Source organism: Sinocyclocheilus grahami, unplaced genomic scaffold (genome assembly GCF_001515645.1).
Source record: "Sinocyclocheilus grahami isolate Dianchi unplaced genomic scaffold, SAMN03320097.WGS_v1.1 scaffold14.1, whole genome shotgun sequence".
In the NCBI taxonomy this organism is placed as follows: domain Eukaryota; kingdom Metazoa; phylum Chordata; class Actinopteri; order Cypriniformes; family Cyprinidae; genus Sinocyclocheilus; species Sinocyclocheilus grahami.
Genome location: NW_015505193.1, coordinates 3,552,278 through 3,605,566, shown reverse-complemented (window position 1 = coordinate 3,605,566; position 53,289 = coordinate 3,552,278). Strand labels below are relative to the sequence as shown.

The window sequence follows — 53,289 nt, the reverse complement described above, 5'->3', positions numbered from 1 at the left end:
TTTTCTTTTTTAATAAATCTGCAAAAATGTCAACAATTCTGTGTTTTTCTGTCAATATGGGGTGCTGTGTGTACATTAATGAGGAAAAAAAATTAACTTTTAGCAAATTAGCAAATGGCTGCAATTTAACAAAGAGTGAAAAATTTAAGGGGGCCTGAATACTTTCCGTACCCACTGTATATATATATATATATATATGACAGTGCTTTATAGCGTTTGCTTTTGCTTATTTATTTTGATAGAATTTATTTTATTTATTTAGTATTTTTATTTACATAAATATATATATAAATATTACGTATTATTCTTTTTTTTAATATAGATTTTTAAAATCTAATTGAGTTTATCATTTAAGTTATATTTAAACTTAAAGGAAACCCACTGTTAAAAAGACAATTTTTTTTATATATACTATACAATGTGTACAGCACAGTAGTATTTCATTTTTAAAAAGTCCTTGCTTCTAGGTAATAAGTAAGAAGTATAAGTTATATTTTAACATAGTGAGTGCTGTTAACACTAATGATGTGCCTAATGTCCCATGGAGCTTTAGTTTAGTATCACACACTGTTTCTGGTCGTGTTATTTCAGGACAACGAGTACTTCAACTCCCTCCGATGGATCTTGGAGAACGACCCCACAGATCTGGACCTCAGGTTCACCATCGACGAGGAGCTCTTTGGACAGGTGATCTATTCTGCGCTAAAAGTAGTCCATGCAACTTTATAGTCCAAGACTTCTGAAAGCATACGGCAGCTTTGTGTAAGGAACAGACCGATGTTTAGGTCATTAAAAAATTACAAACATTTCAGGTTAACTATTCTTTTAAAAGACCCCAAAGATATGATTTGTGTAGGTAAATATATTCTGATATTGATCCGATCTCTTCCACAGACGCACCAGCATGAGCTGAAACCAGGAGGTGCTGATATTGTGGTCAATGACACCAACAAAAAGGAGTATATTCAGTATGTTTTACCTCCCTCTAGTGGCACATAGACAAACCACAACACATTTTCATGTGGGACAGGCTTCAAGGTGTAATACTATGTCCTGTGGTGTTTCTTTGCAGTCTGGTGATGCAGTGGAGGTTTGTAGATCGGATCCAGAGACAGATGACGGCCTTCAAGGAGGTACAGACCCTCGTTCAGTCGCTTTGGGTCACTGCCGCCCACCCAGAGTTTGACTGACTTATGTTTTATCTGCAGGGTTTCTATGAGCTGATTCCTCAGGACCTGATCAAGATCTTTGATGAAAACGAGCTGGAGGTGAGACACCGTGTGAGACTTTTGATGGTGCGTAGCTTGATTCATGTGAGCTCTGAGAACCTGAGCGTCTCTGTGTTCCTCAGCTGCTGATGTGTGGCTTAGGAGACGTGGACGTCAACGACTGGAGAGAAAACACCAAATATAAAAATGGCTACAACCCAAATCACCCCGCCATCATCTGGTTCTGGAAGGTCAGATTTGATTGTTTTTGTTTTGTTTTGTTTTTTATTAAGTCAAATCACATAAACTTTTGTACTTTTGCAACTTTTTAAGGTTAAACTTAAGTCTTATAAATAGGGCTGGGGGATTAATATAATTATTTCAATTACATTTTTGGCTTTGAGCTGAAACAATTATTGTGCCGCATTCAGTTTAGTCTGGTTTTGCTCTTGTTTTGCCTTTTTTGTTATAAATTCAGCACGTCTCTTTCCCATACAGCAGTACACTTTCACCCTTCCTTAAATGTCTAGTACTTTTCAGTAGCTTGTAGAATTGCACTAAAACAAAATAGTTGCTCTTTATTTTTAACAAATGTATTTATTTATTTATTTTATATATTTTTATTTATTTATTTAAATATATATATATATATATATAAATTAATACATTTTATTTGTTTTATTTATTATACGTTTTTATTTACATTTTATCTTTCATCTACTATTTATTTATTTTTATTTGTTTTGTAAATTTGTTTTATTTATTTTTGTTTTATTTTCAGTTGGATTTAAATTTCAAGGAAATCCACTGTCAAAAAGTTCAATAAATGCATAATGTTTCTAAAGTCTTCGACTAATTGTGATATAATAATCGTAATCATGAAATAACCATGATCACATTTATGTATATACATTATATATAATTTATTTAATTGTTTTTTTCCCCCTCCAGTTGAATTATATTTGATATTCAGGGATATCCATTGTGAAAAAGACATTTAAAAAAAAAAGGTTAAATAAATGCATGATGTTTATGAAGTCTGTGCGTAATCACGAAATAACCGTAATCTTAGTATTGAACAAACAAAATAATTGTGATTCTGACTTTTGCCATAAATGAGCAATAACAGTGATTTTGATCAGGATTAAGTGTTGTTGTTGTGCATAGCAAGTACACTATTGCACCACGCTTACATTTATTATTACTGATAATCAGAAGGAATTTTTTTAATGTAGCAGCTCGTTGTTGATGGTATTTCAGACGGTGTTGCTGATGGATGCAGAAAAGCGAATCCGTTTGCTGCAGTTTGTGACGGGAACATCCCGTGTACCAATGAACGGCTTCGCTGAGCTCTATGGTAAGCCCCTCCCCCCCAAATCACAATGCTCATTAATATTAATGTTTGTGCCGGCTTCTTCATTTAATGGATTTTCAGTTTGTTCAGTAAAGTGCAATGCTGTGTTTCTCTGATTGATCAGGATCCAACGGGCCGCAGTTGTTCACTATTGAACAGTGGGGCACGCGGGACAAACTGCCCCGAGCGCACACCTGGTGAGAGATCTGTGTGTGTGTGTCTGTCTGTCTACCTGTCTGTCTCTCCTGTCTCATTCATGCGTCTCTCCATCAGTTTCAACCGCTTGGATCTCCCTCCGTACGAGACGTTCGAGGAGCTCCGTGAGAAGCTGCACATGGCCATCGAAAACGCTCAGGGCTTTGATGGTGTGGATTAGACTCCGGCTGCCACGGCGACAGCGTAACCATGGTGACAGCATCACGACTCTCGTGTGTTTAAAGCGGGCGGCACACGTGTGCATGCGGCTCTATGGGAAACAAGGTCCGGCGAACACGGTGTTATAAAATCACAAATCTGTATGTTTATGATGTTTACAGAATAAGGTTTTGTAATGTACTCCTGCATACAGCTGTATGTTTCTACGTACAAGATTTCTAAACATCTATAGATTTGATCATATCTATGCATTTGAGCATAATTAAGGAATTGTATATTTCTAATATGAGCTTTTAAGTCACGCATTATGGATGTGCACTGTTTGGCTGATGAGATTTCCCAAAATGCACAATATGAGACCATACTTTTTTTGGGCGATCTGTACAAAAAATTTCCTTTTTTTTTTGTTTGTTTTTAGTTGAAATTCAAAGGTATCCAGGCATCATTGTTTGTACTATTGCTCTTAATCATGACTTTTTCTCACTTTGACTTTGTTTACAGGTTTGTTTGTTTACAGATAGCCCACTTTTGAAAACCATATGCTTATTAAAATAATTTTTTGTACAGCTTGTGAACGTTGAAGCACTTTTCTAAAAACAAACGTTTCAAGTCTTACTATGTATAGCTCACCTCAGTCAAGCTGTATTGTGACAAATCATTGCTTCGTATCATTTACTAAATGTTTACAGCTTAAATATTGCTTAAAGTAAGCACATTTTGTCTCGCAAGAAACGTATTGGACTGTTAAATAACTTTGCCTTCATTTTGTAATATGAAACTATTTGATTCTGTGTGCTGACGAGCAACTTTTAATGAAGAAACACTTTTATCGTGGACACTGTTGTATAATTAGACACTATTATATGAACGGCCACTGCATTTCTACAAAGGTTTTTGGCACAGATGAGAGTGAGTTTCAGAAAGGGTTTTCTATCAGAGATTTATGAGCAAACGTGTCTTTCATTTTAATGTCAATTGTGCTGATTTTAATTGTCACGCCGATCTTTATGGCTACTTGTTTTTTGAAAATTAATAAATTGAAAACGACTCTTCCGATATGATGTCTTCATTGAGGTTTATGTGGTCTTTATTTGCAGTGCATACTAATACAAGTCTTTAATTGTTATTAGTAAAGCAGCTGTCATAAAGCATATTGTTTCAAAGCAACTTTTACAGGATACGCCCGCAAGTGAACAGATGAAGGTGAATGTAGCACAGAAAAAATCCTGAAGATGTTTAAGAACGAAAGGGAAGCGCAATCCTCTCTTGGAAGGTGCATCATTTAATACTTATTATTATAATACAAATGGTATTGAATGATATTTATTTTTTATATATCTATTTATATTTGTGTTTTTTATATGTATTCTTATACAAATGGAATCAAATGTTTTATTTATTATTTTTATTATTATTGAATTATAACATTATACAAATAAAATGTTTGTTTACACATTTATATATATATATATGCATCGCAATATCGATGTAAACTTTTAGGATGCTCGTGGTATAATTCTTTATTGATCTAATAATTAGATGAAGCCTGTAGGCCTATATACTTTTTTTTGCGGGAACTATACCTTTACTTTGAATAAATTACTGGAGTTAATCACATTAAAATGTATATAAAAATATACTGTTAAAGTAGTAAAATCCTCAGAGCTGTGCAGAGAGAGTTTACAGCAGGAGTGAGTGGCAATGCTGTTGTTTCCCCCTTTTCTCTCTCATCCCCCTTTATGCCCACTGCTGCTGCCCCACAATCCTTCAGAGGTCAGCTGACGGGTCACACACCATTTAATTCAACCTCTGGGACACTGCTGGGGTCAGAGGGGTGTGGCTTTCTGCCGAGGGGGCGGGGTGATGTGGGAAAGTGTCCAATGAGAACGGTCTTAGAATACATGCCGGATCTTCTTTCGCTCTGTTGTGAGAATCTCATATTGATTTGATCTCTTATTGATCAGATTAGCATATTATCAGCTGCTGTTTCCAAAATGAAATGGAACTAATGGCATGGTTTTTCCGCAGATACAGATAACTGCATGATGGTGATGCAGCAAACTGATTGAGGTTTTCTAAACTACAGTAGAATTTATTCAGTCACACTTTTTATTGCAAGATTTATTCAGTTTTTACTAAGACATAATTATTAATGCTGATTATTATTTTATTATTATTACTGATCATTATGTTATATTTTATTATTATTTCTCATTATTCATATATTTATATATATATATATGCATGTGTATTTGTGTGTGTATATATAATGTTACATATATATATATATATATATATATATATATATATATATATATATATATATAGTGTGTATGTGTGTGTATAATTGTTTTATAAATTAAATTAAATGAAGTATATATATAAACCTTAAATGTGATTCATATATATTATTAAATATTAAATATGTATATTTATGTTATTACAGATAGATGGATATCTTAATCATACAATAATCATTAGTATTTGTAATTGTGTGTGTGTGTGTGTGTAGAGAGAGAGAGAGGGAGAGATAAATGAGATGTATGAGATATAAATGTCCATTTATAATATAATTACATTATATATTCCTGTATAGTTGACTTCTGGGAAGTTTTGTACAGTGTGACATGCATTCAATATAAACAAGACCAGATATAAAAACATTTTGCCCTTTTTTATATGTGCTGTATATGATTTTAATTGAAAGACTAAATTATATATTTGTTCTGTTATGAATTCCTTTGTCAACGCAGGACCATTTAAAATGAACTAATGAAGGCATAAAAATTATAAATAAATGGCAAAAAAACTTGAAGATCAATTATAGGATAAAAACAACAGATGCAGCTTTGTGTTTTTAGGAATGGCTGAGTTGAAGTCTGAGGTGAGTTTGCTGTTTCTCTGTGTTTGCTGACTGTGGGAAACTGAACTCAGGCTCTTTTCTCCTGATATTCACTAAACAGATCCATTGTTCTTCCTGACCTGTAGTCCGAGCAGAACTATTGTCCGGAGGGAGAGGAGGTCACACTTCTGCTCCACACCGACAGAGCGACCGAAGAGCAGATCAATACTGTTCCTTCAGTCTGCAGCTGTCGAGCTGAACACATCGATACTGGGCAGATCTGGATCTGTTTCATCAGCTGGCAGAAACCAGTGCTGTTAACACTCATTCTGTCTGAAATAACTGACCAACACACACACACACACACACTCACTCACTCACATACACACACTCACTCACACATCAAATAGTTGTATCAGATTCCAGATTTTCACATAGATGTATCATAACATCCATACATCAATGGAAAGCTTATTTATTCAGCTTTCACATCTCTATTTAAAAAAATTGACCCTTATGACTGGTTTTGTAGTCCAGGGTCACATATATACAGTATATATATATATATATATATATTCTATTGTCTTTTTCATATGAACAATGTATATTATATTTTTAATGCAATTGAATTGGTTATATGTTTTTGTAAGAACTATAGTACAATGTATAAAATACATGGTTATAATAAATAATTTCATAATTGAATGACGATCTCTTCTGTTAATGCAAAATTAAGTGATTAATTTGTACAGGTAAGTGGTTTGTAAATCAATGACTCCCTGTGAAGCAAATGTCAACATGATGCTCCAGAACAACCACCCACACACACACACACACACACACACACACACACACACACACACACGTATATGTTGAATATAATTTTATTTATTAACACAAATAGTTCTGACTTCCTTAATATTGTTTTGAGTTATTTAAAAATCTAAATGATTGATGATTTTGAAAACGTCTTTCAATCAATAAATGTGTTGAATATAAAATACATTTATAAATGTATATATATATATATATACACACATACACACACACACACACACACACACACATATATACATCGCTCGTGTTTATATCTGCTCGTGAATATCAATCTCTGAACATCTGTTTTCAGAAGTGGGAATCCCTGTGACGTCACGCCGCTCGTGGAGCATTCCGCAGGCGGAGGAATCTCCTCACTCACTGATGAGCCGCGTCACGCCACGCGCTCCGGGATCGGTGTTCGTCCGCGGAAGTAGTGCGCACGCAGCGGTCAGCGGCATCGCGCGCTCCGTTCAGCCAGAAGCGTGTGGAGCTCGAGTCCGCGACCCACGGGCTCAGGCATGCGCGGACCACCAGAGTAAATGGCGTCTTTTAAAACGGATTTATTCCAGCGTCTGCTGTTTCTTGCAGTGTTTCTATCAATCTCAGGTAAGAGCGTTTATCTCATATTTGCACAAACAGGAATGAGTTATGAATGAACCTCAGGATGTTTCGTGACTTAAATGAGCAGGATGAGGGATTTCATGCACTGAAACCTAAGAATTATATAGAAAAGACCATTAAATGTATATTTAATTACACTTTTTTCATAAATATGTGATTGCATACAACAGAGCGTTAAATACATATAGAGATCCACTGATTGATTCACTCACGCGCACGGAACACAATGTAACAAACTTCAAAGCAGCGTCGGGAATTATGCAAATGTTCAATGTTAAGAGATTAAAATGATTCTTGCATCACAATGTCTTATTGCACATTCTGATTTTCTTGAAGTGTCTTTAAATTTCATTTCACAAACATTCTTGTAACTGCTTCTTGCATAATCAAATAGTTGGTAATATCATGAAGCTTTATGCATATTCAGAGGTGAATGTTTATGAACATCAAAGAAGTGAATCATAATCTGAAATAGAGCTATTTAATATAGAGAAAGCTATCTGAGCTATCACTTTGATATTAACAAGCTTTCTTGCACAATGTGATGCAGATCAGATTATTAGTGAATCATTGCATCATAAAGCTTTTTTCATATTTATGCATTTTCATATCTGACTTAATACAATATGACTGCCGATATATTAAACGTTTATAATAGTTGAAACATTTTATATTGTGAAAATGACACCAAAGTGCCAATATTTTTTACTCTTCTGCATTTAGATGTTTTTTTTCTTCCTTCTCTTTATTTCTCGTTGTGCACAAAAAGAACATTTCAAGCCGCTTTATAACTTACGAAGAGCGATGCATCTCATAAAAATGCTAAAATGTTCCCAAGTCATAAATGCATAACATTATATTCTTGAAATGCTTTCTTTGAATCCTTTAATAAAGTGTTTTTATTTCCATTTTTATTCTCCTGCTTGTCCTGCTCTCGTAGCAGCTCTAGTCACGGTGGGCTGCTAAATGTCTAGTGAATTTCATGCTGGGAATAAATTACAGCTCTTCTTTAGACGAGGATCGAGTCTCTTCTGACTTCATGAGCCATGAATAAGGGGATTACGGTCGAATATGATTACTGCATCTCAGAGTCTCACTCAGTGGCAACAGTTTGACTCGCTTTCTTCTCTCTGTCTCTGCAGGTGTGATGAGTTTTAGTGAGCTGTTTTTTATAAAGGAGCCCCATGATGTGACGGCGATGAGGAGGGACGCTGTGATTTTGGACTGTCAGGCCCACGGCGAGGCTCCCATCGGCATCCGCTGGCTGAAGAACACAGCGGCGCTCACAGAGTCGGAGCGCGTTCACCTGCTCACCAACGGCTCTCTGTTCATCTCAGAGGTGGAAAGCCGTAAGGACAAATCAGATGAAGGGTTCTACCAGTGCCTTGCCCAGAACAAATATGGCTCTATTCTGAGCCAGAGAGCCCGCTTGACTATCGCAGGTAAGTTGCATTGGTGTTTTTGCCCCGATATGTGTCAGTGTTGCTCAGATGTCTTTTGAGATTAAAGGAATAGTTCACCCAAAAATGGGTCAATGGCTCAGGACATCCAAAATGTAGATGAGTTTGTTTCTTCATCAGATTTGGATAAATGTAGCATTGCATTACTTGCTCAGGGTGCCGTCAGAATGAGAGTCCAAACAGCTGATAAAAACATCACAATAATCCACAAGCACTCCAGTCCAGCAGTTAATGTCTTGAGAAGCCAAAAGCTGAAACAAATACATCATTATGATGTTTTTAACTTCAAAACCGTCACTTCTGGCTAAAAAACGAGTCCTCTATCCATAATAACGCTCTGAATCAGGAGAGAAATCTGCACAGATCAAGCACCGTTTACAAGCCAAAACAGCTCTAAACAAATATGTTGCTGCATTTTGATGTGAGAGAACAACAGGGGATGCACCTTTTCACTGGAGGACGCGTTATTATGGATTACGGACTCGTTTTTTAGCCAGAAGCGACGGTTTGAAGTTAAAAACATATTAATGATGGACTCATTTGTTACAAACAGCAGCTTTTGGCTTCACAAGACATTAACTGCTGGACTGGAGAGGTGAGGATTACTTGTGGATTACTGTGATGTTTTTATCAGCTGTTTGGACTCTCGTTCTGACGGCACCCATTCACTGCAGAGCATCCATTGGTGAGCAAGTGAAGTAATGCTAAAAGTCTCCAAATCTGATGAAGAAACAAACTCATCTACATCTGGGAAGGCCTGAGGGTGAGGACATTATCAGCAAATTTTCTTTTCTGGGTGCACTATTGCTTTAAATCGACTACAGCTCTATCAACCTAAACTAGCATCAGAGATCATGTTAGGTTCAGCAACAAGCCCTTTTCTTATCAAGAGCCACTCGGAACATAGATTTTTCCAATGGCATCAGCTCTAACTGGATCTTTATTTTTAAGATTATGTGTGTGTTTATGCATTTTCTGGAATCTGGCTCTAAAGAATTCCTGACTCATTCATGGACACACAGAGGAAGTGCGGTGTGATGGATGAGGCTCATTATTTACTGTGCCGTCAGAGTCTGTCAGCAGATTTACAGCACAGAAATCAGCACTAATGAGTGTCGACAGAAAGGTCAAGATGACAGAGACAGACAGACAGACTAATGTTTAAAAGTTTGGGGTCGGTAAGAGTTTTTAATGTTTTTGAAAGAAGTCTCTTCTGCTCACCGAGGCTGCATTTATTTGATCAAAAATACAATAAAAACAGTAAAAATGTGAAATATTATTACAATTTAAAATAATTGTTTTCTGTGTGAATATATTTTAAAATGAAATGTATTTCTGTGATGCGCAGCTGTATTTTCAGCATCATTCCTCCAGTCTTCAGTGTCACATGATCTTCAGAAATCAGTATAATATGCTGATCTGCTGCTCGAGAAACATTTCTGATTATTATCAATGCTGAACACAGTTGTGCTGCTTCATATTTCTGTGGAAACCGTGATACATTTTATTTCTTTGATGAATAGAAAGTTCAAAAGGACAGAATTTATTTGAAATAGAAATCTTTTGTAACATTATAAATGTCTTTGCTGTCACTTTTGATTCATTTAATGCATACTTGCTAAAAAAAAAAATGAAGGAAAAAATCTTATCTGACAATATTATTGGTTTGATTATGCAGATATTTTAAAACATGACACATTCAAGCCTTATTTTTAAAAAAGAAGTGTTTTTCTATTCCATGTTTCAAAAGCATTAAACAGTCATTTTTTTATTCTACAGTAAAAAAAAATTTTTTAGTTAAAGCATGTCAAATTCTTGATCAAAGTGTAATCAGAATGAGATTAGTCTAATAAAAAACAGGCTAAACTATCAGTCATCAAATGGGTTATTGGCGATAATGTGCTCAAATGATTGGTTAATGTGTGATACAGATAGCTGGAGGATAGATGTGTGTGTTAGTGTGTGTCAGTCCTGCGCTCGAGGCCTCGCGGCTGTGTGAGAATGTGTCCATTGGTGTGTAAATGAAGCCCGGCAGGTTTGAAAAGCTCAGCTTGCGGAGGACACTAGTGCCCCGGTGTTAAAGAGCACATGACCCCTATTCACAGTGCTCTGCTTTTATATCAGCACCTCCTGACCGCAGCCATTATTCCTGCTCTCCTGTCTGTGTGTGTGCGTGTGTGTGTGCGTGAGTGTGTGTGTGTGTGTGTGTGTGTGAGAGAGAGAGTGTGAGTGAGTGAGTGAGTGAGTGAGTGAGTGTGTGTGTGTGAGTGAGTGAGTGAGTGGGTGTGTGTGTGTGTGTGTGTGTGAGAGAGAGAGTGTGAGTGAGTGAGTGAGTGAGTGAGTGAGTGTGTGTGTGTGAGTGAGTGAGTGAGTGGGTGTGTGTGTGTGTGTGTGTGTGAGAGAGAGAGTGTGAGTGAGTGAGTGAGTGAGTGAGTGAGTGTGTGTGTGTGAGTGAGTGAGTGAGTGGGTGTGTGTGTGTGTGTGTGTGTGAGAGAGAGAGTGTGAGTGAGTGAGTGAGTGAGTGAGTGAGTGTGTGTGTGTGAGTGAGTGAGTGAGTGGGTGTGTGTGTGTGTGTGTGTGTGAGAGAGAGAGTGTGAGTGAGTGAGTGAGTGAGTGAGTGAGTGTGTGTGTGTGAGTGAGTGAGTGAGTGGGTGTGTGTGTGTGTGTGTGTGTGAGAGAGAGAGTGTGAGTGAGTGAGTGAGTGAGTGAGTGAGTGTGTGTGTGTGAGTGAGTGAGTGCGTGAGTGTGTGTGTGTGTGTGTGTGAGTGTGAGTGTGGTGTTTGTGTGTGTGTGTGTGTGTTTGACAGGGGCTTTTAAAGGTCCTCTCCTGAGGCTGTGTGTTGTGCTGCGCTGTTTCAGGACAAAAGAGTGTTTCTTCTGCTCTCACTGCATTCTCTCATTTCGAGCAAAACTTGAGCGCAAATGTTTGCAGAGGAAGTGACTGTTCTAGAGGAGTTTTCACTAGCAAACCTTTGAAATAAAAGTTGAGAGAAGACAAAGTTGATATCTACTGTAAATGAAGCATAACTGGGATCTCCATGAAGTTTACTGAGCTATTAAAGAGAAACAGTTCTGTTTTTGTTGTTTGCACACATGCATGTGTTTAGGATGTTTATGTCTTGCCTCTATACGACCTGTAGGTGTTTTTAGGAGTTTTTGCTGGTGATGTCTGTATGTTTGCAGGTGTTTGAGAGCTGTAGCGGTGCTCACTGCTGTTGTAAATCTGCTAATGAGTCTGATTGTGTAACAGGACAGTGAAGAAACGGAAGGGGGAGAAACACAGCAAATGTTACAGAGGGACAAAATATGACACTCTCCTGAACTCCGCTTCACCCCGAGAGCCCACGTGCACATCTATAGTGTGGGGTTTACAGAGAGAGCATTATGGGAATGGAGTCGTTGTGTGTTATGAAGTAAAGACAGTGTTTTACAGGCTGGTTTTAAAGGAGCATTTAGAGTCTTTCTACAGACTCTCTAAAAGCCCGTAAAATTTGCAGGTACCTGGGAAATACTGTCAAGATGGTCAGCAAAGCTGCTAGAAGGGAATTGTGGGGGAGATAAGCTCACTTTTTGAGTTGAAACACACATTTGAGTTAAAAACCTGATCAACTGGACAGTATTATGAATATGGATGATATATTTTCATTGATTTAGCTAATCATATACAATTATTTTATCTATTAAAAAATAAAAATACATACTAAAGAATATTATTATATATTTAAAACGTTATGCATATATATGCATATATATATTACAACTTTAGTTTAAGCATATATATCTATATATTAACTTACAACTTGCATACAGCTTTAATTATGTAATGCAACTTTAAGGATTTTTTATGCATTAAAATGAGTTTGTGACTCAGGCCTGGTTGTTTTGAGGGCTGGTGTTGGGAGGGTCTTTATCAATTTATCTGTGTTTCACATGTTTACACTGATGGATTTAGCAGGACATTTTTATATAATGTAAATATTTTGCATCATGCAATCAGTGCAACCTACAACTGATCTCAAACACATAAAATAATTTATTATGCCGATTAATTTAATGCTCAATTTGCTCAAAAACTTTAATTATTTAATGCATATTTTTTGGGATTATTTTCAGGACTTTTTATGCAGTAAATAGTAAAAAGTTATTTTATTTTTAAATGTTTTTTTATATATATAATAATTTATTATGCTGATTAATTTGCATTCAATTTAACAATAACTATTAAATGCATAATAACATTTTTTGGCTGTAGCGCCCAGCTTTCTTACACAAACACACTCACATAAGAGTTAAAGTCCTCTGATCCTGAACGGCTGATTTAATGATTTTATTGCAGTGAGTTGAGCTGGTGGTCTCCATGTGATTGCTTTCTGCTCCGCTGGTTTGCTAAATTCGTGAAAAGCTTTTTTTCTCTCCGTCTCCTTTTGTCCCATCTGCCCCCAACTGCCCAGGCCAAAAAAGCAGATTTCTTTGCGGGGCATTTGTTTGACCAGATCGAGCTGGTCAGGGCAGCTGGCGCTTTGCACCAATGGAAAGGCAATTATGCAAACGAGAGAGAAGTATGCAGGGTTTTAGTAAAGTTTGATAACAGCATAGTTTGTCTTGTTTCGGATGAGAAGTGAGAGTCCAGAGGTTGAGTGTGATTTTAGCACCATTATGTGGTGATGGAGGTGACACACTTTCTTTTCATCATGCTTGTGTTTTTGACACCACGTGTTGGCAGATGCTGTGAACAGGTTTGTGTGTGTGTGTGTGTGTGTGAGAGAGAGATTGATGGTTCCACATGTTTAGACCTTTTGCCCTACTCACCTCTACTCATATATCAGTCACTATCACACATGTTTACTTAGCTATCTAAATGAGGACATACCTTCATCTATTGTCTTATATCAAACTGATTAGATGAACCCAATTAACCCAAACACTACCACTAAAAGAAAACTATTTCTTTTTTTAGAGAGAGAGAGAAAAAATAAAATAATATATATATATATATATATATATCATAAAATATATGTTTATTTCTGTTTATTTAAATATATACATTAATATAATTTATGTATATTTATATTTAAAAATATTAATTTAACTTTAATATATACATTTAATATTAAATGTATTAATATATATACACACACACACACACACACACACGCATTTAAAAATATTAATTTAAATGTAATACTTTAATAATATATAGAACATGTATGTTATATAAATACATATTATGCCCAATAATAATAACAAGACGAAGAAATAAGAAAAAGATAGTAGAATTTGAAGGCTATAAATATTGTAAAGATGATCTTATGAACATTGTAAAAGGTCTTGAATTCCCTAACTGAGTGTAAATCCATTGTGTGTGGAGACGGCGGGTCAGCGCTGATGTCAAAGGTGGCCTTCTTCCGCAGTTTAAAATTAGAAACATGCCTGAGTTTGTGACTCACGCCTGCTTGTTTTGAGGGCCGGTGTTGGGAAACGGCCCCTCATACTGGGTCCCTGAGGGCCTCTAATGTGTTCCTAGAATTCCTGGAATTGCCACAGGAACATCACAATGCTCTTTTCTTTCCTCGATCTGACCGGATGTCTGATGTGGGAAAGGTTTGTGGATATTATCTTGAATGCAATATAAACGGGGGACGTTGTGTTTTTACAGTAGATGCTCTCAGTGGATGATGATGAAAATAGCATCCAGTATATTCTTTAAAAGTCATGTTTTTTTTGCTAGGCGATGCTTCAGGCCTCCGGAGTCAATACTAACCAGGATAATGAGTCAAACCTGAAGCGTTTGAGATGAGATGAGATGTTTGAGGAACTTCAGAGGGGCAAAACGGCTTTAGATCGCAGTGTGGCATGTGAAAGGTTGCCATGGTTTCCCTAAGTGGCGGTCGGAAAGGTCAGAGGTTTCTTTAAATTGCCCAGCAGGTTGTTGTGCAGGGAAACAGCAGCGAGGAGAGAAATATTCCTGCTAATAACAGACAAAAACATGCCAGCGTAGATCAGCTCATCTCTCTGGATATATAAGCATGGCTCATTTAGATTTATGAATCCTGACCACCATAACTGACACAATGTAGTCCTGAGAGACCGAGGCTGTGCTACAAAACCTAGCGATCTGTCTCGATGCCCATTAGACATTCGGTAATATGAACATGCACAGTATTATTATCATGGGCACTTTATAATACTGTGAGTAATTCTAGGTACCTTATTATCTGAATTGTTTATTTTCCATCAAGTAGTTAAAATTGACAACACTGCAAAAATGTGCAACTTTGTGTAAACAGCCATTCGCTTTGGTGCTCATCAAACAACAGCAAATCCATAATATTTACTTTCAAACTTTTGTTTACTTGTTTACATTTTTAACATTTTAATCTGGATTAAAACATGCCAGCCCAGAAAACCTATCTAGTTATTTGTTGAAAATGTTCTGATTCTTTAGTATTATTCTAAATTATTCCACTTTTGGTGCTTTTTACATTTTTTTGTGTATTGTTTTTTTTTGTGTATTGTAAATATTAAAGGTTATGTTATTTTTAAAAAAATTAATAGAAAAAAAATTATAGTTGTTATTAAGACGATAGTTAGCTTATCTTTTCAACTTGTTTTTGTAAAGTAATTCAATACCATGATAAAAGCTCGAGCAATTATTAAAACATTGAATTTTGTGCATTTTATAACATCTTGAAACTAAAATTTCTGCTGATTTGCAAAAAAAGGAGACCTTTTATTGCCTGATTTGATTATGATGAGTTCAAAAATATCAATGAAAACTTTCCATCACGTACAGTTTTTCACAAAATAAGAATTAAATTTGTTTTTTATTATATAAATAGTATGTATCAACTTTAATGCACTTATGCACAAAATAAAAAAGTATTCAAAATGTAATTTAACTTACAGTCTGTAAAGGAGTGAAAAAAGTGTGTGGGGGGGGGGAAATCAGGATTAGGCATAAAATAATGTCAGGATTAGGCATAAAATAATGTCAGGATTAGGCATAAAATAATGTCATGCATGTGAAAATGAGCTGAGAATTGAACAAAGAGTTGTAATCTGGCTCAGATTCAGACAGGAATCATGTGTTTGTGGTGTTTTTCTGCTAATTAAGGGAAATACAAGACTTCGTCACCGCACAAATGGTTGTAAAAGTGAAAATGCTTAGAAATGCATCATATTTTGTGAAAAAGTGTGGCGTGTTAAAGCAAAATTGCCACTATTTTTGGAATCAGCATCCAAAATGACTAAGAAACGAGTGCTGGATTTGATTCAGCAGTACGGTGATATCAATGCTTTGCAGGATTGTAAGCATGTTGACTCTGAATTTGCCATAATGCATGCATTAATGTTTCTGTCTGTATCTAAAAACGCTGTCTAAGCAGGCGGTGTGAGTGCTACTCTACATTTATTTAATCACAGATATTGCTCTCTGGGTGACCATTTGACCTGTTGCTCTTCAGCGGATCAGATTAGACACAATAGCCGTGCTGTTTTCAGTGCTCGGGGGGAAGATAAGGGTCTCGGGATATTCTCCGGCCTCCCTGCCCCCATACGGCTGAGAGGCTAAAGGCCAGAGGGAGAGGTCCTGAGCGTGGCCTCTGATTGGATGATGAGGGGCCAATTCTGGCTTCTGATTGGCCGGCGGGGGCCTGCTGGACGGACCCTGATTGACCAGCTTTTGGGCTTTGCATTCTTCCCTTTTGTTCACAGACGAAGCATTCTTTGCCTCTGTTGTCAATTCTCTAAAGCAGGAGCGAGAGGTGAGGTCAGGTCACGACACAGCGGGACTGTGTTTGTTCACCGCGCTTGTGCATAATGCATCTGCTAATAAAACCTTAAAACATCTCAAATTACTTTTCCATTAAAGATGGATTAACTAGCATCCTACATTACGGCATTTTAATGTGTCAAAGTTGCATGGAAGTGTGTCAGAACATCTTCATCGGTCTCTAGAGGATAAGCTGAGATGCTAATGAACAGCTTTCAGTTGAACGCCGAAGTGATGAGGATGTTAAGTGATGTTTTACCTTGACAGAAACACTGTAGTTTGAGCATGAGTGTGTGTGTGTGTGTGTGTGTGTGTGTGTGTTGAAGGCTGAAATGTCAGTATGGAGGTGGCATCTCTTACCTGCACTAAAAGATCTTTTAAGGGCTCTTTGTAATGATCCGCTTTCAGAAAACACTTACACACTCGTATTGCTTTACCGTCACTGACAATCACTCGCTGAGACAGACGGACAGAGAGAGAGAGAGAGAGAGAGGGTGAAAGTTTCATCCCTGTCTGGATATGTGTTATTTTAATATCAGTCTATTGAAAGCAGTTATATGCGTAAGTAAACTGCATAGAAATAAATTTTTTCCCCCATGTGGCTTTAGTGAGAACAGTCAGAATTTGTGTGATTTTTATATCTGATCTGGACATTCATCATAACTACATGCTTGATTTAGCCTTGACATGAATCATAAAATAATGCATAAAATAATTTATAAATTGCACGATATATGAAAGATAAGAAAATTATATTAAATATGATATTATTATTATCTATAACAACAACAACGATATGACCCTGTGTGTACTGATCCACAGACCTGTGCTGCTCTGAAAGCGTCTCCTGAGCGAAGGAGAGGAACTCGCTGAAACGGAAGTGTCCTCTTCTAGTGTTGCTCTGTTGTGTTAGTGGCTTGGTTTCTGGTTCATGTTTGGTGGGCCGGGATGCCTGAGCAGGGATGAGCTCACTGCTGCTCAGGATTGGTTGAGGTCAGAGGTGAGAGGTCAGGTCAGTGGAAGGGACAGACTCACAGATCCTCTTATAATGCTGCTTCAGCAGCTGCACAGCCAAACACAAACTCGATCAAGTTGTAGTTATATAAACTAAAAGATTTTTTGTTAAAAATGAACATGAAACTAGAGACGCGTTAAACCAACATTAATGCCTTTCAGTCCTAAAACAGGCCGTTTATGGTGAGCTGTGTTTGCTTTTAGTGATTATTATCACTCAGAAAGCCACAAGAGTCTTTTTAAAGGAATGGAGCCAGGGTTATTATAGTTAACTAAAATTAAACCATTAAAAAAAGTGCTACTTGAAATAAAATATTTAAAAAATGTAACTTATTTCTCATTTTCATTTAGTTTAATGTGATGTACTAAAATAACTAAAGCTGAGACTGAAAAAAGAAACTGTAGACATATATAACAAAAACAAAAAAATGACTAAAACGTTATTAAAAAATAATAACAGAAAATAAAAATAAAACTATTAATAAAAACTATAATAGTATAATTTACTTGCTCTTATTAATGCACCTGTGTTTTGTTTTTTTTAACACCATGCCATTGTTGTATTATATATTTTTTTATGTTTTTTTGCTTTAACTTTGAAATGTATTACACCCTATATTTCATGCATGTATATATATATATATATATATATATATATTAATTAAGTTCAAGGAAACACAGTTTAAGACTTTTTTAAACTATTTTTTTTTGCCATAATCGAGCAGCCCTACCCTTAAATATCTCTAAACATGAGGACTTTCTAATAGAGCTCAAATGTTTTTGTTGGAGAGAAATACGTGAAGGTTTCACAAAGCAAAAGGGTTTTGTTTGGAGAGAAACACACACACACGCACACACACACACACACACAGAGAGAGAGAAGTGTTAGCAAAAGGTTGGTGTTATGCTGGCGTGAGGTGTTTGCCGCTAGTATTTATCTAAAGCTTTTGGTTCAGTTTGACTCATTCATCTCTGCTGACGGTGTGAGTATGTGTGCTGGATCACCTTACAACCAAACCTCTCTCGCTCCTTCTTCTTTCTATTTTGTCCTATTTTGATTCTCTCACACATCACTGGCATTTGAACATGATAAAATTTGCCATTAAGACAAGACATTATCCATTCACAGCTCAATAAGTGGCTACTGAGATTCTTAGAGTCTAAAGAAGTTGACTCTCATATAGATGATGGTGACTATTTTGTTATCTTTCCGCAGGTTTATCCACCTTCACTCAGCAGCCGGCATCAATCACGGTTATGGAGGGATCCGTCGCACGATTCACCTGTAAAATCATGGCCACGCCCCCTCCAGTCATCACCTGGGAGTTTAACAGAGTCACTTTACCACTGGCCACTGAAAGGTACAGCTCCGCCCACCTACTAGCAGGAGGAGGGGCTTAGTGTTGACCACTTACTCGTACTTTATTTTGGTAATTTAAAGGCACAGTATGTAAGTTTTCACCACTAGAGGGCGCGTATTCAAAACAAACAAAGAAACAAAGGAGTAGTTGGATGACGCCGTGAGTGTGGAATCATGGGAGTTGTCGTCTTCATCCCCACAGCCGATTTATTAACGTCGTAGTATGAAGCAGAATGAGGCGGAAAGCCGTCAAAGCGAAACGAGGTCGCTGAAGCAATTGCTAATGAGAGACGAGCGCGACACATGGCTCGAAAGCAGTGGAGCTTTTATTATGCCACAGTCGAGCGCTTCCGCTGCTTCCGGGCGTGCGTATGTGGGGTAAAGCAGCAGAGCTTTTTTTATGCCACAGTCGAGCGCTTCCGCTGCTTCCGGGCGTGCGTATGTGGGGTAAAGCAGCAGAGCTTTTTTTATGCCACAGTCGAGCGCTTCCGCTGCTTCCGGGCGTGCGTATGTGGGGTAAAGCAGCAGAGCTTTTTTTATGCCACAGTCGAGCGCTTCCGCTGCTTCCGGGCGTGCGTATGTGGGGTAAAGCAGCAGAGCTTTTTTTATGCCACAGTCGAGCGCTTCCGCTGCTTCCGGGCGTGCGTATGTGGGGTAAAGCAGCAGAGCTTTTTTTATGCCACAGTCGAGCGCTTCCGCTGCTTCCGGGCGTGCGTATGTGGGGTAAAGCAGCAGAGCTTTTTTTATGCCACAGTCGAGCGCTTCCGCTGCTTCCGGGCGTGCGTATGTGGGGTAAAGCAGCAGAGCTTTTTTTATGCCACAGTCGAGCGCTTCCGCTGCTTCCGGGCGTGCGTATGTGGGGTAAAGCAGCAGAGCTTTTTTTATGCCACAGTCGAGCGCTTCCGCTGCTTCCGGGCGTGCGTATGTGGGGTAAAGCAGCGCTGTTTTATCATACTAGATACGTTTGAAAGTTCTGTTATAATGCTACTCTGTGCGGTCGTCACCTGTCTAATAAAGCGTCTTTGGTGTTTCCATGTTTTCTACAAAACAAAATTCGAGAATTCGAGGGGTTATGACGTCCTTAGTAATGACACTATGGACACGGTCCGTGTCACTAGTTAAAATTGCTTATTTCTCTGGATTTAAACATTTTTCAAAACATTTGGGATAATGTAAGTACACAAGTCAGCAAAATATATAACACTGTTCTAGTGGTTTTTGGATATTTTAATAAAAAAATCTTACATATTGTGCCTTTAATTTATTATAATGCATATATAGTATGTTTGTTCCACAATTATTTCAAATGTTACATTTATTTTTGATGTATTACTCTGTACATTATAAACATTACATATTTTATCGTATATTGTTTTAAGTGAATGTTTGCATGTCTCAATCCAGAATCACAGTGCTGCCCAGCGGCGTTTTACAAATTCAGGGAGTTGAACCGGCCGATGCTGGGAGTTACCGCTGTGTGGCGACTAATATCGCCAGTCGACGCAGGAGCTCCGAGGCCGTGCTAACCGTGACCGCAGGTTAGATAAACACCTAAAGAGTAGTTTTTATGTACAGTACAGTATTTTATATGCATCATTTTCATTTCCTCTCTTTTTTGCTTCTCAATAGCTCCATCTCCCAGAGTTCCTCAAAGGCCTCGTATCATCGCCGGTCCACAAAATCTGACCGTGGCGGTTCACAGCACGGCTCTGCTGGAGTGCATGGCGACCGGAAATCCTCGTCCGCTGATCTCATGGAGCCGCGCTGACCATAAATCCATTGACGTTCACAAAACAAAGGTTCTTGGCAATGGAAACCTGCTCATATCTGACGTGAAACCCCAGCACGCCGGAATCTACTTTTGCCGCGCAACTACGCCAGGAACCAGAAACTATACGATTGCCGCCGCTAATATAACTGTTTTAGGTAAAGTAAAAGATCATTATAGTGAGCACAGAGTTTCTGCGGGTCTTAAAATTAAATTCAAATTCATGGAGTTAAATGGTGTTGTATGCACTGCAAAAAATGAATATCTTTTTCAGCATTTCTGTTTTCAAGTACAAATGTTTAGACATGCTGAAATCAAGTTACTTTTACTTGAGATGCCAACTGAACAAATGAAGTCTTGATTTCTGAGAAACTGAACAAAAAAATGTTTATGCTTAAAACAAGAAAAAATATCTCTCATTAAGGAATGAAAATTACGTTTCTGTTTGAATTAAGTCACATTGCGCATTGACATATTTGTCCTTGTTTTAATCATAAACTCAGAAATGTCTCAGAAGTCAAGACTTCTAATCTTCTGTCATTCTGCATCTCAAGAAAATGTTTCTTAATTTAAAAATCTTTAGATATTTGCTCTGGAGAACAAGACAAAAATAGATGAAGGACATTACTTTTTGCAGTGTGATCAGAAGATACAGTAAAATTATTTCTATATTCTAGTAAGTGTGAGGAGAGCTCTTCAAGCCTTAAACTTTTTTTTTTTTGTAAAATAAAATAAAATAATAAATAAAAAAGTAATGGAGATTGGTACAAATTTATATTTTCAAACTTTGAAGCATTGCTAATACAAGACCATTGCAATTACTGTATATACCATATTGACATATTGTGTTCCCTTCAATTTATTCCTTAATTTTTTTGTACTTTTTTGTAAATTTACCTGCAGAAACCCTGTGAGCATGCTCTTTTACCTTTACTGTTTTATGGCCTTAATAAATAAACATTTGCTTTAGATTTCACAAAAACATGCATTTAATAAATGCATCTGTGTGTATTTTTGTGCAGCGCCGCCGTCTCTCGTGGAGTGGCCGGAAAGCGTGACCCGACCGAGGGCCGGTACCGCCCGCTTCGCGTGTGTGGCCGAGGGATTTCCGACCCCTCAGATCACATGGCTGAAGAACGGTGAACCCGTTCACTCGAACGGACGCGTCAAGATGTATAACAGGTACTGGCATGTGAAACACATCAGTGCATTCAAGAACGTGCATGGCCTGAACCAATAAATGTGTCTCTTGGAAGTCTTTTTTTATAGCTGCATCTGCTTGAATTGTTTAATGCACCTCAGATTCACAACCATCTTAATGTAAAGCTTTCTGACAGAGATGCTGCTGCCTTAAAGTTAGAGTCCATTGCATGTGTTTCTGTTTGTCTTGAATTTGATTTGAAGTGTATATTTTGAGCACTACCTGATGCCCGACGTTGATGTCGCTCTGGGTTTGAATTGGCTCATTCGTCTGCTGGAAACTCTGTCCTGCTGAAATATTTATCAGCTGGTTTCTTATGTGGAACAAGAGAGGGTTAATTATTCAGTGCTCTGCTAATGGTGTTTGAGCTGATTTTCCTCTAATTTGTCTTCCTGTCTGGGTTTGTCATGGGATCCTGAAAGCAAAAAGGAGGGGAAGTGATTTGGACTAGTGCTATTGACATGCTCATTTCCACCTCAACATACACATGTTAAACATGCATGTTAAATATATGTGTCTAGGTTCATTTTCACTTCTTGCATCTATAAATATTCATGTTACAAAACATATTTTTAATGTTGCATCATATAAAAGTATAATATAATATAATATTCATTTTCTTATTATATAAAATAAAGAAAATTAATCACATGTTCTCCCAAATTCTCATTACTGTAATGCATCCTGATGTTTTAGTTTTTTAGTAGTTTTTATTATTCTCCATGGTGAGTCTCATTCTCAGTCATGTGATTTTTCAAAAGGCAGTGCAACAAATGCTACTGCTAAAATTTATTTTTTACTTTACTTTTTAACTTTTCTTACTTTAGAGTTTGAGATGCAGTATTAACAGGTTTTGTGTGATCTCAGTATATGAATGAGTTTTTTTCATCATGAAAAACATTGTTTGTTTTCACAGTAAACTGGTGATTAACCAGATTATTCCTGAAGATGACGGCATATACCAGTGTCAGGCGGAGAACGAGCAGGGTTCAGTTCTGGCCATGGCTCGTCTGATCGTAGTAATGTCGGACAACCGGCCGAGCGCGCCCAGAAATGTCCGTGCGGACACCGTATCCAGCTCAGCCATCTTACTGGCCTGGGAGAGACCCATGTACAACTCGGACAAAGTCATCGCTTACTCTGTACACTACATGAAGGCAGAAGGTGAGTGTCTCAGATGTAAACAGAGAAATATGGAGCAAACTGTGGTGAAAATGCACAAGAACCCAATTAAAGAAAGAGTTCACCCAAAAATGAAAATTTGCTGAAAATGTGCTCACCCTCAGGCCATCCGAGATGTAGATGAGTTTGTTTTGTCATCAGATTTGGAGAAATGTAGCATTGCATCACTTGCTCAGCAGTGAATGGGTGCCGTCAGAATGAGAGTCCAAACAGCTGATAAAAACATCACAAGTAATCCACACCACTCCAGTCCGTCAGTTAATGTCTTGAGAAGCAAAAAGCTGAAACAAATCCATCATTATTATGTTTTTAACTTCAAACCGTTGCTTCTGGCTAAAATATGAGTCTGTAATCCATAAAAACGCTTCATCCAGTGAAATATTCATCGTGTCTGAATCAGGAGAAAAATCTGCACAGATCAAGCACCGTTTACAAGCCAAAACAGCCAAGAACAGTTCTAAACAAACATTTTGATGTGAGAGGACAAGAGGAGATGGACTTTTTCACTGGAGGAATGAAAAATTATGGATTATAAACTCATATTTTAGCCAGAAGCAACATTTTAAAGTTAAAAACTTCTCGAGATGTTAACTGCTGGACTGGAGTGGTGTGGATTACTTGTGGATTATTGTGATGTTTTTATCAGCTGTTTGGGCTCTCATTCTGACGGCACCCATTCACTGCAGAGCATCCATTGCTGAGACAGTGATGCAATGCTACATTTCTCCAAATCTGATGAAGAAACAAACTCATCTACATCTTGGATGGCCTGAGGGTGAGCAAATCTTAAGCAAATTTTCATTCTTGCCAGACTATTCCTTTAATTTATAAATATTCATGACTTTGTGTTGTAAATGCTCTTGCTCTGTTCATGACAGCTGGTTGACTAGTTGAGTACTCTTTAAGTAGTTTCTGTTGCTGAAAAAAAATAGTCACTTCTGGACAAAAATGTCAAGGATAATTGGTTTAGTTCAATAAATTGCTCGCAATTTAAATGCATTGATATTCTTTTAGCTTTTGATAAAGACGTCCAAATAAAACACCTGCCTGCTTGTGAAAAGATAAGGAAGAAAAAACAATGAGATGTCCAACAGGAACTGTTCTGACAAGTGTGAAATCTTTATTAGGGATTTTGCCGGTTGCACTTGGACTTCCAGAATTCCAGGCCATTTAGTGGGAGAAGAATAGTTGTAGAGAAAGAATCCACACTGCATCTGCTCTGGAGGGCAAAAAGCATCGGAAGTGATTGAAAGGGGTGCAAAAGGGGGCTAATTATCCAGAGTGTTGGAGTGTCTTAATCTAACTCTGAAGAGGCTTTGGGGGGTTTGTGCCTCTGCGTCAGAGTCAAAGTCTTCAGCGTGGCCATTCAGCGCCGGAACAAGGCCTTTTCTGTTGACTGTGGAGTATCTTGTTTATTGGGTCAGATATTCAGTTGGGGCCTCAATGCTGTATAGTGTTTCTTTTATTTGAGCATCATAATGTGGGCTAATTAAAGTGTTTTCAGGTGCAGTGGACTTGTGGGAAAACCAGCAGGTGGAATTTGCCTTTAGTTGCATTGATAAAGCGGTTAATTAAAAGAAGGCATGGCCGTGTTGATTGAGTTGACATGTTTCTTTTTATACTGGCACTGGTTTTTGAATTGCCACACATACTAGTAGACTTCATGTATTTCGATTTATAAAGGATAAGGAGCATGCATTTGGGACAATAGAACTTTCCTCTGGACTGTAAAAATGAAAACAAAATTTATTAGAGTATGTTTTACAAGAAAATACTATTTCAGTCTTTTAACATCAGAATTTCATGTTTAATTCAATGTGTTAACTGCCATTCCTTTGTAATTACGTGTGAAATTTACCAGCAATTTATGTGTGAAAATGGTTTCAAAGTCAATTCTACACCATTTTTTCATTTTGGGTAATTTAGTTTCTGTGCATTATTAGATAGAATTTTGTGCGTAATACATTTATGCATTTGGCAGATGCTTTTATTCAAAGCGACTTACATTGCATTCAAAGAATGCATTTTATGTGTTCATACTTTCCCTAGGAATCGAAGCATTGACCTTGGCATTGCAAAGTGTAGCAATGTAGCTGAATTTGTCATGCTTTCCAGACATTGTGAAACATTAAAGTCCATTTGAACTGGAAGTTGCTGCCAACTTTACTGCCGACTTTTGATTTCATGAGGACTTTAAGGCTTGTCATGTCCCAACAGGTCTAAATAACGAAGAGTACCAGATTGTTATCGGTAACGATACCAACCGCTACATCATTGATGAGCTAGAGGCTGGGCGGAACTACACTTTCTACATCGTAGCGTACATGCCAATGGGTGCCAGTCGCATGTCTGACCATGTCATACAGCGGACACTCGAGGACGGTGAGTAGAGGATGAGGATGTGTCCAAACATTGCTGTGTTCTATTGAAGAAATAGTTCACCCAAAAATAAAAATTAAAAAGTTTCTTCATCTAAACAGATTTGGAAAAATGTAGCATTGCATCACTTGCTCAGCAATGGATCCTCTGCAGTGAATGGGTGCCGTCAGAATGAGAGTCCAAACAGCTGATAAAAACATCACAAGTAATCCACACCACTCCAGTCCATCAGTTCACATCTGGAGAAGACAAAAGCTGCGTGTTTGAATGAAACAAATACATCAATACGTTTTTTTTACTTCAATCTTGCTTTTCTGCTCTATCCATAATAACGCTTTCTCCAGTGAAAAAGTAGTCTCATCTGAATCATGAGAGAAATATGTACAGATCACAAACGTGCAGCTTTTGTCTTCTGAAGATGTTAACTGATGGACTGGAGTGCTGTGGGTTACTTGTGGATTATTGTGATGTTTTTATCAGCTGTTTGAATTCTCATTCTGACGGCACCCATTCACTCCATTTTATTTATGATCGAGCTGAGTGAGATTAATGATCTGCCTTTAAGAAAAGATGCAACTTTATGTTGTTGTATGCATTATATAATTGTATTTTCCCCTGAGATCCACTCATAATGCTAGTCAAAGTATCTTGTACCAAAACAATTGCTTATCAAGAGTCTGTGATATTCATAAGTACTATCTGTCATGAATTAAATGTTATTTCTCGTTTCTCTCTCTCTCTCTGGCTCAGTTCCCTTGCGTGCTCCTGAGTTGAGCCTCACCAGCCGCAGTCCCTCTGATATCCAGGTGTCGTGGCAGCCTCTGTCTCATAAGCTGAGTCGCGGTCGTGTCTCTGCATACCGCCTCTCGTACAGGACCAGCACAGACGGGGCAGTGACACAGCTGGAGCTCTCAGGACACAAAACCCATCACCTCCTGGAGGGTCTTCAGCCCGACACCACGTATCTGCTCCGCATCGCTGCAGCAACCAGCATGGGATGGGGAGAACCATCGGCCTGGACATCCCACAGAACACCGAAGGCTTCCAGCACTAAAGGTGGAACATCTATATCTATCTATCTATCTATCTATCTATCTATCTATCTATCTATCTATCTATCTATCTATCTATATATCTATCTATCTGTCTGTCTGTCTGTCTGTCGTTCTATCCTTCTAGTAATGTGCTATAAATGGTCTAATCCAAGTTGGTGTTGATTATTTGGACTGTTTAGATGTGAATCTTCTGATGTCTGTTTGTAAGTGCAAAATTGTAAAACCTGCAACACATGCTTTGAAAAGATCTCTTTCTCTTTGCTTTGGGCTGATAATCTTGTTAAGGCATTGCATTTGTTCCTGCATGACCTTTGACCCTTCTTCTCATCCACATGGGAAAGCTTTTAGTCATGGGTTATAAAGCGAGAGCTGCAGGCCTCTACAGATCTTCCAGTCCCACTGTAAGCCTCAGCTCACATATGAAACTCTGTCACCTGTGATCTACTGGAACCCACTCTGTTAGATTACTACGGTTAAATTTAATGCCTACAAAGATACAGCAGAGCCACAGGAAACTCTGCGGGAGTGTGTTTAATTAAGCTAGGATTGATTTAACCCCAGCGGTGTTCCTGTGAGGTCCCGTCTCGTCTGGACTCGAGAGATTCATAGCAGCAGTTGTGGCCGCTAAATCTTGAAGATTTGTTCTCCTGAGGTTACAGGGCTGGTCGGGTCTGTAGTGACATTTTTTATGTTTTGTTCTTTCTATCAGGAATGAACCGTTTAACCGTGCAGTCTAAACTTACCACGTTTTGTAGTCTGAGAAAAAGCCGTTTTAATGACACTCAACTCAACATGCATTCTATAATTTTTCATGCACAACTTATATGAAGATGTGTTTCTGATTGTCTGTGTATTTTCTCCCATAGTGCCCCTGGCACCAGAGCTGCAGCTGGAGTCTCTGAACTGCACGACTGTGGTGTTGCGTTGGCATCTCCCAGCGGGCAGCGGCACTGGATTGCAGGGCTTCAAACTTTCTTACCATGAAGAGAGCGAACCAGAAGGACCGCCGACCCAGATTCCCCCACACCTCCGCCAGCACACCATTGGAGGCCTGGGTGAGTGCTAGTGACTTCCAAACACCCAATGAAATCCAGCAGCTGTGTGCAGATGTGCCGAAATGGGGAATCTTTTTTTAATGTGCCTTGTTTGTTGTAGTGGCGGTTTGGGAGTCTGATTGGTTAGAGTGGGATGCTAGTTTGTGTAAACACTGAACATGCCACTTTCAGTCCAGCGTTCAACACTGAATGGAGCAGAATTACGTGCTGTTCAGAACTGGAAAAAAAAATCAGTTTCTGAATTTGAATTTAATTTGAATTGAGGATGTGGAATTGCATATTCAAATTTGAATATCGGAAAGTAAAATAAAAATGAAGTGAAATTCAAAGAAATTTTAATTCAGGTTTGTTTGAAAGATTTGAAAAAAACTTTAAAAAGTAGATAGATAGATAGATAGATAGATAGACGGATGGAAGGATGGATAGATAGATAGATAGATAGATAGATAGATAGATGAAAAACAGCAAGATGTGATGCCATACACTCAAAGACTCACATCTGCCTGTTCATTGCTTCATCCAGAGTCTCTAAATGAACAGGCCAGTTGCCAAGAACAAAAGCACTGAAGTGTTTTTCAGATATGTAGATTTGTGGCTCTCCTCCCTAAACTCCCAGTCACCTTCCCCCCTCTGGCCTCTGACCTCTGACCCTGCCAGACCAGTGCCTAAGTGCTGGTCAGTGTTGATCTTCCCATGAGCCTCTGGAGGAGGGCGTTGCACGTTTGTGGTGTGCTCGCCCTCTCGTGCCCCGAAAGGTCACTCTCATCCAGGCCTGTAATTCAGTGGTGGTCATGAATGCTGTCCCACAATGCTTTGCTTGACCAGTGGCCATCTGTGGCCGTAGAGAGGTCAGCCAGCTGATATTCAAATCAGAAAAGTCCAGTTCTGGACATAATATTTGCATAAGTTTTACATGAAATGACTGATAGGAATTTAATTTAATGTAGGTGGCCAAATATCTCAATTGCTTCGCCTAGACAGCACTGAGGTTAAATGCAGAGCAAATAGAGACTTTTGCTTAAGGATTTCAGAAAAACCCCAGTAATCTCACACGTGTTTTAGAAAAGATCCCAAAATGCCTCAAACTGTGCTCAGATTCTGCAACCAAGTCAGAAATTTGAGTATGAGCTTATACATTTCTCATCAAATGATCTGAGCAGCTCTTTACTTTTACTGGATGACAACTAGTGACTCATTTGTGTCTGATTTTAAGAGATAATCTGAGACAAAGTTCATACTTAAATGAAACATAACCGAGAACTACATAAAATACAAAAAATATTTTTTTTACTTGGTACATTTGTTGTTTTCCATTACAAACATCTAAACATTCTTAATTTATTCATAGTTTATTTGCATAATGCAAAATGTTAAGATACAAAATGACCTAAAAATATATTTTTTAAATCAAATTTAAGTAAGTTTTGGCTTATATATCTGTCAGTGGGGTAAGAAAAATAATCTTGTTTTCCCTTTGAATTAAGTTTATTTTTCTGACCCCATAGAAAGTTTTATTTTTTTCTTGTTTTAAGCATAATTGTTGATTTATTTATTTTTCTGAAAACAAGACTTAGTATCTTATGTAATTTTGCATCTCAGGGATTTAAGAATGATTAGATATTTGTACTGAAAACAAGACAAAAATACTGAGAATGAACTTTTTTTATGTGTAGTTGAACGATTGAAATATTATAGAGATCTCTTTAATGAATTATCCTTGCTATGATGCAATATTCATTGCCAAATAGACTTTGTAAGACATTGTAAGGACACAATTGTCAACTTGTTTGTTCTTGTTTTTTTACAAACAGAAACGAGTCGAAATTTGCCGTTACTGTGGATGTAGTTTAAGCTGTAATTCAACCTTCGTGCTGCATTCAGAGAGATGTGAAGGAGCTGAACTCTATTCATTAGAGTTGAGACACCTCTCAGGGAGAGTTTACGGTTTATCAGTCCAGGGGAGGTGAAAAGAGGAGCAGAGAGCACTGGAAGAGAAAGCATTGGGAGGTTTATGGCGTGTTTTATGTCTGTAGGGGGACAGAATGTGGGACGAGCTTCACTTCAAAGATCCTCATATAAAGCTCTAACACCCCCAACCAAACACACACACACACACACACACACAACTGATGATGACCATTTAAAGCAAGTAAACCTGGTAACTTTCACATGATTCATGATGCAAGCTTCGCATTTCTGCTTTTAAATCCTCAGGAACCCTGACCCCATAGACTTCCATTGTAAAACTGAGAAACTAAATTAGTTTCTGTGGTAACATCATGTTACAGATGCTGTTGAGCGTGTTGTACATGATGTTTCTGCTCGTTTGTTCCTCCGGCGCGCGTCATTCATGATATTTAGTGTGAGGTCTGAGGGTTACGGCCTCTAATGCTCACTCTTTAATTAAAGCAGGCTCGTTCATTTAGCTCGGCTGTAATATCCATGAGAGCTGACCTCAGAACCACACACACACACACACACACAACTGATGATGACCATTTAAAGCAAGTAAACCTGGTAACTTTCACATGATTCATGATGCAAGCTTCGCATTTCTGCTTTTAAATCCTCAGGAACCCTGACCCCATAGACTTCCATTGTAAAACTGAGAAACTAAATTAGTTTCTGTGGTAACATCATGTTACAGATGCTGTCGAGCGTGTTGTACATGATGTTTCTGCTCGTTTGTTCCTCCGGTGCGCGTCATTCATGATATTTAGTGTGAGGTCTGAGGGTTACGGCCTCTAATGCTCACTCTTTAATTAAAGCAGGCTCGTTCATTTAGCTCGGCTGTAATATGCATGAGAGCTGACCTCAGAACAGCGGATGGGCATTTTCTATATTGATTTTCTACAGTTGGCTCAGTGGAGATTTTCAATTAGTGGAGATTTGTTGGTAGTGGGGTTTACAAAGTCAGCACCCTAGCAACTGCATAGCAACTTGAATAAAAGCACTTAGAACACCTTAGCAACCCCATAGCAACGCCTGGAAACCATCCACAACGCTCTAGGCAATGCAAAGCATGTTTATATAGCACATTATTTCATACATAATGGTAATTCAAAGTGCTTTATATTGAATATATTGAAAATAAAAAATACATAAAATGATGCAGTGCAATCAGTTCTCGAGCGTCATGATGGTAAGTTTTGCACATTTCTTCAGAAATGGTAAAAATCTAGTTTATTTTGTAGATATTTGTTTATAATTCAAAAAGTTTTTCATTATAGTGAGGTAAAATATCTTGCATATTTCTAGGCTTTTGCTGATTTTTGAGGGGCCTTATGACCCCTTTTGCCAGAAATGATAAAAATCTGGTTTATTACTGTAGATATTCCATAATAGATATTTATATATATTTCTAATAAATATATATAAACATTTTATCGAGGTAGGATACAAATATTTAAGCTTTTGCCAGAAACTGAAAAAATTTAGTTTATTTTTGTAGATATATTTTGTACATATGATGATATTTGTCTATATTTCATGATTTCTTCATACTTTTTGGTCTCTGAAGACACTCAGAAACAATCCTGATACACTTCAGAACTATAGCTGTTTATTAGTAGCCTAGTTCTTACTGTGGCTTATAGCTAGTGTTAGTGATGTGATCAGACTTCCCAAACTGTGTGCCACAGCCCCCTGGTGGGAAGTAGAGGTATTGCGGGGGCGTGGCCTAGGCAAAAGCAGTCAAATTAAAATATTCTATTTTGAATAATTTTTTCCCCTCATAATATCAGTTTGAAACTTATCAAAATTAATACTTCCTTTATATTATAGTGAGGTGAGATACCTTGCATATTTCAAAAACTTTTGCTGATTTTTTTGTACGTTCTGTCCTGCATGTGCGCTGCTCCCTGACCCTCTCGACAGGATTTGACTTGCCCAGATTCCATGTCAGAGGTCAGAGGTCAGATGTCCCCCTCTCTCAGTGTGTGTGGTTAATATCTCCGGGCTATTGTACCGTAGGGAGGCTGTTGTCCAGGGTGGATTTGGGGTTTAGGGTTCGAGGTGTTTCTCTTGAGTACGTGCTCTTTTGCATCGGCTGTGTACCAAACCGAATGTCAGTGACTTAACAGGCAGCATTTTGATACCTCCTGGTTTCAGACAGACTTCCAAGGCACCATAACGTCACATGTAATGATATCGGATGAATTCGGCTTTAAAGATTTACCATGCAAATATGTAATGACTGAAGTACTTATGTCTTAGCAGAAATGGAATCAAAAATTGAGATTTATTTTAAAATTAAACATTTTTTCAGCATATCTGACCTGCTTTAGTTTGACATTTTTATTTTACATTTTTTTTATATATATATATATATATATATATAGCGAGAGAGCGAGAGAGAGACAAATGAATTGACAGAATCGTCGTAAAATATTTTTTAAAAATACAAAATTTGAAATATTTTAATTTTTTTTTATATATATATATATATATATATATATATATTACAATTTATAGATAGATAGATAGATAGATTTGAGTGAAAAAAAAACATTATTTAAAATGCATTTGTTTATTTTATTTAGCTAACTGTTGTTTGTGGACTCATGCACGTCTTACTCTCCATGCTATTTAAAGTGTGTTTTGTGTGTTGTTCCCCGTCCAAATACTTTCTTTATCTCTCTCTGAATGCTGATGGCCTGGAGAAAGAGACCTGTCTTGTGTCCCTGACCTCTGACTCCAGATTCCTAAGGAGTTTTATCTGTGTGTGAACTTTGACCCCTGACCGGCTCCACGGAGCCTCTTCAGAGTTGTGGATCTCAGAGCCACACCTTCCTTACCGAACCGTCCAATCAGGACAGGACTGCTGGGTTTGGCCCCGCCCCCTCAACCCCCGCTCTATAGATCCAGATCTCAGTGGCAGTGATGTTATGTGTGTGCATCCATCAGTCTGACTGATAGTGATCAGATTCACCATTCTGCCCATATCAGTGATGATCTAATGCTTCATCTGTCTGAGATCCATATCGAGGCCTTTAACCCTCAGTCTGATCATAGTTCATCAGTGCGCTCATTGTTTTCTCTGTAACAGTAACTGGGCAGTTGACTAATTATTTTTGTTCATTATGCATTTAGTTTTCATGACCGCATATTAACTCATGGCACATGATGGCAGTGTTGTTCTTATTAACTAAAGCTGAAACTATTAAAAAACATTTTAATTGAAATAAAACTGAAATATAAATATTAGATGGAAAAACATAAGCTTAAAAAACTTGAATTAAAATTTCTGAACATTTGAAAAGTTGAAGTACTAAAATGAAAAACTGAAGTAAAAAATAATTAAAACTAAGTAGAAGTGTGTGTGTGTGTGTTTATACAATATATATATATATATATGAAATATAAAAAAGACAAAAATACATATCAAAACTACTTAAACTAAAATTAAAATGTAACACTGACTCATAGCAGGGTTATTATACTAAAGTAAAACTAAAACCATTAACAAAACATGTTAGATTACTTGAAATAAAATTAATCTTAACTGAAATATTATTATATTATAATATTATATTATAAACTTATTTCAACTAGTTGCCAAAGAGACATTTCTCATTTTTGTTTAGCTTAACTTAAAATACCTAAAATATCTCAAACTAAATGAACTAAAACTAATACATACAAATTAATAAAACTATATAGACATTTAAAAAAACAAACAAACTAAAAGACACATAACAAAAACACAACAAAATGACTCAAGCTTAAATTAAAGTGAAAAGTGAAAATAAAACATCTAATTCAAAATATTAACAAAAACTGTAATAGTATTTCAATTCATTTAAAATAATACCGACTCATGGAATATTTGTACTTTTAATAATTGATTTTTTCACACCGCAGGACTGTTAATATGAATAGCACAAAAGCTAAAAAAAATTTGAAATAGTGGAATAACTTTACAGAATCACAAATATACACTATAGATACACATATATGTAGTATATTAGTGTAAATGTACATTTTTACCCTTGTTGTTGAAAACATTCATGTCCATGTTATGTGTCAGCTGCACAGTTGCAGACTCTCAGGATTGGTTTAGTTGTAGGATCTGACGCTCAGAACATGTTCAGTAATGTCAGTCTCGTGTAGCGCCACCATGTGACCAAAGTCAGTACTACAGGACAGTATGGAAACTGCAGCAACTTGTTAGTTTCAATGAGTACAATTTTCCCACCTTGAATATTTACTCGATAGAAACCATAGCTGTTGCTGGCATATCACTGTAAAATCACAAAATATTTATTTATAAATAAAATCATTATAAAAAATAACAAATACTAATTTTAAATGATTTTAAATGTGCATATTAGCATGTTTATCAGGATGTTTAAGATTATGTTTTGTGTTCAAACCTGTAGTTTATTCTTGTTATGCTATACAGTCTATTAGATAATATTTCCTTGACTAAAAATAGCTAATTTGGCATATCTATAAAATAGTTTTTATATGTTGTCTAATTAATGCAAAAAAATACTTGGACAGTAACTTCTAGAGTTTTGTTATTGTAATTTTTAATAATGCTTCCTATGAGTTTCATTTGAATATCTGAGCCCAGATGATCAGTTTCTGATCAGTTATCAATTTTTCTGTCAGTCCGAGGTCCCTTTATGATGCTTGAGGTCGTGGTTTTGGTCACGTGGCTGACCTCTGTGTGTGTGTGTGTGTGTGTGTGTGTGTGTTTCCCATGGCCTTTGGGTCTCTGATTTAACCTCTGTGAATGGTCTCTGATTAACTGGTTGTGAATGGGATGTGGCCGCTGGTCAGTGGTCAGTTAGTGAGAGGGTGAAGCAGATGGATGACGGGTGGATGAACTGAACGGGGGATGGACACTCGTCTTTTGTGTTGACCAGCAGGAGGATTGAGCGCAAACTCACTGACCAACACCTCCAGCTCTGGGCATCTGCTGATGATTAGAGACACATGCACACGTGCTACACACACGGCACCGCTATCTAATACACATACACACACACACACACACACACACTCACACACGTCCGCTGACCATATACATCTGCTGTTACACACACACACACACACACACACACACACACACGTCCGCTGACCATATCCATATGCCCTCACTTTGTGTTGACCAGCAGGAGGATTGAGCGCAAACTCACTGACCAACACCTCCAGCTCTGGGCATCTGCTGATGATTAGAGACACATGCACACGTGCTACACACACGGCACCGCTATCTAATACACATACACACACACACACACACACACACTCACACACGTCCGCTGACCATATACTTACACACTTACACACACACACACACACACACGTCCGCTGACCATATACATCTGCTGTTACACACACACACACACACACACACACACACACACACACATGTCCGCTGACCATATACATCTGCTGTTACACACACACACACACACATTCTCTTATGCCCCATACACACATTAACTGACCAAAGCTTTTTAAAGTCTGATCACAGATTACATGCTTTACAGGAAGAAATAAGATGCCATTCTATTTTGACAAGAAATCTATATTGTTGCCACAAAAAAATGAATTTTCTGGAGGGGAAAGTGTTTGTGTTTCAGTTGTAGCAGACATAATGCATAATTTCATAAACTGTCAAGCTTCATATGATATAGTATGTATGCATGTATGTATATATAAAGATTATATATACATGCATACATATATATCATATGAAGCTTGATATATATATATATAAATGTACATACTGTGCTGGGTAGATTACAAACAAATTGATGTCTGTTACTGATTCCAAAATTAAATGAAATAATTTGTAGTTAGTAACGCAATCCACTACATTACACATTTCAGGTCATATAATCTGATTACTTTTTGATTACTTTTAGATTACTTTTGACCTAACTTTTTTATCACATAGATTTAAACAGGATAATCTTGTAATACATTGATATAAAAATACAAAGAGAAAAAAATATATTCCATTTGGTGTTAACAAGATGAAGTGCATTAAACATTATATTAAATCAAAGTTTCCCAAACTGCGGTTAGTGAGTTTAATGAAAAGCTAATAACTAAATAAATCATACATTTTTTTAAATTTTTAAAAAAAAATTTAACTTTTAATAAAAAATATTAAATATCATACCTGTTTACCTGCATGTCATGTGACCATGTGAATAAAAATGTAGTAACTAGTCTGATTACAAATCTTTTAAAATGTGATATGATTTAATTACAAGTGGAACCTGATGACGTAATTAAGATTACATGCAATCGGTTACTACCCAGCACTCACACACACGCATACATATATATATATACATATGAATATAATGAAGTTAATTTTAAACTTTTAAAGTTACTTTTCTTTCTTTTTTTTTATTGCTTTTTATTGTTCTTTTTTGTATTTATGTCGCTTTTGCCATAAATCAGCAACTTTCTTGATAAATGAATTCATTTGTCACTGTATATGTGAACACCCATATGTTCCATTTGAAAAATACTGTAGAAACTAATTTGATACTTGCATTTTTCTTCTCGTCTCTCTTTATTACAGACCCCAGGAAGAAGTACCATGTCAAACTCTTGGCCTACAGTTTCATGGGTGAAGGATACCAGGCCGACCAGACTATCAGCACACCAGGATGTGTTTGTGAGTCTAGCGACCGACAAGATTTCTATTTCAAATAAATGCTGTGTTTTTGAACTTTCTATTCATCTGTGAATACTGAAAAATAAAATGCATCACCGTTTCCACAAAAATATTCGTCAGCACAACTGTTTTCAACATTGATAATAATCAGAAATGTTTCTTGAGCAGCAAATCAGCATATTATACTGATTTCTGAAGATCATGTGACACTGAAGACTGGAGGAATGATGCTGAAAGTTCACAGGAATAAATTACATTTTACAATATATTCACATAGAAAACAGTTCTTTTAAATTGTAATAATATTTCAAATTTTTACTGTATTTTTAATCAAATAAACTCAGCCTTGGTGAGCAGAACAGACTTCTTTCAAAAGCATTATCATGAAAACATATTTTTATGTTTGTTTGCAGCGGTCCGTGATCGTCTGGTCCCGCCCCCTCCGCCACCTCATCACGTTTACACCCACAGTAACTCCTCCTCCTCTGTGTTCCTGCATTGGGCCCGACCCGCTTTCACTGACGGACAGACGGTCAACTACACGGTCCGCTGTAACCCGGTGGGACTGCAGAACGCCTCGCTGGTGCTGTACCTGCAGACGTGAGTGTTACTGACCCCAGAATGACACACACACACACACACACACACATAGACACTCACACACACACACACACACACACACACAGATTGTGATGCTCGTCCTCTCATATGTGTATGTGTGTGTGTGTGTGTGTATGTGTGTGTGTGTGTGTTCCTGCAGTGCTGCCCAGAGTCTGATGGTAACTGATTTGCACCCAAACACCAATTATGAGTTTGCAGTCCGTCTTCACGTGGATCAGCTGTCCAGTCCCTGGAGTCCCGTGGTTTACCAGGCCACACTACCTGAAGGTAAACATATATATGTATATACTGTAGAATACAGAGAAAAAGAAGGGGCTTCTGTCTCCATTCTCTGCTGAAGGCTTTGAGTGGTTTTGATTGACAGGTGTCTGTTTGTCTGTCTGTTCTCCGATCAGCTCCCACTCGAGCTCCTGTAGGAGTGAAAGTCACTCTGATTGAAGGAGACACAGCGCTGGTGTCATGGAGACCACCTGACGAGCTCAGCATCGCTGTGACACGCTACACCATCCTGTATGCTTCACGGAGAGCATGGGCGGCCGGAGACTGTATGTCTGTCTGTCTGTGTGGGCGCGTGTGTGTGTGTGTGTGTGTGTCTGTATGTCTGTGTGTGTCTGTGTGTCTGTGTGTGTGCCTGTGTGTGTGTGTGAGTGAGTGTGTGCGTGAGTGCGTGTGTGTGTGTGTGTGTGGGTGGGTGGGTGATTGTCATGATCTTCAGAAATCATTCTAATATGCTGATTTATTATCAATGTCGGAAACTGTTGTTACTTGAAATAAAATAAATGTTAACTGAAACTTAAAAAATCCTAAACGTATTTGAACCATAAACTTATTTTCAGCTAGTTCCCAAAGACATATTTCTCATTTTCATTTAGTTTAACTTGATGATGTACTAAAATAACTAAAACTGTAAAAAAAAAAAAAAGCACACACACAAAAAATGAGTACAATTTTAACAATAATTCAAATAAATGAAAACTATAATAGCATCTCATTGATACTGAAATAACACTCTGACACACTCATCTGTGGCAGATAACGGAATACTTGCATGTATTTGTACTAATGGTTACATTGAAACGAGCATTTTCTGTAAAGCTGCTTTTAAAAACACTGCTTTGTACAAATAAACTTGAATTGAATAGAAATGGAGCATTTCACTAGGTGCTGAAACAGGTCTCTTGTGAACAGCTCAGTGTATATTAGCTCTAAATCCAGTGACTGTAAAAGATGAGCAGGACTGCCGTTCCACACGGATGTCATCTGTTTTCAGTTCCACGCACAGCCCTCCGGATCTAAACATGAGGCCGTGGTGAGGCTCAGACCCTGAGGTCATTCCCAGCCTGCTCTGCAGGATAAATCACACTGCGGTTTGGCGGTTACGGCTGCAGAGATGCGCTGCTGGTTCAGGAGGTTTTGGGTGGTACTGGAATGAGACTAGTCACTAAACCTTTGACATTTAACCCTCAACACCCTAAATCTGTTGGTCACAAATAACCGCTGCGGTGCTGACGGAGTGTTCTGTTTGTAGTAAAACTCTGATCCTGTGCTGTCACATGAAGATGAAAGAGTCCGGCAATAAAAATCCCAGTTGGGCAAATCTCACAAAACCTGTCAAGAACATGCCTGTGTCATATTTCAGCACAAAATCAAAATAAATTTATCAAAAGAATATTTTGCATAAACGTAAACACAATTTTTAATAATAATGTAATGCAAAAATATATAATTCTCAGAATGTATTAAATATTTATGCTTATTTATATTTTATAAATATTTATACAGTTCATCATAGTAATGTTTGTTATGCTGAATTTAATATTTGCTGATTTTAATGAAAAAATCATTGGTTAATTTAGGTTAAATGTGCTTGTTTTACTTTGACATTTATGAAAATAATTTCAAATGCAAAAAATTTAATCAAATCAGAGGTGCCTATACTTTTTACTATGAAGAGACAAAAAATAATTGTTGCATTAAATGAAATGTTGCATTTCTATTTTTTAAATGAAATTCACTTATATTCTGTATCATTTCAATGCAAAAAATAAATAAATAAAAATAAAGCAAAAAGATAAATTATAAATATATGCTTCAATGTTTTTTTCCCCTATAAATATTTGATAAAAAGCTTAAATGAAAATTTGAAATGTTGCCTTGGAAGCTAACTTTAAAAAAAGTAACAAGTTCTAAAATTACTAAAAGGAAAACTGAAGTAAAAAGAAATTAAAAATAAAAATATAAAAAACTGATAACTAATAAAATGGAAAGAAATCACACAAAATTACTAAAACTTAAACTAAAATTAAAATGGAAACTGAAAATATTATTGCAGATTATTAGGTCATATATCAAAGTATTTGCAAATGCGTTCACAAATGTCAGTTAATTGGTTGTTTTTCCTGATTTGGCCAAATCAATGGTCATTATGGACCAGCGTTGGCCTGTGGTTTGAGCATAAATAATCTTGTCGTAATGCAAAGTATACATTTCTATATTTTTTAAATTTGAATTATTTGTCTTTGAGATTCACACAGTTAATGAATGCAGATAAAAGTCATTTGCAAATCAGCTGAAACAGAATTTTCCCACGAGGTCCACAGTAATTTCGAGTCTACGATGTAAATTATTGATAGGTGTATATGTTATATTTGGTTAATAATGTTACCCTCGTTGTCAGGGAGCGTCACGATGGCGCTGCTGGAGAATCTTCAGTCCGGTCAGGTGTACCTGGTGAAGGTCTCAGCGTCCAATCAGATGGGAGACGGGCCGTTCTCACCTGCAGTAGAACTGAGCGTGCGCGCAGACGCAGACGCACACGCCTCCCAAACACACGGCACAGGTGAATAACGGGTCCTGTGTAGTCATGCAGTGCCCTCTTTAAGCTGGGAGATGTTAATATTGCATTCAAATACATGATCTCATTTGAAAATCCACATAGATGGCATAAACTCACTTCACATCATCTTAATACTGTTTTTGTGCTCCATCCGCAGCGTTTTCTGATGGTTTCTATCACCTGGATCAGAGGTCAATGACAGGGATAGTGGTGGGCGTGTGTATCGCTTTAACCTGCATTATCATCTGCATCCTCATACTGGCCTGCAGGAGTAAAAGCAGGTAAGAAATTCAGTTATGTCATTGAAATAGAGCTGAAATCAAATCAAATCAAAATCTTAAAAATGAGAAATGTTGCCTTGGCAGCTAACTGAAAAATGTTTAAGTTGAAGTTACAATTACTGAAATAAAATAAAGCTACAGTAAATAGAAATATTATAAATAGAAAGGTTTTGTTAGAAATATAAATGGAAATATTAAAAATAACTAATAAAAATGACAAAAGCACATAACAAAATAACTAAAACTTTTAAAAATTTAAATAACAACTGAAAATATAAAAATAAAAGCTAATTCAAAATATGAACAAATACTATAGTAGTATAATTTATCATATGTGAGCCTGGAGCACAAAAGCAGTGTTAAGTCGCTGGGGGATATTTGTAGCAATAGCCAACGATACATTGTATGGGTCACAATTATAAATTTTTCTTTTATGCCAAAAATCATTAGGACATTAAGTAAAAATCATGTTCCATGAAGATATTTTGTACATTTCCTACTGTAAATATATCAAAACTTAATTTTTGATTAGTAATATGCATTGCTAAGAACTTCATTTGGACAAATTTAAAGATGATTTTCTCAATATTTAGATTTTTTTGCACCCTCAGATTCCAGATTTTCAAATAGTTGTATCTCGACCTATCCTAACAAACCTTACATCAATGGAAATCTTATTTATTCAGCTTCCAGATGATCTATAAATCTCTATTTTGAAAAATTGACACTTAAACTTAATTTTGTGGTCCAGGGTGACATTTATGCATAGTATAAATCATACATAAAAAACACTGTTGCATGCCAATAAACTTTTTTTTTTTGTTTGCTAATTATTGCATATTATCGGGCTATATATCAAAGTAATTACAAATGCATTCTCAAATGTCAGTTAATTGACTGTTTCCATGATGATTCTGTTACTGACCTGCATTATTCATGACAGGAAATCTTCCGCTACCAAATCCATCAGACAACCTGGAGGACAGACTCCGCCCACTGCTGTCCGTCTGGCCAATCAGAGTCAAGCTGAGAGTGTGGAGGTGATGATGCCCATGATGAGGGATCATTTCATCGACGCAAAGGTATGTTTAAAATGACACATCCCTGCCTAAAAATACCTTTTGTGTGTGTGTGTGTGTGTGTGTTTGTTTTATAGCAGGCAATGTCCTTTGTGGAAACAATATTCTGATGAATGTGTTTTACTGTTTTAGGGTGGAACAAATCTGATCATTAACAGCTATGGGCCAGTGAAGCCCACTGTTGAGAAGAAGAGAAGAAAGAGATGGAACTTCTTTAAGAGGGATAACAAGGTATGAAACGTTACAGTTTTATTAAACAAACGGTCAGATAGAGCCATAATCTAACATCCGGCACAAAAGCATCATGACAGCTGAGAGCATCAGCAAAAGAAATATGAAATTGAAATATGAAAATAAGTTTTGGGGAAGAAAAAACACTGAAAACAATGCTTTTAATTTTTAACAATATTCGAAATTATACAATATAATATATTATGTTCATGTAACATTATTATAGTAAAACTATTTATGTTTAAATGATTTGAAATGAGTATAAATTGAAGGTAGTAAATACTGGCATGATGTATAAAGCTGTGTTAAGGTCAAACTATTAAAAATCGTTTCCTTTAATTGAAATAATATTGGAATAAAATGAAATCAAGTATTAGATTACACATTTAAACTTGAAAAACGTACAGATTTTAAATGTTGCCTTGACAGCTATCTGAAATAAAATAAGATTGTTGAAATACTGACATTGCTAAAACTGAAATAGAAGTAAATTAAAGCTAAATAGAAATGTAAAAGACAAAAGCACATGGAAAAATTAAAAAATGAAAAATTATTTATAAATACTATTATAGTATATAACAATAAATCAACTGAAATAACTGGTTATTGAAATAATTATAAGAACATATTATTAAAAAATAATGTCTTATTTTAATTAATTTAAATAATGCATCAGTTTTTTAACATTACATTAATGAGAATTTGGGGGGAATTTACTTTATTTGCTTAATGTCGCAATCCCAAAAATAAAACAGGCTTAATTTTTGTTTGTTTTCTGCTTTTTAAAGCAAACTAAAATGTTGTATCTGTTCCATTATGCTTTTGGGTTGAATTATGACAGGGTTTACGAGACTCGCTCATGTTAGGTCTCTTCAGTTCAGAAAGTCTTTCTTTCTTTGCTGTTTACTGGTGTTTTCTTCCTCCATCAGGATGTGAAGAGGGTCTCCAGTCCTTCTTATCCCTATCATCATGGCACCACCCTGCTGTGTTACACGGAAACCTCTCCTCAGCACCCGCCGTCCTCTCTGCAGGGCCTGTTTGGGCCACCGGGGGGCGACAGCGAGGGCTCTCATTCCAGCGAGGGCAGCCACGAGACCGGCGACTCGGGACGCTTCTCTCACGATGACACTGAGGCGACCAACCTGTCTCTGGGTGTCGGCAGTCACCCGGCCTCCCTGCGGGGCGAGGAGAGCGAAGCGTCGGCCGAAACGCCCGTCCACGAGGTTACAGAGAAAAAGCTGCATCTCCACATGATCCCAATAACGGAAACAACACTTCAGGAACATGAAATGATGGTTTAGCACAAAACGCGTATGCCCTCTGGCGCCCCCTGCTGCTTAAACGGACTACTGAGCAGTGCTGGACGACCCGAGACGTCCACATGGCCCTCTTTCTCGGTGAATGTATTTTTCTGTTGGTTTTCATAAAAGATTGTGTGTCTGAAAGAAACTAGAATCTCACCCACCTTGAATGTGTTAAAAACAAACAAAAAAACGTCCAAAACGTGCGACGTGAATGTCACGTTTCTGACGTAACCTCAGCGAGAGAGAGCGGAAAACCTCTCTTGACTTCCTAATCTACCTCAGTTTATCTACTAAGTATTTAATGTCCACTTATACACTCGACAGCGTTATTTTCAGCATTAGTTTGTGTGTTTGTTTAATCCTGAAGTGTGAGAAGGTTTTTTAACCCGTCCCGAGTTGGCGAGATGCAGTTTGTTTCACAGCCAATCAGAACATAGTTGCTGTTTAATATGCAGGACTTGGGACCAATAGGAATAATCACAGTGGGCGGAGCTACCCAGCTCATTGCATTTTTGACCTACCTCAGGTTCATAAACGTTAAACTTTCAGCTGAACATTTTACTCGGTGATGATCACGTATGATTTATTTGCGACTCCACTTCAGGTCACGTTAGATTTCTCAGGTTCGTCGTATGAATGTGTGTATTTTTGCTCTTATAGTCCCTGGTTTATACTACCTCATTTTACCTTTGAATGTTTAGCAGTAGTCGTGTCTGATTTTCTTTATCTCAGGGATGATTTGAAAGCCATGTGTTTTGTACAGTGACATGGTTTGATGGACAGGGTTTTTTCCGGGCGGTTGACCCGTACTGAATGTGTGTGTTTGACCTCTGTTGTGGAGATGGATTTCTTTTTCCGTAGTTTATTTCTTCTTTTGAGTACAAAGTAACCAAAAATGCTGGATGCTTCTTAGTTCGGCAAAACCGATAGCTTTTAAATAATGGCCTTAACGTGTGAAGAGCTGCAGATACACGAGCGAGAGATTGATTTGATTGCAGTCCGAGTGAATGTTCTGAAAACCAAAAATAATAATCAAATCTGAATGATCATGAAACCTTTTTGCCTCCAAAGATATCTATTTTTCTCCACATACAGAATATGTACTACTGAGTACGCATTTGAGTTACTTTAGTGCTTTGAAATAGTTGATGCTATTTTAGATTTAGGATCATGAGTGTAGCACTTGTCTTTCAGATTAGTTTGGAGTTGTTTGTATTTCATGCAGCTCGATGTGCAACGGTGACACACCATCATCTGCAGAGCTGCTTGCTCGTTCATGTCTTCTTTCTGGTTCGCTGGTCTTTGGGATGATAAGATGACAATGAGATTATCCATGAATCAAACCAAAGATGTTCCACCCAGAGACCAGCGAGCGCCTGTTCGGTTCGGGAAAAAAGAGCTGCTTTAAAGAACTCCTGCCACCAAATGAGGTGGAGATGCCCAGCTTTACAAAATCTCATGAATACATCACATTTCACTCCAAAATCAACAGGGGAAAAAAACATATCAAAGCTTATTTCAAGTCCATTTAGATGATTTATATTGTGACATTATTTTCATGAAAATTAAGAACATTTGACCCCAAATTCTCATTGCCATAATTTCATTACCAAAATATTTTTTATGTAATATCATAAATTAATTGCTCATTTGTCATGATGAAAAAATAATTGTCATTATTTTATATAATTGTCATGATATAAAATATATTTTATATTACATTATATTAAAAATATATCATAAATGCATTGCTTAATTGTCATAAAAATATATTTTTTGATATAAATCATGCATTTATTGCTTATTTGTATCTCGACCTAATAATAGTCATCATGATATAAAATGTAAATATAATCAAAAATATATCATAAATGCATTGCTTAATTGTCATAAAAATATATTTTTTGATATAAATCATGCATTTATTGCTTATTTGGCATGATATAAAATAATAGTCATCATGATATAAAATGTAAATATAATCAAAAATATATCATAAATGAATACCATGCTTAATTGTCAGGGTATAAAATAATTGCCATGATATAAAATATATTATATTTTGTAGATTTAAATCATAAATTCATTCTTTAATTGTCATTTTGGAGCTGCAAAATATCATTTATGTTTAATTTGGAGTCAGATATTAGCCAGAAATGTTCTTGATCGGCTTTATGAGATTCACCTCAACTGTCGCAGTGATCAGTTTCCCTCATTAGAATTTCAAGCTGAGCGTGGATGTTATTGTACATGAGAATTATATACAGAGAGAGATATTATATTATATTAACATTCCAATGCGGCTGAAATTCTTCTCAATCAGGGGAAATTGATAGCTCGCAGTATTTCAATCAGAGAGACACAATCAATTTTTTCGAAGCAAACAGCCTGAAACCAAAGAATGTGGTCGCCGTTGCACGGAGCATTAATGTAGATTCTTTTGCATGTGTTTTGTCATTCTTCAAAGCTTTATTCCTGAGTAGATTTGATATCTGCTTACCGAAAGGACATCAGGAAACCAAAAACAGTGTTACGCCGTTGTGCTTTCAATCCTTCGTGACTTTCAAGCAAACCAAAGATGATGGATTTCATGCCTTTTGTTTCCTTTTACAACTTTTCTCACTGGAGGGGAATTATTGTATTGTTTCTTGTTGTTGTGGGGGATTAATAATGCACCCTAGATTTAGTGAAAGTACTGACTTAATATGGTTTCGCTTTCCTGCTGAAGAAAACAGCCAAAAGCTGCTGGTCTTCGCTGGTTTTCCAGCCTGACTAGTGTCCAAGATCATGCTAAGAAAGTCTCCAGACCTGCTTCGGCTAGTTTTCAGTAAGATTTGATGCTGGGATTGATGTTTTTGATGTACATTTCAATATGCTTTAGTGTTTTAGAACAATATTGATTGTTAACTTGACATCTGGGTTTTCTTTGTGTATGCAAGTGTAATTCCATGCAGTTTTCTTCAGCTAAAAGTTGCACGTTAGAAATGCAACGTCATAAAAAGTGTCAAATGTTTAGCGTCGGCATGTGCTGATCTAACAGATGACCTCTGTTCATGTAAGATAAAAACTCAGGCTGCTTGTCACGTTTACCCACTCACCTAATCTAGGTGGTGTTACTCAGGAAATAATATTCATGTCACTTTATTCAGTGCTGATGTGAACTGCACTTGCTTAAACCCCTTTTTTTTCAGTTGAATTCTGTTCTGGGATTCTTCTGTTGGAGTTTTGTTAATAAGGGAGATCTTTGTAAACTCTTTTAAAGCAGTGATGGTTTGGTTTCCGTCACACTGCAGCAGTAAATGTATCTATAAGCCTTAAAAACGGAATGTATTTCTTAATAAATAAAATTCCACTTGTAAGTATTCTGCTTTACTTTCCAAATACATGTACCATGTGTTTATTGAAAGAGTTTTTCTTCTGTTCAGCAATATGGTGTGATGTTTATGCCAAAAAGGTATACCCCCACCACAAATAGATTGTTATAAAGAATGATTTCCAGTTTAAATAAAAATGCTGAAAAGTTTAAAATGTTGTCTCTTCTCTCTTAAAGAATTAGTATTACGTTTTATATATATATACACACACATACACGATTAATATTATATATACCAATACATATGAACATATTACAGTTTGTGGCATATTACTGTAAAATAATTGTAAAAAAAAAACATTAGTATTATTGTATTTTATATATATATATATAAGCAAATATACATAAGAAAAAACATACAATTTCGTATTAAAAGTAGACCAATTTATAGTGCAGATATAGATGAAATAATAAATAAAGTTAAAAAAAGCAAACAAAAAAAGGCAAAGTAAATTAATGGACATAAAGGAGAGTGGCTTTATTACATAGATGTAGATAGATTGCTGACTTTATGTTTGAAAGATTTTTAAAAAAAAATAAAATTATTAAAATAAAATAAAATGTGTCTGACATTATTTTGCACCTGTGCCCTGTGTTGCAGGCGCATATTACTGCCGCCACACAAGGTAAATAAAAACTTTTAAAATGACAGCACTTCATAATAATATAACATTACATCAGCACATTATCATCTTCATCATCGCGCGCGTAACATCACACGCTCCGCCCACAATCGCCCTCACGCGCCGCTTTTCACTCCACGTTGAAATGCGCCGCGATCAAGTGGCGAAAGCTTAGCTTTTGAATATTAATTCAGACGTGCTGACGTTCTTGCCAATGGCTGAGGACGTTCTTTTTAATATTAAGTACCTCTGAGAACGTTGCGGTCTTCGTCTCATCAATATTAAACAGATGACGTCGTTGGTTAGCTCATGAATATTAATAGCAATCGCTTCCCGGTCGCGTACGGAGCGCCGCCGCCGCCGTGATTGCAGCGAAACGGGGGAAGAACGAGACGAGTTGACTACACTCACTCTTTCTAACATCAAAGTCACACCATTTTCCCCGTTCCTTGAGTCATGTGAGGGAGCCTGTAATGTCCACAGAGCAGGATAAAGATTCATTCTCTCTAAAACGAAAGCGAGGTAACGTGGCTTTTCCGTGTTTTCAGAGGCTTGACTCGGTGTCGGTCGTAATTACCGGAGCGACGGCCTTCAGGCCTTTGCTGAAGAACAGAAAAGTAGACCGCGACATATTCAGATGCGCATCTGAAAAGAAAAGCATGACAGGCCTCAGAGTGCGCGCTGTCAGCTGAGCCCGAGTTCCTGCAGAGCTTCTGGAAGTTTGGAGTTGATCCGCAGCGACAGAAAATCAGACCAGAGATTATTTATTATTATTTATTAAATGCTCTTCAGTAGGGCATGCAACTGGAGTCAATGTTTATTATGCAACCTTAAAAAGCAAAAATCTAAGTTGAAGTTAGAAGAAGGTATAGTGAATAAGACAAAAAAAAATATATGAATGTATAAATATAACAAATGCAATTGCAAATTCAATGTGGCCATTCAAGTGTTATTATTTTATAGTTTTATTACTATCTTAAATAAGTTATTTTTGCTACATTTTTAATTTTGTTATGTTTGTGTGCATTTTATTTTTTTTGCCTATATATATTTATTTTTTTTATTTCTATTTAGAATTTTTTTTAATTGATTTTAGTTTTAGGCTAACTATAATAACCCAAGTTTATTATGGCGTGTTTTCTGAAAATCTCAACCAATTACTGTATTATTCTATTCTGTTATAATCTATATATAATCTAATTAAACACTGAATTGTATGTTATTGTTGTAATCTGCTAATGTAATACAGATTGTAACAAATGCACGTTTCAGCATAAATCTCTTTAAGACCCTAAAGTTCGTAGATTTAATGTCTATTAGCTTTGTGCCTAGTGTAAGCTGACAAAATAAACAATATGCACTTTTAAAATCTACAGTTTTAGGAAAATATACCAAATGATTGATTGCACGATGTAATGCAATCGAAATTCTATCGGCTATTCTTAAAATAGAAACAAGATCTTCTATATGTCCAACCCAATCTTCCTGTTTCAGTAAGTAACTGTTTCTCAAGCCGTTAAAATGAAGAGCGTACGTACACGTCAGTGCTATAGACTTGATACGTTTCAGATCGACCGCAGGTATTTTGGATGATCAGTTTAATTTGAACTGGGTTTGTGATTTTCCAGGAGGTGACGGTGGGCTGGATATTTTAGGCGGTCCTGGGCTGCTGCTGGGAAGCCCGGAGAAAAAGAGACGCAAGTCGAGCACGCAGGTACTGTATGAAACTCACGGCATCTTTGGTTCCAGAGATATTCCCCCTTTTATTTTCTCCATCGACATTTCTATATGAACCACCGTATTTGATCGAAACAACAGAAACAAACAATATAAACTATTAACTAAATATTGTTGCTTATAAGTTAAAATAACACATATTATTGCAAACTACTCATACATACAATACCGTTCAAAAGTTTGGGGTCAGTAAAAATATATTTTTTTTAAATGCTTTTATTTAGCAAAGATGCATTGATTAAAAGTGACAGTAAAGACATTTATAATCTTACTAAAGAGTTATATTTCAAATAAATGCATTAAAAAGACTTCTTTTGAAATATGCATCAGCAGAACTGTTTTCAGCATTGATAATAATCAGAAAAGAAGCAAATCAGCGTATTATACTGATTTCTGAAGATCAAGAGACACTGAAGACTGGAGTACTGATGCTGAAAATACAGCTGCGCATCACTGGAATACATTACAGTTTAACAGATATTCACATAGAAAACAGTTATTTATAATTGCGATAATATTTAGCCATTTTTGCTGTATTTCTGATCAAATAAATGCAGCCTCGGTGAGCAGAAGAGACTCTTTCAAAAACGGTAAAAAAATCTTACCGACCCCAAATATTTGAACAGTGAAGTTGCTTTTCATTCCGTTTCTATGCGTTTAGAAAGTGAAGGAAGAAATACATAATTACTAAATATGGAGAAAATGTTGCATCAGAGCTTTATATGAGCATTTAGGAGTGAAAAGTAGGCCTGTCGTAATAATCGCTATATCGACTTATCGCGCAATACATGTACATGACCGCAATAATTTTTGGTGACGCAATATATGGCCCATTATATTTACTTAATAATTAATATCACCATGTTTTGTACATTCCACTTGCGCCTGTGTCTTTTGCAGCTTCTCGTACATAACGTGGTGTAGTCGGTGCTAGTTCAAATTTTAAAAATGCTTCAACAAGCAAAGTTTCTTCTGCAGTTATGGTTTAATTTTTAAGAATATTTAGATCATGGAAATTAAGTATCAAAATATTAGATACCTGAATAAATTTGAACTAGCACCAACTACACCACGTTATGTACGAGAAGCTGCAAAAGACACAGGCGCAAGTGGAATGTACAAAACATGGTGACATTAATTATTAAGTAAATATAATGGGCCATATATTGCATCATCAAAAATTATTGAGGTCATGTACATATATTGCACGATAAGTCGATATATTGATTATTGTGACAGGCCTACGCGCAACGAAAAGTTGTTATCGTGACAGGCCTAGTGAAAATAACTCTGTTTCTCGACAGGCGCCGGCCTTTTCTCCTCTGTCTGAATATGCGCCTCCTCCAAACCCGAGCGCGGATCACCTAATAGCCTCCAATCCTTTCGATGACAATTACAACTCGCCGTCCCTGAAGACACTTCCTCCTGCCAGCCCTTATTTTGGCCACTCACATTACCCAGTGTTTAGCGGCTATGGGCCGCCCAGGATGTCGTCCAGGATGCCTTCTCCATACGGGGCTCCCTACCAGATGCGAAACCAGCCTTATTCTTTTTCCCAGAATCCCATGGGCTACAACCGGGCACTGGGATTTAACTATGGCCACCCGGAAAACCCAAATTACGGGCAGACGTTTAGCGGCAGCGGCAACAGCGTCATGCACTTCAGACCAAATCCAGGAGAGCACACCAGTCTTCAAAATCTGAACCAAAGCGCTAGTCCAGGAGGTCTGGTTTTCAGTCCAGAGGGAAATCCAGCCCGGGATTTGAGCCCGAATCAACAGAATAACTTCACGCAGTCCAGCACGCAAACGCCTAAACGGGTCCCGAGTGAAGCCATGAACAAAAGCGCCACGCAAAACCAGAACTGTGAAGAAAACAAGACTCAGGACAACGCAACAGAGCTGAAGACAAAGAGCGGAGCGGAAAAACTCAACGGCGTCCTTCACGGCAACAGCGAAGCCTTAAAGAAGTCGCCACGACCCGCAGGCAATAACGGCGCTTCGACCAATAATAAAGCTCTGAACAGAAGGAGCACGTCCACCTCGTCCGAGCCGGTCTACCCATGCGGCATATGCCTGAGCGAGGTGAACGATGACCAAGAGGCCATTCTGTGCGAGGCCTCGTGTCAGAAATGGTTCCACAGAGTTTGCACTGGAATGACCGAGACGGCGTACAATCTGCTAACGGCCGAGATGTCTGCGGTTTGGGGTTGCGATGCATGCATGGAGGACAAAGGAGCACAGCTGCTCAAAACACGAGAGAAAGATTCCGGTCCCGGCGACGGACAATCATGAGCGTGACTAACAGTGAGAGTCACTGAAGTCAAAGTCCCTATTTTGATTGAGTTCCAAAGTTTTGCCGGCTCCTTTTGTTTCGACTCACCCAGAATGCTTTTATAGTGTTGAAAATGTATTTACTTTTTTTCAGTGAGTCAGAGAAAGGAGAAAGCCTTTAGGGGTTTGGAACGACGTCAGGGTGAGTAAGTGATTAGAAATCATTTTTTGAATGCACACTACTTTTGAGAAGTTTGGAGTCGGTAAGATTTTTACATATTTTTTAAGTGTCTTCTGCTCACCAAGGCTGCATTTATTTGATCGAAAATGCAGTAAAAACAGTGAAATATTATTGTAATTTTAAAATAACTGTTTTCTAAGTTAATATATAGTAAAATGTAGTTTATTCCTGTGATGCAAAGCTGTATTTTCAGCATCATTACTCCAGTCTTCAGTGTCACATGATCTTCAGAAATCATTCTAATATACTGATTTGGTGCTCAAGAAACATTTTTAATTATTATTAATGTTGAAAACAGTCGTGCTGCTTCCTATTTTTGTGGAAACGGTGATAGATTTGATTTTTCAGGATTGTTTGATGAATAAAGGTTCAAAAGAGCAACATTTATTTGAAATCGAAATCTTTAGTTACATTATAAACATCTTTAGCGTCACTTTTGATCAATTTAATGCATCTTTGCTGAATACAAATATCAATTTCTTTCAAAAGAAAAAAAAATCTTACTGTCCCCAAACTTGTGAACGGTAGTGTATTTGTTTTTGGGTGAATTATTCCTTGTGTAGATCTTCCTTTTGTTCTCCTTGATCGATCTATGCAACAGCAGTCACTTAATATCTGATTTTACTGGCGATGGTTTTTTTTAAATTCATTCTTGCATTACAGCTGTAACTCTAACAGACAGTATCCAGGTTTCAGAGTAACACAGAAACACAAGCTCTTCATTTTCTTTAGCCAGGATGGTGTTCGATCTTTCAAATTGGCTATAAAAACTGCTCTGAAACCTTTACAGACATTCGAGTGATATGAGCTGAGAGTGTTTTGTAGATGCTGATCATTTAATAGTTCACATGACTGGGCCTTTCCTATTGAATGTAGCTGTAGAATATTTACTGTAGCAGACTTTCTGATGAGTATCATCATCATGTGTCTTGTGTAACTGTTGAGGATACTAGCAGCATGTCGTTTAGTCTTAGTCAGCAATATTCCTGGATGTGCTGTATTGCATTTTGTTCCTTCTCATTACTCTTTTTCAAACATTGGCTCATTGATTGCTTTATGATCAAATGAAGTGAAAATCTTGAATTTAAAAGAGCCAGAGAACAAGTTGAAACTTTGGATGTGCTTGATGCTTTTGTAAGTTTTGTTGTATGACCGCTTTCTTTACTGGGTTGATTTGAGTTTTTTTTTTTTTTGGCCGAGATTGAGGAGGTTTGTTACTTGAAGGCCTTATTTCTGGGCACGATGCATGAAAGAGCACAACAAATATATTTATAGAGTTAAAAATACTTTGTGCATCAGCCCTTTTAACCATTTATTTCCTAAAATTTATTAATTTTATAACTCAATGTTCATGGGTGAATCTTACAAAATCAAAAACAAAAAAGTGCATCATTCACTCTAAAGGAAAATAAATAAATATTGCTTTTATTAAAAAAATAAATAAAAAAGGAGAATTAATTTTAATTAATTAAAAATGAATGTATAATGAGAATCACCGTTGAGAATAATGATACTTATTAAAAAAATAAATAAAAATTCTGGATGCATTACCTGAACATATTTTTGAACATCATCTCAAATGCATTACTTAAATTTTTTAAACTTTTTTTTTTTCATTTAGAACATTTGTCCAATCCAGCTGCATTCATGTTGATTCAGTTTGGATTTGCTCTTGTGATGTCACGTTCTCCATTGTTTTGTGTGTGTTGCTCCTCAGAGAATGTTTTCTTCCAGTGAGCTGCGAAACATTGTGGCGTCGTGAATGTAAACGTCATGTCTTGCTCTCTGCCGTGTGATTTTCCAGATGTTTCCACATGTTTTACTCTGAAGACGTCATTGCATTGAGTACGCTTGAGCGTTTACCCACCGTTATATTACAGTGCCAATCGCAAAACACGCTGATCTGATTTCATTTGTTAAGCAAGATCATGTAAACAAACCTACGATTTATAAAAAAAAATTGACAAATTCATGACAATGTTCATGTTAGTGATAATGTGTCTGAAGGAACAATTATTGTATAATTGGCCACATTTGACTGTTGACCCCTGGTGCCTTACAAGTGTTTTTATTTTTGAAATATGATATTTGGATCCTGAGCTGAGGGCATTGTGCAGTCAATCATTTACACACTTATCAATATGAGGTGAGAATACTTGTGCAACTAATTTTATAACAGGACAATGAATGTACGGAGCCCATAAAGTGTAAATAACAAAGAATATGAAGTGAATACATTAGTGGCATCCTCAAAACCAAGCTGGTACAGCGCATACAGTTTACTGAATGTAAATTAAGGTTGTCTTGTGTGTTGTAACTCCTATTTCTCATGTCTTGTTTGATAGAGAAACCTCGGCAAAGCCATAATTCAAATGTATTATTCAACTCCTTCAGTCTCACTTCGAACTGCATTTAATAAAACTGATTTTAAAAAGAAATTTTTCTCTATGCAGTGTCATTTATTTGTACTGAAGTGTTGCACAGCTCGGATCATCCACAAAAACGTAGACTGAATATAACATTAATTCTAAACCCCCATTTGACACAAATAGATAATTGTACATTGTAATGTTCCCACC

At 37.0% G+C, this 53,289-nt stretch overlaps 3 protein-coding genes across 3 annotated transcripts in view; all 3 read left to right on the top strand.

The window, feature by feature from the left end:
* Positions 1 to 3,987, top strand: part of LOC107600906 (E3 ubiquitin-protein ligase NEDD4-like) — a 31,417-nt gene extending 27,430 nt beyond the window's left edge. Inside the window, exons 18-25 of the mRNA XM_016292886.1 lie at positions 592 to 687; positions 895 to 968; positions 1,073 to 1,133; positions 1,209 to 1,268; positions 1,352 to 1,459; positions 2,469 to 2,565; positions 2,687 to 2,759; positions 2,836 to 3,987. Of these exons, the coding sequence (XP_016148372.1) occupies positions 592 to 687; positions 895 to 968; positions 1,073 to 1,133; positions 1,209 to 1,268; positions 1,352 to 1,459; positions 2,469 to 2,565; positions 2,687 to 2,759; positions 2,836 to 2,938 (672 nt within the window). The 3' untranslated portion in view covers positions 2,939 to 3,987. The remainder of the gene's footprint in view (positions 1 to 591; positions 688 to 894; positions 969 to 1,072; positions 1,134 to 1,208; positions 1,269 to 1,351; positions 1,460 to 2,468; positions 2,566 to 2,686; positions 2,760 to 2,835) is intronic.
* Positions 3,988 to 7,137: 3,150 nt separating this feature from the next.
* Positions 7,138 to 42,619, top strand: prtga (protogenin homolog a (Gallus gallus)). The gene is made up of 19 exons (XM_016293200.1): positions 7,138 to 7,204; positions 8,362 to 8,661; positions 18,681 to 18,825; positions 20,229 to 20,362; positions 20,454 to 20,750; positions 21,615 to 21,774; positions 22,710 to 22,957; positions 25,193 to 25,357; positions 26,105 to 26,410; positions 27,276 to 27,464; positions 36,016 to 36,111; positions 36,525 to 36,711; positions 36,872 to 36,999; positions 37,128 to 37,277; positions 39,410 to 39,571; positions 39,726 to 39,849; positions 40,793 to 40,931; positions 41,061 to 41,159; positions 42,089 to 42,619. Exons 1-19 carry the CDS (start codon positions 7,138 to 7,140, stop codon positions 42,458 to 42,460), a joined length of 3,468 nt encoding a protein of 1,155 aa, XP_016148686.1. The 3' UTR covers positions 42,461 to 42,619.
* Positions 42,620 to 46,808: 4,189 nt separating this feature from the next.
* pygo1 (pygopus family PHD finger 1) lies at positions 46,809 to 50,760 on the top strand. Its single transcript, XM_016293188.1, has 3 exons — positions 46,809 to 46,981; positions 48,088 to 48,173; positions 49,501 to 50,760. The coding sequence occupies exons 1-3, from the start codon at positions 46,933 to 46,935 to the stop codon at positions 50,488 to 50,490; spliced, it is 1,125 nt and encodes a 374-aa protein (XP_016148674.1). The 5' UTR covers positions 46,809 to 46,932; the 3' UTR covers positions 50,491 to 50,760.
* The last annotated feature ends 2,529 nt before the right edge of the window (positions 50,761 to 53,289 follow it).

Excerpts from the sequence above, each read along its gene's own strand:
- pygo1 (XM_016293188.1), top strand. The coding sequence starts at position 46,933 with ATGTCCACAGAGCAGGATAAAGATTCATTCTCTCTAAAACGAAAGCGA. Across the intron at positions 46,982-48,087 it reads CTCTCTAAAACGAAAGCGAG|GAGGTGACGGTGGGCTGGAT; the intron begins GTAACGTGGCTT and ends GTGATTTTCCAG. Across the intron at positions 48,174-49,500 it reads GACGCAAGTCGAGCACGCAG|GCGCCGGCCTTTTCTCCTCT; the intron begins GTACTGTATGAA and ends GTTTCTCGACAG.
- prtga (XM_016293200.1), top strand. The coding sequence starts at position 7,138 with ATGGCGTCTTTTAAAACGGATTTATTCCAGCGTCTGCTGTTTCTTGCA. Across the intron at positions 8,662-18,680 it reads AGCCCGCTTGACTATCGCAG|GTTTATCCACCTTCACTCAG; the intron begins GTAAGTTGCATT and ends ATCTTTCCGCAG. Across the intron at positions 41,160-42,088 it reads TCTTTAAGAGGGATAACAAG|GATGTGAAGAGGGTCTCCAG; the intron begins GTATGAAACGTT and ends TTCCTCCATCAG.